Source organism: Sapajus apella, unplaced genomic scaffold, assembly GCF_009761245.1.
Source record: "Sapajus apella isolate SASKATOON/1434 unplaced genomic scaffold, GSC_monkey_1.0 scaffold31, whole genome shotgun sequence".
Taxonomy (NCBI): domain Eukaryota; kingdom Metazoa; phylum Chordata; class Mammalia; order Primates; family Cebidae; genus Sapajus; species Sapajus apella.
The window spans coordinates 1,941,692-2,012,936 of NW_022436971.1; the positions used below are offsets into that span (position 1 = coordinate 1,941,692).

Below are 71,245 nucleotides of genomic sequence, written 5' to 3' on the forward strand. Positions count from 1 at the left end.
GGCTGAGGCAGTAGGCCCACTGGGAAAGGGGAGATTGGCTTCCCGAGGCCCTGCATTTTCATTTTGCAGAGTACATAGGCAAGCTGAGTAGCTGACTGAGTCTCACTGCGTTGAGTAGGCTGGAGTGCGATGGCGTGATCCCAGCTCACTGCAACCTTGGCCTCCTGGGTTCAAGTGATTCTCCTGCTCAGCCTCCCCAGTAGCTGGGATTACAGGTGCCTACCACCACGCCCAGCTAATTTTTGTATTTTTAGTAGAGATGGGGTTTCACCATGTTGGCCAAGCTGGTCTCAAACTTCTGACCTCAAATGATCTGCCTGCCTTGACCTCCCAAAATGCAGGATTGCAGTCGTGAGCCACCGCACCTGGCTGTAATGTTTTCTTAAATGGGTGGTGGGCCACAGATATTACTGGTATTCTTCTCACTATTGATGCTGAGACATTGGTGAAGGCGGAATCCCCCAGAGGGCTTGTTAACATAGAGATGCTAGGCTGGTCCCTAGAAGTGGTGAAGCGGAGGACTGAGGTCAGGCCTGAGATCTGCTGTTCTAACAAGGTCCCAGGTGTTGCTGATGCTGCTGGTCCAGGGACCACACTAAGATCTGTGGCTTTCTGCCTTTGTGTAAATCTGAAATGTTAAAAACAAGCACAGGCTGGGCGCGCCACTGTACTCCAGCCTGGGCGACAGAGTCAGATTCTGTCTGAAAACACACACACACACACACACACACACACACACACACACACACACAAAGGCAACACAGCAGGGCACAGGGCGCACACAGAGCAGGTCTACATGAAGGCTGTGGAGGGCGGCCTGCGCCCCATCCTGAAGGTGAGGGCCACCCATGCTCAAACTCCTTCCAAAGGGCACCTGACCAGGCAGGGGAGGTGGCTGGAGGGAGGGATGCCGCACAGGAGATGGAGGCAGCAGTTGTGGGGTGGGGAGGGAGGTGGTGGCACGGGCTAGGGCATGGCAGTGGGGTGCAGGGAGGCTGGGTGTATCCCAGAAGACTTTGGTCTAAAAACTGGGCACGATTCGGTCATAGGTTGGAGGGTTGAGAGAGGATGGGAGGAAGAGGACAGTGCTAGGGATAATGATGTCATTTACTTAAGGAAAGAGGGAGAAATAGAAAAAGAGAAGGTCAAAGTGGTGGCTAAAATAGAGGTGCATCTGCTCAATGCTGAAGGGACCTGCTGTGAAAGGGAAGGAAGGGGGCTTCCCCTCTCATTTCACCATTTCACGCTGGGGGTTGGGGGCTCACCTGGTCAGGGCTGGGGAGGGGACACAGGTCATAGGAGGGGCTTTACCCAGGGCTGTGCGAGGACACCAGACCCCTCTGCTGCCCCTCCCCCAGCCTGGCCTGGGGCTTTCCCCACCCTCGCCCCTCCTCTGGGGCCGGGCTCCTCTGCTCCAGGTGGCCAGCCCAGTGTCTATTGTTCTATTTTATGTCTAGAAGGAACCCAGGAGGAGGCAGGTTTAGCAGAGGATGTTAGATGTGGGGGCCGTCTGCTCAGCTGGAGGAGCAGGGAAGGAATGAGGGAACACAGTGAGCCCCCTTAAAGACAGCAAAGAGGTGTGGACAGGAGAACCAACCCTAGAGGAAGGAGGTGACCTGCAGAGGGGACACCAGGTTGGGGGGCCTGGCCACCCAGTGCACTTACCGAATTGGGGGAGACAGTGACCGGCCCCGGGGTCGCAGCAGCCTCGCACCTGTGGGGTCTGTGGGCACCAGACACAATAAGCCCGTGGACGGTGGCCCCCATCAGTGTTCCCGCCATCTCCACGGTCATCCCTAGAGACAGAGCGCCGATTAAGGTGACTGAGAGGGTGTGGGGTCCCATATGCAGTGCCCTCCCCAGAACCCAGGGCTGCACTCACGGTAGGCAGTGGCTGAGTCCCGCTCCCTTGGGCAGGGGGTTAGCAGCATGGTGAGCGCTGTGTAGGGCACCTGGAAGAACTAGGGCACCAGCAGAGCTTGGAACCATACCCAGCTTTGCCTGGTTACGGTGGACAACCTCCCCTCTCCTGGGTGTCACATCCTGGTACCCATGGGCTAGCCTGACATATCCCAGCTGACCATCTGAAGTCGGAGCTAGGGGCTTAAGGGCAGGAGGCAGCAGCCAGCCCCACACAGGGCCAGCGAGAGCCAATAGCATGGTCCAGGCACAGGCGGGTGGGTAGGGCAGTGGCTGCACCCCACAGCACACTTCAGAGTGGCCACTGCCAACCATGGGCTTCGCCAGAGCACACGCCCAGGAAGGGGCCCTGCTTACCGTGGCCAGGGCCTGGAACAGGCAGTAGCAGGTCATGTACCAGAGGCCTCGCAGGCTGGTGAAGGGGGGCAGGAACCACAGGAAGAAGTAGGCCAGGGCGATGAAGGGGGTGCAGCCCAGCACCCTGTGGAAGCAAGCTGAGATGGAGCGGTCCCCAGACCAGGACAGGGGGACACAAAGGGCCCAGCCTGGAGCAACCTCATCTCTTCACTGCCCCTTGGGAATCCCTAGGCTGGGGCTCCCTGGGTGGGAACCACAGGCAGGGGAGAAGTGGCTGATGGCTCATGGAGGCATTGGGAGTGGGCAGCCATTCCTTGTGGGAACTCCGGCTACACAGTCGGTGCCAGTGGTGCCACTCCCTGTGTGGACACTGGGACACTGAGTTGCACTTCCTCTGTGAGGCCTCATGTGGCCTCCAGCCCAGCCTGCCCACACTCAGAGCCCAGGCCAGACCTGGGAGTCTCGGAGGCTTCATCCAGCCTGTGCCATCTGGAGAGGGGGAGTCCCCAAGAATGTCGCTGAACTCCTTATCACTCACAGCCAGTCCCCAGTGCACTGCAACATTATCCAGTCTTGTCTTCTAACCACCCAGAGGGTTTCCACTAGGAAACAGGGCTGTGACAGTGACCTCAGGGCCAGGATCTGGCGCCTGGATCCTAAGGACCGAGGGGTTGCTCACCAAGGCATGAGCCGTCCAGACCCCGTCCTCCTGCTTCTGTTGATGAAGAACCCAGCCACAGGGTCAGCAGCTGCCCCAGACACTTTCCCCCCAAACAGAACAAGTGACACCTGGGCGGCAGGGATCTGAAACAGATGAAGGAGGGGATAGAGAGCCAAGGCCCAGCAGCAGCAGAGAGGCCATCCAGGCCTGCTTGCCACCAGGAGGGAGGACTGGGAATCAGAATCAGCGGGGCAGAGCCACAGTGTCAAAGGCTCCTCAGCCTCCCCCAGGACACTAATCCCAGGGCTCTGAGTCCAGGGGAGGGAGCTGCGTTCTGCCGCCCAGCACACCCCCATTACCACTCATGTCAGCCTCTACGCAGAGGATTCCAGAGCCCTCATCTGGGGCTGGCTCAGAGCAAGGAGGGTACCTCTGGGCTGACAGAGGTGGACATTGTGTTTCACAATGAAAAGGATTCATTGGTTTTTCTGACTATGTAAATAATACACTCATTAGAAAAACATTCAAACAATGCAGGAAAATACTAAGCAAAGCTCATCTGAAATCCCAGCATCCCAAGACAACTGCCAGAATAGTTTTGTTGATCAGCCTTTCATAGGCTCCTTCATGTGTGCTTGAGATTGATCACTTTATATAAATGGGGTCGTAACAGAGTGTCTTCTTAAACATTCATGGATATCTCATTTTATTTTTTAAAAATTGAGACAGGGTTAGCCAGGTGCATTGGCTCACACCTGTAATCCCAGCACTTTGGGAGGCCGAGGTGGGTAGATCATGAAGTCAGGAGATCAAGACCATCCTGGCCAACATGGTGAAACCCCGTCTCTACTAAAAATACAAAAAATTAGCTCGGCATGGTGGCGTGCGCCTGTAGTCCCAGCTACTCAGGAGGCTGAGGCAGGAGAATTGCTTGAACCCAGGAGGCGGAGGTTGCAGTGAGCCAAGATCATGCCACTACACTTCAGCCTGGGTGACAGAGCAAGACTCTATCTCAAATAAAAAGGAGTAAAAATTGAGACAGGGTCTCACTCTGTTGCCCAGGCTGGAGTGCAGTGGCACCATCTTGGCTCATTGCAACTACTGCCTCTTGGGCTCAGGTGACTCTCCCACCTCAGCCTCCCAAGTAGCTGGGACCACAGGCATGTGCCACTACGCCCAGCTAATTTTTGTATTTTTAATTTTTTTTTTTTGTGGAGGTGGGGTTTCCGCCTTGGCCTCCCAAAGTGCTGGAATTACAGGTGTAAGCCCACCACCTCCAGCTGGATATCTCATTTATTTGTTGTTGGGTTTTTTGTTTTTTTTTTTTTTGAGATAGAGTCTTACTCTGTCACCCAGGCTGGAGCGCAGTGGCATGATCTTGGCTCACTGCAACCTTCACCTCCCAGATTCAAGTGATTCTCTTGCCTCAGCCTCCTGAGTAGCTGGAACTACAGGCACCTGCCACCACGCCCAGCTAATTTTTGTATATTTAGATAATAGAGATGGGGTTTTGCCATATTGGGCAGGCTGGTTTCGAACTCCTGACCTCAAGTGATCCTCCCGCCTTGGCCTCAAAAAGTGCTGAGATGACAGTTGTGAGTCAACACGCTCGGCTGGATACCTCATTTAAAAAATTTGGCTTTACTTACCCTCCATTCTCCATTGTTTCCTCCTGTAGCCGACATTAATGAGTTGGTGTATATCCTTCTAGAATTTTCTCCATGCTCATATTTTAAACATGGACCGATGAATATATATACATATCCATACACACACACATATGGAGCTTGTCTTTGTTTTGCTAAAATGGGATCGTTATATATACTATTCTCTAAAAGTAGCTTTTTTTTTTTTTTCACCAGAGCATCATGGAAATCACTCTAAGTCAACGGTACAGGTCATTCTTCTGAATTGCGGCATGACAGTCTATGTGATAGTGAGGTTAGTCTAATCTTTTGCCTGCTCTGGGCCACACTGGAAGAATTGTTTTGGCCAGGCATGGTGGCCCATGCCTGTAATCTCAGCACTTTGGGAGGCTGTGGTGGATGGATCATTTGAGATCAGTAGTTTGAGACCAGCTAGGCCAACATGGCAAAACCCTGTTTCTACTAAACACACAAAAATTAGCCAAGTGTGGTGGTGTACGCCTGTAATCCCAGCTACTCAGGAGGGCGAGGCATGAGAATCACTTGAACCCGGGAGGCAGATGTTGCAGTGAGACGAGATCACACCACCGCACTCCAGCCTGGGCAACAGGCTGGGCGACTTGTCTCAAAAAAAATAAAAGAATTGTCTGGGGTGCATATAAACACATAACATACACTAACACTAATGATAGCTAATGAGCTAAAAAAAAATCACAAAAAAATTTCATATTGTTTTAAGAAAGTTTACAAATTTGTGTTGGGCTACATTCAAAGCTGTACAACTGTGGGCTAGACAGGCTTGGTCTGTTATGTGGCTATGGTACAGCTAACTTAGCCAACTGCTTCTATATAGACAGGCATCCACATTGTTTCTCATTTTCCCACTACAAACAGGCTGCAGTAAACATCCTTGAGGAGCTTGCTCTCAGTAGCTTCTGGCTTTTTGTTAAGCTTGAGTCAGAAGTGCTGTCTACAAGGATGCTGGGAGCAGAAGCGCAGGTGTGGGTGGAAGGATCAGATCCCAAGGAAAATTCAAGCAGAGACCGGGCTGCTGCCCACACTTACCTGTGCTATATCAAGCAGGAAGAGCTGCAGGTAAAAGGCTGTGGCACTGGAAGCTATCTGGTTGGGTACCCCACCAATGCCATAGCACACCTTCGTACAGAATGAGAGACGACCAGCTCTGCTGTCCTGGAGGAGACACAGGAACTAAGCTCTTCACCCAACAGACACCAAACAGGTCTCCATATCCCATGACTTCAGTAAGCATCCTGCATCCTTGTGATGCTTTCAGGGCTTTTCCAGCAACCTCTCAGCCCCATTTTGCCCCCAGATCATTCTAAGAGGAAGTGAGACAGAAGAGAAAAAGATCCTAAACCATGACCTCTAAACATTTCCAGGGGGAAGTTCTGCCGGCCATCTTTGCCTGGGCTTTCTGCTGAATCAGCACCGCCGTGTAAGCTGCAGGTCAGGAGACCTGGGCTTGAGCCTGCCGTTGTCACCTATCCCTCTAAGTGATCTTGAATAAATCACTTTCTCCCCTCCAAACCTGTTTTCCTCATCTGTCAAATGCAACATCCCTGCCAATTTCATAAGGTTGTTTCCATGAGTAAATGAGGTGGTAGCGGTAGCTCATTTCCCCATCACCTGCCTACTCACAGTCCTCCAGGGATGCCTGGCAGGCATTTCAGCTTAGCATGGTCAACATACAACTCCGGACGGCCATTAGGAACTGTCTAATCCAGCTCTTTGCCGGTCCCCTCAGTGGCTCAGGCCACAAACTTAAGAGGCATCTTTGATTCTTCTTTCCAATTCTCATCTATCAGTGAGTGCCTCCTAAGTGGCTTCTCTGTGTCTGCCCTTGCTCCCTACAATCCATGCCACCTAGCAGCCAGTGCTCTTGTAATAACATAAACCAGATCTCAGCCACACGCAGTGGCTCACCCCTGTAAACCCAGCACTTTGGGAGGTTGGTGTTGGTGGATCGCTTGAGCCCAGGAGTTCAAGACCAGCTTGGCCAACATGGCGAAACCCCATCTCTACTAAAACACAAAAATTAGCCGGGCATGGTGGCGTGCCTGAAATCCCAGCTACTCGGGAGGCTGAGGCAAGAGAATCACTTGAACCCAGGAGGTGGAGATTGCAGTGAGCCAGTATTGCACCACTGCACTGCAGCCTGGGCAACAGAGACTCGGGCTCAAAAAAAATTAATTAAATAAATAAATCAGATCCCATCTCCTCTCTGATTAAAAACCTCCAACAAGTTGCCATTGCAGTTTTTTTCCCCCAGATACATGGTATATAGTCAATGCCATCACAGTTTGAACTCCAAGTCCTGATCATGACTAAGGAGTCCACCCAGTCGGCCCCCTACCCATCTCACCTCTCTCCTTCAGCCACAGTGGCCTCCTTCCTATTCCTCAAAATAATCAAGTCTGTTGCTGCCCCAGGGCCTTTGCAGTTCCCATGACTTCTGCCTGGAAGGTGATTCCTATTCTGGTTGGTCACCAGCTTAAATGTCACCTCCTCCCAGAGGCATTCCCTGTGCACTCACCTCTCTCAGTTGTACTTACCTGCTATAGTCTCATTTAGCTCCTGCCTCTCCCTACAGGAGTATAAGCTCTCTGAGAGCATGAGCTCTACCTTTTATTTACCATGGTGTTTCCAGTACCTAGAACAAAGCTTGGTATACAGTAGGTGCTCAATATATGTCAGTTGAAGCAAATAGTGGCCATGAAGACCCTGTGTAAAGGGCTGTTTCTTTGGAAGGAGCTGGGCACCTTTTCTCATCCTTTGCCGGGGGGCTGCGGGCAGTGGAGATGACATGGCTTCACCCATTTCCACATCTGGCAGGACACCCCAGCAGACTGTTGTGAAGGGAAGGGCTCCCCAGATATGGGTTTATCACACTTCGCACACTCTTCCTACCCACAGGACGAAACCACACTGGGGGCAGGATGATTCTTTTCTGACATGTGTGTGAACATCATTTCAGCTTCCAGAAAACTTTAAGAACAGGCAGAATTCAACGTGATAGTCCTCCTCTCCCTCAATGGAGACCCTTGTATCCCCAACACGGACCTAGCAAGTTTTTAGAACTTTAGAAAGAACTTCCAAGTGAAGCCAGGAATATTATCCAGTCTTGCCTTCTTGAGGATGACAGTTTTACGGAAAGTCATAAAAGTCCTGCACAGCTGTACAGTGAGAATCTTAGGTTCAAATTCTCTCTGCTATCTCTAGCTGCGTGACCCAGAGCAGGGCCCCTGCCTCCTGCGCTTTGGTCTCCTTGGAGTGACCAGTGATCCCATCCCTCCCAGGATTGTATGAGGATTCCATAGCGGCGCTTTCCCAGCAATGCGAATTTTTCCCTGTTGCTGTTAATCTCCCCTGAATTTCTAAATTTGCCAGGAAGTGAGATTCCCCGGAGAACCTCCTCATCTCACCTCACTTTCTTTCTTGTGGGACGTAATCCTGTGCTCCGAGGTGCCTAGCAGGACGCCCTGAACCAGACTCGGGGCTGAGGTGGTCAGGGGAGGCCACAGAACGCCCTGGGCACGAGCAGGGACCGGGCGCATTTAGTGAGACCCAGGAAGCCCCAGACCCCTCGCCCCGTTCTGCACAGACCGGCTGGCCAGCATGGCCTGGCCGCATCAGTGAGGGACAAGGAGCCCCGCCGCTCCCACCTGCCCTCCGCCCTCCCTGTAGGAGCCCACGGCAGGGACTTCCCGGGGGCAGCCTCCAACGGGAGCCTGGTGCCTGAGTGAGGCCAGGGTCTGGGAGGGAGGCCGAGGCCACAGCAGCTGCCTGAGGTCGGGAAGGACGCAGCCTCCCCATGCGCGGCCAAAAGCTGCCCTGGTCTCGGGGACCCAGAGAGGACCTCCATTGGCGCAGACAATACCCCTAAGCCTGGAATCAGGACAGCAGAGTCCACACATCCCCAAGTTACTTCCTTGGCTGGGGCTCGCCTGCCTGTCCTAGTCTCTTGCGGGCGCCAGCATGTCCCCAGCCTCCCCGCTCCCAGTCGTGGAACTCCGCGAGGGCAGCCCCTGAGCCGGCAGGTTTGGACCGAGCCCCGCCAGGCTGTCCCCAGTTGGAAAAGGGGCTGCGAGGTGATGCCCTCGAGCTCCCCGGGACGCAGCCCCTTCCCGGCCCGCGCAAAGCCCCGCGTCCCCACCCCTGCCACCCAGCTCACCTCTCGCCCTCCCTTGGTGCCCCCCGGGCCGGGCTCCGGGGCATGCGGCTGCGGCTGTGGGGGTTCTCCAGCGGTCGTTGCAGCGGGGGCCGCCATCGCCACCGCAGTGCCGCCCGTGGCCGTGGCCATTGCCCTCCGAGTTATCGCCCTCGGGAGGGGCGGCTCCGGGAGCAGAGTGAGTAGCCGACGGCAACAGGGGGAAACGCAGAGACCGGGAGGGGCACTGTTTCTTTCGCTTCCCCAAAGGGAAACAGCGAAGAGCCAAAATCCGCGGCGGGAAAGGCCCGCCAGGCCTGCGGGACAGTTCTCCTTGGGGTAGATCCAGGAGGGGCGTGAGTGCCCGCAGACCGCGGCCGTGGGCGCTAAAGGCCTCCGCCAGATCCCTAGGGTGACCTCGGACAAAAAGCAGCTCCCTGCAAAACGAAGCGAGAGTCCTGCTTGTTCAGGCTGGACAGGCATGCCACCGGCTACACACGACACCCAACACCTGAAATACACGTTGTCTAGTCTCCTATACAGATCACAGGGATGGCCAGTAACTAAGTTCTGGCGGCGAATGAAAGCAGGGTGGCACAGGCAATATTCCAGAAAAGTCCTTAAAAGGGAAGGGGTGACAGCAGGTAGCTAGTCAGACTCGAACAGGGCAGGAGAGGGCCACGCTTCCAACAAGGAACATCAGGCAACCATCCGGTGACCATCAGGTGGTTATGCTACCTCTAAAATAATAATTGAAATAATTGAAAGGCAGCCTCCCAGTAGACAGAGAAAACCTGAAACTGCTGATCAGCTTCTAGATAAGATCTCAGGAGTTGGGCAAGTGGGCTCCCGCATATACACTACAAGGCCAATTTTGGAGTTCAGCTGGCACATGACTGTGCAAGGACATTGGAATGGTAAGGGAAGAATGCCTCCGGTGAGCATGGGCACAACTCCAGTAAACACAGTGTGCAAACCAAATGCTGGCAGGCCACTGCCCATGTGGACAGGCCCCCCCACGGGAACGATCAGGGGAGAAGGGATGCAAGACCCCAGAAGTATGGCAGTGTACAAGACCCCAGGTCAAAAGGTCAAACTATGCACTTGTCCTTCAGGTCACTGGCTTGGCCCTCTTCCAAGTATACTTTGCTTCCTTTCATTTCTGCTGCAGAGCTTTTTAATAAACTTTTACTCCTGCTCTAAAACTTGCCTCAATCTCTTTTTATGCCTTATGCCCCTCAGTAGAATTCTTTCTTCTGAGGAGGTTAGAATTGAGGTTGCTGCAATCTGTATAGATTTGCCCTTGCTAACATATTTTGGTGCCATGTGACTCAGATGCCTTCCGCCAGTAACAGGGGCACACATTAGCTGAAAATGCATCATAGACCTAGAATATAAAACTCTTATGAAAAAACAGGAGGTGGCTCACACCTGTAATCCCAGCTACTCTGGAGGCTGAGGGAGGAGAATCACTTGAACCCGGGAGGCGGAGGTTGCAGTAAGTGCACCACTGCACTCCAGCCTGGGTGACAGAAAAAGACTCCGTCTCAAAAAACAAACAACAAAAACAAAAACCAACCAAACAAAAAAAACAGGAGCAACTCTTTAACATATTGGGCCAGGCAACTGTTTCTTAGGATGCCAAAAGCACAAGCTGGATAAACTACAAAAATTTTCAAAATGAAAACCTTTGTGCTGTAAATGATTCCAACAAGCAGGTATAAAGACAACCCAAAGAATGGGAGAAAAGGGATTTGCATTGGAATCAACTTTCACAACTCAACAATTAAGACAATCCAATTTTAAAATGGGCAAAGAATTTGGATATTTCACTAAAGATATACAAATGAACAGTAAGCACATGGAAATAAATATTGAAACTACAGTGAGATAGATACCAGTTCATAACCACAGGGGGCTGTCATGAAAACGAGACAAAAACAAGTACTGGGGAGGATGTGGAGAAATCTGAACCCCTGTACACAGCTTCTGGGAATGGAAACTAGTGAGAGTCCTTTGGAAAAGCTTGGCAGTTTCTCAAAGTAAAATGTGTAATTACCATATGACCTGCAATACCCTACAGAAAGGAAAACATGTTTACATAAAATCTTGAACATGAATGTTAATTAGCAGCATTCATATATATTCATTCATTTATATTCATATATATGTATATGAATACATAAGTGAATATACATAAATTCATTCATGTATATATTCATATATTCATTCATTTATAAAATTCATATATATGAATGTATATGAATACATATGAATATATGTATATATGAATGCCGCTAATGAACATTCATGTTCAAGATTTTATGTGAACATCTTTTCATTTCTGTAGTGTATATGCCAAAAAGAGGACACAATCTAATGTCCATCAGGTTATGAATGGGTAAATATGTAGTATATCCATATAGTGGACTACTATTGGACAGGAAAAAGGAATGAAGGACCATTCACGCTACAACACAGATGAACCTTGATGACAGTATGCTAAGTAAAGGAAGCCAGCCACAAAAGACTACATAGTATATGATTCCATTTATGTCAAATGCCTAGAATAGGCAAATACAGAGAGACAGAATGTACATTTGTAGTTGCCTGGGACTGCGCTAGGGAGTGACTGCTAATGTTTATGGGATTTCTTTCAGAATGGATGAAATTTTTCTAAAATTGAATTGTAATGGTTGCACAGCCCTACAAATACACTAAACACCATTGAATTGTATACTTTATTTTTATTTATTTTTTTGAGACAGAGTTCTTGCTCTGTTGCCCAGGCTGGAGTGCAATGGCACAATCTCAGCTCACTGCAAACTGCACCTCCTGGGTTCAAGTGATTCTCCTGCCTCAGCCTCCCGAATAGCTGGGATTACAGGCATGCGCCACCATGCCCAGGTAATTTTTGTATTTTTAGTAGAGATGGGCTTTCACCATGTTGGCCAGGCTGGTCTTGAACTCCTGATTCTCAGGTGATCCACCTCGGCATCCCAAAGTGCTGGGATTATAGTAGGCATGAGCCATCAGCCTAGCCTGAATTGTATACTTTAAATGGGTGAATTGCACAGCATGTGAATTATATCTCAATAAAGCTGTTTACATTTAAAAGGGAAGGAATCTGCTCCTTCCTACTGGCTGAAATACAAATGTGTTGGCTGGTGCTAGTGCAGCTACCTTGAGACCCCAAGTCTACAGACTGCTGAGACTGGCAGATCAACAGAAAAGGAATCAGATGATTTTATGAGGTTGATCCTACTAGCCCTGAACTGTTTCCCTTTGGCCTTTTGCATGGGAAATAAAATTTGACCTTGTAAGCGACTACTATTCTGGATTTTCTGTCATAGCTAAATCTAATCCTAAAGGATACACTACCCAGTTTAGAGCAAGTCATTCCATTTTATATGTCTTAATTCCTTAATCTACAAAATGGGTACATTTTTGTTTCTTTGATTGCAATAGAAGGATAGATTAGATAATGCAAGTGCTAAATATTTAATTCCTTAGAAATTAAAAACTAAAGCCAGATTTTCTTTAGATAATCTACTTTTACAATTTTTTTTTTCCCTTTTTGTGGAGAATGGGATCTTGCTATCTTGCCCAGACTGGTCTCAAACTCTTGGGCTCAAGCTACACTCCTGCCTCTGCCTCCCTAAGTGTTGGGATTACAGGTGTGAGCCACCATGCTCAGCTAAATAATCTACTGTCAAGTACATCCTATTTATATGCATTTTCAATAGGTTTGGAAACATTTCATTCTCAACACTTGTACTTTGTTGTTTATACTACTGCAATTTTAAGTTTGAAAGGCAGCAGGTAAAAACAATTTTTAAAATTGTTTAAAAATTGAAAAATAACTTTTTTTTGGATAGCAAAACAGGTAATTATAATAAAAGGCATTTCTCTAACAATTACTATTCTATTTAAAGTGACGGTAAGGCCAGCGTGGTGGCTCACACCTGTAATCCCAGCACTTTAGGAGGCCACAGCAGGTGGATCACCTGAGGTCAGGATTTCAAGACCAGCCTGGCCAACTTGGTGAAACCTTGTCTCTATTAAAAATGCAAAAATTAGGCGTGCATGGTGGCATGCGCCTGTAATCCCAGCTGTTTGGAAGGCTGAGGCAGGAGAATGCCTTGAACCTGGGAGGTGGAGGTTGCAGTGAGCTGAGATCGCACCACTGCACTCCAGCCTAGGGGACAAGCGCAAGACTTCGTCTCAAAAAAATAAAATAAAGTGACGGTAAGTTCCTAATGCAATGTTTAATGCAAAAGACACATAAATTAGATTTCAATAGATAAAGTAAGATTAAAATAACGAAGGCAGCTGCCTTTTAATTAAAACAAGACTAAATACACTAAAAAATATCTGAAAGGATGCACACTAAAATGTTACTAGTTATGGTTTTAATTTCTAATTTTTTTTTAACTTTTTTTTTCTGAGATGGAGTCTTGCTCTGTCGCCCAGGCTGGAGTGAAGTGGCACAATCTTGGCTCAATGCAATCTCCGCCTCCTAAGTTCAAGTGATTCTCCTGCCTCAGCCTCCCGAGTAGCTGGAATTATAGGCACATGCCACCACGACTGGCTAATTTTTGTATTTTTAGTAGACATGGGGTTTCACCATTGGCTGGGCGTGGTGGCTCACACCTATAATCCAAGCACTTTGGAGGCCAAGGCTGGCGGATCACCTGAGGTCGGGAGTTCAAGACCAGCCTGACCAATAGCGTGAAGCCCCGTCTTTAAAAAAAAAAAAAAGTAATAAATAAAAAATGGGGTTTCACCATGTTGGCCAGGCTGGTCTCGAATTCCTGACCTTGTGCTCAGCCTGTCTCGGCTTCCCAAAGTGCCGGGATTATAGGCATGAGCCACTGTGCTCAGCCTTTTTTTTTTTTTTTTAAACTTTTTAAAAGAGACAAGTTCTCCCTATATTGTTCATGCTGGAATGCAGTGACTAATCACAGGTGTAATACCACTACTGATCAGCATTCATTCTGACTTGCTCCTTTTCCAATGGGCAAGCTGGTGGTCCCCCATTCCAGGGAGATTACCAAATTGATGCCAAACTTAGTGCAGACATCCGACTGACTGGCAGAGCACACTACACCGCAGGACTCCTGGGCTTAAGCAATCCTCCTGCCTCAATCTCCTGAGTAGCTGGGACAACAGGCATGCATTTCTAGGACCAGCAGTGGTTATCTTTGAAAGGCAGAATAATAGGTGATTTAAAGATCATTTTAGCATACCTGCATATTATAATTTTCTGTAATGAATATGAATTATCTGTGCAAAATATACATTAAAACAAATGACAAAGAGCCAAATATTAGTCTACTGAATAAACCATTTCCATTTGAGGATTTAGTGTAATAAGCAATTTTTTCATTAAATGGTTTATACTTAGGAAAAGACAGAACAAAGGAGTAAACCCTACTAAAGAGTCTTTATGCCAGTTCAATTCATAACACAAGGAATGGTTGAAAAATTAAACACACCATTGAATTAATATTTCAAAAAAATCACATCTTTACATTTCTGAGTATTGAATGAAAGTAATGTTGGTTAAAGCAAAAGCACCTAATAAACATTTGTTGATTATCAAACTAAATGACTACACCAAACAAAATGACAAATGTATTTGCAAATAACTATTTTATAACAAGTGTAAATGATTTCAAGAATCCTTTTAATGAATAGTATTTCATTCTTAACGGTTCTTTAACTGTTAGCAAAAGATTGCTCTCAAAATACTTTAAGGCACTGAAATAGATGCATACAACATCATCAACACACTGAAATGTCATGAAAAATTACACTGAGAGAAGTATACAAAATAAGATTTTTTTTAACAGAAAAAATGCATAGTAATTAACCAATAAACCAGAATCTGTAACATTAGATATGTATTTCTTTTTTCTTTTTTTTTGAGATGGAGTTTCGCTCTGTCACCAGGCTGGAGTGCAGTGGTGCGATCTTGGCTCACTGCAACCTCCACCTCCTGGGTTCAAGTTCCTGCCTCAGCCTCCTCAGTAGCTGGGACTACAGAAATGCGCCACCACGCCCAACTAATTTTTGCATTTTTAGTAGAGATGGGGTTTCATCATGTTGGCCAGGATGGTCTTGATCTCTTGACCTCGTGATCCGCCCGCCTTGGCCTCCCAAAGTGCTGGGATTATAGGCGTGAGCCACTGCGCCTGGCCTAGATATGTATTTCTATATAACAGCCCTAACAATTATTTTCAAGACACTGAAGACAGTTTTTAAACAATTGCTTAGGTCAAATTGCATTCCATATCTAAGATGCTTATTTTCAAGTTTTCCTTCCCTTAGCAAATTCAGTTTGTTTTCCAAAGTCAACCTCTTTTGATAATTCCACACATTTAACTAACAACTTTACAGCTTTTAAATTTTCAGGTAAAAAGCTTCACTGGATGATTCTCATTGTAGAAAACCTTTGAGAATATTATTCACATTAATGAATATTTCACAGTTAGAATAATGAAGGTTATTGCTTATGACAGGTCTTTCTCCATAGGACCCTTACTGGGGTGTATTTGACAGGTACATACAATAGAACCTCCTGTGTATCTTCTGGTTAAATAATTATAAACCAGAAAATCTACCAAAGAGGCTTTCTATATGTACACAAGAAACATTCTCAATAAGAGACCCCTACGTGGAGGATCATATGTTGACTATAATTATGCAAATAAAAATGCTACACGATAGGCCTAAATGAAACATTTTCTTAGATTCCTGAACATGTATTGACAATCATCCTGTTATTTTCTATATCAGAAAGATAAGTTCATTGATTTTACCACTGCCTCATTTTTTTTTTTTTGGTAAGCATTAACAATATTTTTGTTTCACTACAGAGAGGCTCTAACACAGCTGTGTAAACACTACCAACAATAAATATTTATTGTCTATTATGTACCTGTTCATTTCTAAGAGTAAAGGACAAAAGGAAAAGGCTCTCCTTTGTCCTCCCTCTCTTCCTAACAAAAAGACAAGACCTCTGCCCCACAGAAGACTGGGAGCTAGGAAAAGCAGCATTCTTACAATAGATTACAATCAGAAGATAGATTTTATGTCAGGTCATCTAGTTGCATAGATATTTCCCTGTTGTTATTCCTGAGTCCTTAGTAAAAACCTTAATTAAATGTTCCAGCCTTGTCTTGGCTATGCTACAGGTGACAAAGCACAGGTTTATGTAATGATTGGTTCAGCGATAAAAGGGAGCAGACTCTTTCCAAGAGCAAACTGGGTGACGAGGATACTTAGTGGTCTAGCAAACTGGTTTCAGTGGAGCCTTCCACTGTCCATGGTAAAACCATGCAGGTTTTATTTTCTTAGGGTAGATGCTTAGCACAGGATTTCCTGAAGAATGGTACCTCTACCACATACTTAAGAATCACTTGAGATTAAAAACGCAGGGATCTGAGACCCATCCCAGATACCATGTATCAGAATCTTTTTGGTAGGTGGCAGAAATAGGCATTTTTGAAAAACTGACCAAATGATTCTTAAACTAAGGCTCGAGAATCATTGTGAACCATCACTCTATATAGATTGGCTCTCAAAGTGTGCCTGAGGGATCCCTAGGGGTTCCCGAGACCCATTCAGGGAGCTGTGAAGTCAAAACGTTTTTCATAATCATACTAAGGTGTTATTTGCTTCTTTTTAATTCTCTCACAAGTGTACAGTGGTGTTTTCCAGAGTCTACATGATATGTGACTGCATAACAGATTGAATCTAGAAGATACGAGAACCCATCTATCTTCTTTAAGACAGAAAGTAACTCACAAAAAAAGCCCATTGCTTTCCTCACTAATACATACTATGTTTTATAAGTTATTATTGGCTGGGCACAATGGCTCACGCCTGTAATCCCAGCACTTTGGGAGGCTGAGGCTGGCAGATAACCTGAGGTCAGAAGTTCACGACCAGCCTGGCCAACATGGCGAAACCCCGCCTCTACCAAAAATAAAAAAATTAGGCATGGTGGCAGGTGCCTATAATCCCAGCTACTTGTGAAGCTATGGCAGGAGAATCGCTTGAAACTGGGAGGCAGACATTGCAGTGAGCCAAGATGGTGCCACTGCACTCCAGCCTAGCCGAAAGAGCAAAACTCTGTCTCAAAAAAAAGTTTGTATGTATGTATGTATTTATTGTTTTTGAGCTAGAGTTTCACTCTTGTTGCCCAAGCTGGAGTGCAGTGGTGCAATCTCGGCTCACTGTGACCTCCGCCTTCCAGGTTCAAGCGATTCTCCTGCCTCAGCCTCCTGAGTAGCTGGGATTACAGGCATGTGCCAAAACACCTGACTAATTTTCTGTATTTTTAGCAGAAATGGGGTTTCACCATGTTAGCCAGCCTGGTCTTGAACTCCTGATCTCAGGTGATCTGCCCACCTTGGCCTCCCAAAGTGCTGGGATTACAGGCATGAGCCACTGCACCAGACCTATTATTATTTATATTATTATTATTATTATTGAGGCAGGGTCTCACTCTGCTGCCCAAGCTAGAGTGCAGTGACACAATCTTGGCTCACTGCAACCTCTGCCTTCCAGGCTACATCAATCTTCCCACCTCAGCCTCCCCAGTAGATCTACAGGCATGTACCACCATGCCCAGCTAATTTTTTTTTTTTTTTTGAGATGGAGTCTCGCTCTGTTGCCCAGGCTGGAATGCAGTGGCACCATCTTGGCTTACTTCAACCTCTGCCTCACAAGTTCAAGCAATTCTTCCCCCTTAGCCTCCCAAGTAGCTGGGATTACAGGTGTGCACCACCCAGGCTAATTTTTGTATTTTTAGTAGAGACGGGGTTTCACCACATTGACCAGGCTGGTCTCAAAATCCTGATCTCAGGTGATCTGCCCGCCTTGGCCGCCCAAAGTGCTGGGATTACACGTGTGAGCCACCGTACCCAGCTAATTTCTGTAATTTTTATAGATGGGGTTTCGCCTTGTTGCCCAGGCTGGTCTTGAACTCCTGGGCTCAAGTGATCCACCTGTATTGGCCTCCCAAATGCTGAGATTATAGGTGTGAGCTACCACGTCCAGCCAGAAGCTATTATTTTTAAATAAATAAATATTTTAAATTTTTACTGTTTAATATAATAATAATATATATAGCTCACATAAATAAATGGTCTTGAGATCAAAATGTTTGAGAGCTGCAGCTTTATAAGATGCATCTCGCACCCTATGAATATTACTACTGTTATGGGCCGCTTAGTTCCTTGGCACACTCAATGCATACTTCATTTTAAATCTGATTCAATAGATCATTTGCAAAAAAGCATCTTAAACTTATTTTCAGGTATGGAGATTTAATCTGACAGTGAAAAATCAAGGTCTAACTGTAAAAGTCTAAGACATAAAGCATGTTTTTCTTCATGACATCAAAATGAAATAATCTTTAAATGTATACACAAGTTGACTCTGATGTATGAAACAGAAAACCATACTTTATGTGATGTATTTAAAAAACATTAGTCATGTGACACTACACAGGCATTAGATTCTAAGTGAGTGGTGGCAAATAAATGGCTAATCCCAAACGTTAGCCAAAAACAAATCCATAGTTTTTTCAAAGAAAATAGAAAGGAAATAGGGTTTATAGAGAGATAACTTTCTTTTAATTACATTTTAGAGTGTAGAAATGTGAGTAGACAGATTAATATTGACACTATACTAAGCTATGCAATTTTATTCTTTTATTTTTTTAATTAAAAAAGATAGAAGGGCTGGGTGCTGTGGATCACACCTGTAAGCCCAACATATTGGGAGGCTGAGGCGGGTGGATCATGAGGTCAGGAGATTGAGACCATCCTGGCCAACATGGTGAAACCCCATCTCTACTAAAATACAAAAAAATTAGCTGGGCATAGTGGCACGCAACTATAATCCCAGCTACTCAGAAGGCTGAGGCAGGGGAATCGCTTGAACTCGGAAGGCAGAGGTTGCAGTGATCCAAGATCATGCCACTACACTCCAGCCTGGTGACAGAGCAAGACTCCGTTTCCAAAGGAAAAAAAAAAAAAATAGGGGGTCTCATTATGTTGACCATTCTGCTTTTAAACTGTTGGCCTCAAATGATCCTCCCATCTTGGCTTCTCAAAGTGTTGGGATTACAGGCATGATCCATTGTGCCCAGACACAATTTTATTTTTTTTCTTTTTTCGAGATGGAATTTCACTCTTGTCACCCAGGCTGGAGTGATGGTGCAATCTCGGCTCACTGCAACCTCCGTCTCCCAGGTTCAAGCGATTTTCCTGCCTCAGCTCCTGAGTAGCTGGGATTATAGACGCCCGCCACCATGCCTGGCTAATTTTTAAAGTATTTTTAGTAGAGATGGGGTTTTACCATGTTGGTCAGGCTGGTCTTGAACTCCTGACCTCAGGTGAGCCGCCCACTTTGGCCTCCCAAAGTGTTTGGATTACAAGTGTGAGCCACTGTGCCCAGCCCACAATTTAATTCTTAAATGAAAATATATCTTTGATATTGTTGCCAAATTAATATTTGAGTCTATGTTGCCATTACAGAATAAAAACCAAAGACACTTAGATGTTTAGCCATAGCTGTAGTAAAAACAGGTCTCTCCAGCTTTGCATCTAAGTGGCAAAATAATTACACTGATACTTTTAACCTGCCATGTATAATTTTTCAATGATTTAGTTATTTATTTTTTATTTTAATTTTAAATTTCTAAATTTTTATTGTTTTGAGATGGAGTCTTGCTCTGTCACCAGGATGGAGTGCAGTGGCAGATCTTGGCTCACTTGGTAATCTCCGCCTCTTGGCTTCAAGCAATTCTCTTGCCTCAGCCTCCCGAGTAGCTGGGATTATAGGTGCGTGCCACCATGCCCAACTACTTTTTGTATTTTTGGTAAAGACGGGGTTTCACCATAATGGCCAGGATGGTTTCAATCCCTTTACCTCATGATCTGCCTGCCTAGGCCTCCCAAAGTCCTAGAATTATGGGCGTGAGCCACTGTGCCTGGCCATATTAGCTATTTAAAAACTCTGAGACAGCTAACATTTAAATAAATCCCTGCTGTTTGGGAATGATGGTTGAATAATATTGTGAACACACTTGCTAATTTATACCACATTAAGATTCTAAATAATATGCCTATTTCATATATCTTGATAATTGGTATTTGAAAATAAGTATATTTTTCTGAGTAGCCTTTTGGAAAAAGTGCACTGAATATAGTTTCCAGTCATATGCTACTTTCCTAACTTGTACTTCTCTAACATCTCATCAGGAGAGAGTTTAATAGTACTCGAACCAAAAGTGTAGTGAGTCTGCCTTCTCCAGTCCCCAATTTTGGTTTGCATGTCTACTTACAACCATCATTTCTCCACAAATTCTCCACTTAGTCTATCAAAAATCAATGCTCTGAAAGTTCTCTAAAAGGTGCAGCAGTTTTTTGGAGTCTCTGAATGATGACAGCATTCTGTAAATCTGCTTCTTCCAGGGTGAGTGTCTCATCTAGCAACCTGAGGACAGGAAGAGCTGTTGCCAGGAAAAATGGAGGACTTCTTTGAGATCCTTGGTATTTTTCAATGAAGTCTTTGATATGGCTTACCCTGCAAAACAGCAAAAACTATTAACTATTATAGGTAAAACTATAAATAAAAGCAGCAAATTATCAACACAAATTTAGGACAATGGTTATTTATCTTTTCCACAGAAGAAAAGAGACACAACCATAGAAAGACACAAAGTATACTGGTAAGAATCTATGTTTTGAGGTAGGTGGTACATATGTATTTTATTCTTATTCTTATTATTTTTTTTGAGACGGACTCTTGCTCCGTTACCCAGGCTGGAGTGTGGTGGTGTGATCTCGGCTCACTGCAACCTCCACCCTCCCGGGTTCAAGTGATTCCTCTGCCTCAGCCCCCTGAGTAGCTGGGACTACCAGCACACACCACCAACCCCGGCTAATTTTTTTTTTTGTATTTTAGTAGTGATGGGGTTTCATCATGTTGGCCAGGACGGTCTCGATCTCCTGACCTTGTGATCCGCCCACCTTGGCCTCCCAAAGTGCTGGGATTGCAGGCGTGTGCCACCGAGTGCGATCTATTCTTATTCTTTTAACTCTCTCTCTCTTTCTATTTTTTTTTTTTTTTTTTGAGATGGAGTCTTGCTCTGTTGCCCAGGCTGGAGTGCAATGGCGTGATCTCTGCTCACTGCAACCTCCGCCTCCCAGGTTCAAGCGATTCTCCTGCCTCAGCCTTCCGAGCAGCTGGGATTACAGGCGCCCGCCACTGCGCCCAGCTAATTTTTGTATTTTTTAGAAGAGATGGGGATTTACCATCTTGGCCAGGCTGGTTTCGAACTCCTGACTTCATGATCCACCCACCTCAGCCTCCCAAACTGCTGGGATTACAGGCATGAGCCACCATGCCCGGTCATATATTTTGTTATTTATCTGTGCCACTTTTACTGAAAATAAACAAATAAATAAATAAATGATTTAAAAAAATAAAAATAAAAACTACATATGCTATATATGGTGTTTCTACCTTTTTTAAGAGACTGAGTCTCTCTATGTTGCCCAGGCTGGAGTGCAGTGGCACAGGAGTTTTGACCTGCTCCATTTCCAACCTGGGCTGGTTCACCCCTCCTTAGGCAACCTGGTGGTCCCCCACTCCCAGGAAGTCACCATAATAATGCCAAACTTGGTGTGGACACCCAATCGTCATATCACACTACAGCCCAGAACTCCCGGGCTCAAGTGATCCTCCCACCTCAGCCTCCTGAGTAGCTGGGACTACAGGCACATGTCACCGAGCCCGGCTGATTCTACTTTTTATTAAAACAAATGAAATAAACTTTTTTCTCCCTTTTGAGATAGGTTCTTGCTCTGTCACTCAGGCTGGAGTACAGTGGTGAGATCACGGCTCATTGCAGCCTCAACCTCCTGGGCTCAAGTGATTCTTTCACCTCAGCCTCCTGAGTAGCTGGAGCTACAGGTGTGTGCCATCACGCCCAGTTAATTTTTGTATTTTTTGTAAAGATGGGGTTTCACCATACTGCCCAAGGTGGTCATGAATTCCTGGGCTTAAGCAATCTGCCCACCCCAGCTTCCCAATTGACCACAAGCATAAGCCATGACACCAGCTAAAAAAAGCTTTTAAGAAGGTCGGGAGCGGTGGCTCATGCCTGTAATCCCAGCACTTTGGGAGGCTGAGGTGGGCGGATCAGCCTGTTCGAGACCAGGCTGGCTAACATGGCAAAACCCCATCTCTACTAAAAATATAAAAATTACAGGCATGGTGGCACATGCCTGTAATCGCAGCTACTCGGGAGGCTGAGGCAGAAGAATCCTGCTTGAACCTGAGGGGCGGAGGTTGTGGTGAGACGAGATCGTGCCACTGTACTCCAGCCTGGGTGAGAGAGCAAGACTCCATCTCAGAATAAATAAATAAATAAACAAACTGTTGACTGAACTGAAAAGAAGAAATGAAATTTAAACTTGGTGAAAAAAAATCAAATACTGAAATTGAAGACTCACCTATGAGAGATGTTAAATTTCTGGACAATCCTTTTCCCATTGGCTAACCAGATCTGTATATTAGTAACAGGTTCTAAGTTGTTTAGCAGAACAGTAGACAAATTATTTTTATTTTCAACTTCAATACTCTTTGCTTTAGAAACAATTTTTGGTGTGGCACTAAGGAAATCCAGACAACAAAGTTAGACATGTTTTTCCATTCAATAAAACTTTATCATTAAATAATTACTATAAAAATTTTACAGTAAGTATAGCTTTTGGGAAGATTTTTGTAAGTTATATCTGTTTCTTCAATAATAACAGAAAGATAAATTATGTCCGCATTATATGATGGTTCTAAGAATCTGATAAAATTATATATATACAAGTAATTTGTAAGCTACATATATTGTTACTGGCATTATTTGAGTAGCGCTTTACAGAATGGATAATTTTAAAGAAGGTTCATAGATCTATGGACTTTATCTATTGCCCAGGTTGAATTTCTCAAAGAAATTATAAGTTTTTTATTGAGCTTAGTCCTTGGGTTATAATAAAAAAAGAAACTAAAGTATTCCTCATCATTCTGAAAGATGCATCCAGATATATTTGTACGTGTGGATAAATATGTATGTACCTTACCAATCTTGATAATTAAAAATACGAGAATTTATAAAAATGAAAGAGCTCCCATATCTAATCTCTCTGCATTTTCTGTTAGATGGGATGGGAACTGTAAACTTGAAAATAATTAAAGGCTTTGATACTGACACTAATTTTCATTTTTATTACCTCAAAATTCATACATAGATCATATAACACAATGCTGCAGGCAGTGGTAACCATAAAAAAAGAACAATAATATTCAAAAGCTAGCACATGTACTCTGTAGTAGTGGGTGCAAGGGAGAGAAAAGGACTTACCTATTAAATTCTGTCCTTAATAAACCAAGCCCTTTTGATTTGGATAAAACAAAAATAGCCCCTATGATTTTTTTAGTGTAGTGCTGGCATTGTTAATATACACTTAGGTAACTATAATTTAAGAGTCCTCATAAAAATTAACATTAAAAAAATCTGATTTCCAATGAGAGAAATGATAAACTCTATTCATGTGGTCTACATGGGTAAAATAATGATAGATAATTAGTTAAACCTTGATCTAGGGAAAACAAGACAATAGGTATACTTACCTTCCTAGTCTGTGACCCTGTCCTGAAAAGGGCTGGAACACAGGCTTCGTAGACATACATACTTCATTTTTCTTGTCTTCAACTTTAACGTCCACCTCTTCTTTATCAAAAATTCTCTGTAATTCTGAAGGTAATTCCCTTGGAAAGCAAAGAAATAAATGATAAAGTTCCCAATGTATTTTCTTTCTCTGAAGAACATTCTGTACACGCAAAAAATGAATAATATGTAGAAACATATAGAAATAAGATATATAACATTCCCTACAATGAAATAACTAAATGTATTCAAAACAATGTAATTAAATAATATGAATAATATCAAAACCCCACAAGAACAATATAATTTATAAGACTATAAGCTCATGAACAGTATGAGTTTTAATTATTACTTTTTATCGTGAAAATATATACCTAAAAAAATATTTTTTTCTTTCCTTTTTTCAGAGACGGGGTCTCATTATGTTGCCTGGGCTGGAGTGCAGTGGCTATTCACAGTCACGATCCCACTACTGATCAGCACGGGAGACCTGCTCCATTTCCGACCTGGGCCAGTTCACCCCTCCTTAGGCTACCTGGTGGTCCCCCCTTCCCAGGAGGTCACCATATTGATGCTGAACTTAGTGTGGACACCTGATAGGCATATTGCACTATAGCCCAGAACTCCTGGGCTCAAGTGATCCTCCCACCTCAACCTCCCAAGTAGCTGGAACTAAAGGCACGTGCCACAGTGCTTGGCTATATTTTAAAAATTTTTTGTAGAGACAGGGTCTTGTCCAGGCTGGTCTTGAACTCCTGGGCTCAAGCAACCTTCCTCCCTCAGCCTCCCAAAGTGCTGGGATTATAGGTGTGAACCACCACCCCCTGACCAGCATGAGTTTTATACCAGTACCTAGAATAGTACTAAAGTCATGAAATTTTTGATGGCTATATACTACACCAAGCTTGTCCAACCTGTGGCCTAGGATGGCTTTGAACATGGCCCAACAAAGCATTGTAAACTTTCTTGAAACATTATGAGATTTATGAGATTTTTGCAACTTTTTTTAAGCTCATCGGCTATTATTAGTATTAGTGCCTTTTAGTATTTTATGTGTGCCTCAAGACCATTCTTCTTTTTCAGTGTGGCCCAGGGAAGCCAAAAGATTGGACACCTCTGTTAACAAAACAATTTGATTTTTTTTTTTTTTTTGAGATAGGGTCTAACTCTGTCACCCAGGCTAGAGTGCAGTGGTGCGATCATGGCTTACTACAAGCCTTGACCTCCTGGGCTGAAGTGATCCTCCTGCCTCAGACTCCCGAGTAGCATAGAGGCCACCATGCCCAGCTAATTTCTGTATACTTTATAGAGGTGGGGTTTCACCATGTTGCCCAGGCTGGTCTTGAACTCCTAGGCTCAAGTGATTCATCCCAGTGTTGGGATTACAGGTATGAGCCACTGTGTACAGCCAAAGGACAAATTTTAACAAATTATTTTAAAGTAGTTGATTTATTCGAACAGAAATAATCCAAATTCATTTAGTATATAGTTGTGATTTCAGTACTTTTCTTTTCATTTTTTGTTTTTTTTTTCTGAGATAGGATTTCACTCTGTTGCCCAGGCTGGAGTCCAGTGGCACCAACATGGTTCACTGCAGCTGCAACCTCTTGGGCTCTAGTGATTCTCCCATCTTAGCTTCCTGAATAGCCAGGACTATAGGTGTGTGCCACCACATCTGATTTTTTTAGGTTTTCTTTCATAGAGATGGGATCTCACTATGTTGCCAGGGCTGGTTTAATTCCTGGGCTCAAATGATGCTCCTGTCTTGGCCTTCCAAAGTGGTTCTAAGATTATATGCATTAGCCACTGCACCTGGCCTACCTGGCCTGTACTTTTGTGTATATAAGTCATACTTCAATAAGAAAGTCTAAAAAATATTTTAGTGAATAAATAGCACTCTATACATATAGCAATTCTATGTAATTGTTTCATTTTTTCTGTTTGGGTTGAAATTGCTCAAATAATGAGAGAAAATATTTGCAAATCATATATCTGATAAGGAATTTGCATTAAGAAAATATGACAAATTCTTACAACTCAATAAAAACACAAATAACCCACCTGAAAATACAAACAGGCTGAGCACAGTAGCTCACGCCTATAACCCCAGCACCTTGAAAGGCCGAGGCAGGTGGATCCCTTGAGGTCAGGAGTTCAAGACCAGTCTGGCCAACATGGTAAAACCCTGTCTCTACTAAAATACAAAAATTAGCCAGGTGGGGTGGTACATGCCTGTTATCCCAGCTACTTGGGAGGCAGAGGCACAAGAATCGCTTGAATCTGGGAGACAGAGGTTGCAGTGAGCTGAGATCATCCCACTGCACTCCAGCCTGGCCAACAAAGTAAGACTCTGTCTCAAAAAAAAAAAAAAAAAAAAAAAAAGGCAAAGAAAATACTGGACAGAGGATTTGAACAGACATTTCTTTAAAGAGGATGCACAAATGGCCAATAAGTACATGAAAAGACACTCGACATCACTGGTCATTCGAGAAATGTAAGTCAAAACCAGAATGACATACCCCTTCACAACAACTAAAATGGCTATAATTTTAAAAAAGAAACCAACATGCGTCAGGATGTGGAAAAACTGGAACCCTCATACAGAGCTAGTAGGAATGTTAAATGGTATAGCCACTTTGGAATACATTTGGGCAGTTCTTCATAAAGTTAACATAAGAGTTAGCAATTCCACTTCTAGATTTATACCTGAGAGAAATGAAAACATATGACCACACAAAAACTTGTAGATAAATGTTCACAGTAGCTTATTCATAATAGCTCAAAATGTGGAAATGATCCAAATGACTAAACACTGATAAATGAATAAACAAAATGTGCTATATCCATACAATGGAAATAAGAATGAAGAACAAGGGCTGAGTGTAGTGGTTCATGCCTGTAATTCCAGCACTTTGGGAGGCCAAGGTGGGCAGATCACGAGGTCAGGAGTTTGAGACCAACCTGACCAACATGGTGAAATCCCGTCTCTACTAAAAATACAAAAATTAGCTGGGCATAATGGTGCACGCCTGTAATCCCAGCTACTCAGGAGGCTAAGGCAGGAGAATCGCTTGAACCTGGGAGGTGGAGGTTGCAGTGAGCCAAGATTGCACCGCTGCACTCTAGCCTGGGTGACAGAGCTTAACACTCTGTCTCTGAAAAAAAAAAAAAAAAAAAAAAAAAAGAAGAAGAACAGATACAAGCTACAACATGGATAAACCTTGAAAACATTACGCTAAAGGAAAGAAATCAGATATAATAGGACACATATTGTAGGATTCCATTTATATGCAATGTGTAGAACAGGCAAATACATAGATACAGAAATCCATAGAGACAGACAGAAAGTGGATTCATGGTTATGTCAGGGCTGTAGTGAAGGGGAAAATGAAGAGTGATTTCTAGTATCTGATTTTTTTTTTCTTTCAGCAATATATTTGGTTTTTGGGGGTGATAATGATATTCTGAAATTAGATTGTGCTGATGATTGTAAAACTCTGTAAACATTAAAAAATACTTAACTGTATACTTCAAAGGGATGCATTTTATTATTCATCTCTTTGGTTTTTATATATAATTATATATAAACAAAGCTTTTTTTTTACATAAATATAAAAAATAGTCAAAATATTTTTCATAGTGGTAGAATTTTAAATACTTAGCTGGGCATGGTGGCTCATGCTGGTAATCCCAGCACTTTGGCAGGCCAAGGCAGAAGGACTGCTTGAGCTCAGGAGTTTTGAGACCAACCTGGGTAACACAGCAAGACCTCATTGCTACTAAACATTTTTAAAAAATAGCTGGGCATGGTGGTGCACTCCCATAGTTTCAGCTTTTTGGGAGGCCAAGGTGAGAGGACCACTTGAGATGGGGAGTTTGAAGTTGCAGTGAGCTATGACTGTGCCGCTGCACTCCAGCCTGGGTGACAGAGCAACATCCAGAATTAAAAATACATAAAAACAAAAAACACTATGTTGCCAAGAACAATTAAGTATATATAAAAATTATGGAGCACGGTTGTGATAAAATATCACTCAGATATATTCAAATATTTTGTATGATGAATTTAAAATTGTTTAAAAAATAACTGTATACATCATATATATGAATCTATGGACAGAAAATGATAGAATGAAATTCATCAAAAATGTTCATAGTAGTTACTTCTGAGTGGTTACATTATAAGTGATTTTCCAGTTCTTTTTTTTTTTTTTAGATGGACTCTCTCTCTGTCGCCCAGGCTGGAGTACAGTGGCACCATCTTGACTCACTGCAACCTCTACCTCCTGGGTTCAAGCAATTCTCCCTTCCTCAGCCTCCCAAGTAGCTGGAATTACAGGCGCCTGCTACCACACCCACCTAATTTTTTTATGTTTTAACAGAGACAGCGTTTCACTATGTTGGCCAGGCTGGTCTTAAACTCCTAACCTCAGGTGATCCTACCAACTTCGGCCTCCCAAAGTGCTGGGAATACAGGCATGAGCCACTGCGCCTAGGTGATTTTCAAGTTCTTAATACTTAAAAAAAATTTCTAGATCAAGCATGTATAATACTTAAATTCATAAATATACAGTAAACATTACACTTTTTTTCTTTTAAAATTTTAATTCATGAATCACACAGCCTCCCAAGCTGAAGTAGGGTAAGAGAGGCTTTTAACGTGACCATTTAAAAGACTCTACAGATATTTAAACATAAATGTTAAATAATAAAGAAGAAGTGGCATCAAAAAATACTTAGTAAAGTAAATTAGTTTAAGTAAGATGTGGGTTGATAAGAATTCAAGTTCCTAAACTTTCTTCAAAATTATAGTTGTTGGCGGGGCGCGGTGGCTCATGCTTATAATCCCAGCACTTTGGAAGGCTGAGGTGGGCAGATCACTTGAGGTTAGGAGTTCAAGACCAGCCAGGCCAACATAGTGAAACCCTGTTCTTTAATAAAAATACAAAAATTAGATGGGCATGGTGGCGCACACCCATCATCACAGCTACTCGGGAGGCTGAGGCATGAGAATCATTTGACTGCAGAAGGTGGAGGTTGCAGTGAGCCGAGATCATGCCATTGTATTCCAGACTGGGCGACAGAGAGAGACTATCTCAAAAAGGAAAAACACTGTAGTTGTAGTTCTCTTAAGAAAATTAATCTTATAAAAATGTGAACTTACAAAAGAAAAAGTATTATCTGTGAATGTGTAGGGGTGTGTGAACATTAAAATGAATTCTTTGACAAAAAACATGCCTAAAATATCTTCCTATTACAAAGATTATTCACCCCATCTCCTTATTTATTGATGGAGACAGGGGCTCGTGCTGTTGCCCAGGCTGGAGTGGTGCAATCATGGCTCACTGTAGCCTTGATCTCCCAGGTGTAAGCAATCTTGAGTAGCTGGGCTGCCTGGGTAATATTTTTTTTTAAGTAGATATAAGGTCTTACTATGTTACTCATGCTGGTGTTGAACTCCTGAGCTCAAGCAATCCTCTTGCCACAGCCTGCCAAAGTTTTAGGATTACAGGCTTGAGCTACCACACCTAGCTACTCACCCCTTTTTGATGGAATTTAAAAACTGTTGACTTGCACCATCGGAGTAACTTCTGAAATCATCATTGACGGTGAATCCGTTTTTCCATAATTTTATATTTACATCTACCTGCAAAACAGTAGGAAACAAAATGCATCATGTTAATAAAATGTAGTAGGATTGAAAGTCCTTTGAAAATTTCTTCTATCACTATTCAGGCCGGGTGGAGTGGTTCACTCTCGCAATCCCAGCATTTCAGGAGGCCAAGGCAAGAGGATTGCTTGAGCGTAGGAGTTTGAGACCAGCCCTGGCAACATAGTTAGACCCAGTTTCTACCAAAAATTAAAATTATTGATATGGTTTGGTGGTGTCCCCACCAAAATCTCAAGCTGAATTGTATCTCCCAAAATTCCGACCTGTTGTGGGAAGGACCCAGGGGGAGGTTCTCGAATCATGGGGGCTGGTCTTTCCCATGCTATTCTGTTGATAGTGAATAAATCTCATGATGGGTTTGTCAGGAGTTTCCACTTTTGCTTCTTGCTCATTTTCTCTTGCTGGTGCCATGATTATGAGACCTCCCCAGCCATGTGGAACTATAAGTCAAATTAAACCTCCTTTTCTTCCCAGTCTCAGGTATGGTCTTTATCAGCAGTGTATAAATGGACTAATATAACTGGCTTCATAAAAATTAAAATGTAAGAGGGGAGGGATGTTAGGAGAGGCAGAGAATTGAGTAACCAGGACAGAGGAGAATACTCAGGATCACAGACTCCAGAGCAACAGCAGTAGAGCTCCCCTACCAGACAACCGGTCCACTGAAGAAGGAAGAAGGGTTTCACCACAGTCATGCCTTAGAAAAAATTTAACTGGCGGGCTGAATGCAGTGGCTTACGCCTGTAATCCCAGCACTTTGGGAGGTCGAGGTGGGCAGATCACAAGGTCAGGAGATCAAGACCATCCTGGCTAACACGGTAAAACCCTGTCTCTACTAAAAATACAAAAAATTAGCTGGACATGGTGGCACGCGCCTGTAGTCCCAGCTACTGGGGAGACTGAGGCAGGAGAATCGCTTGAACCCGGGAGGCAGAGGTTGCAGCGAGCTGAGATCACGTCACTGCACTCCAGCCTAGTGACAGAGTGAGACTCCAACTCCTCCCCACTAAAAAAAAAGTAGATGCTAGGGCCAAGTAGTCATTTTTCAACATAAGCCTTTCACAACAAATAGACTTTAAGTTTTTATGACTTAAACTTTGATAAAATTTTAAATTAACTTAAAAAGTAAATTAGAGTGAAGGGATTTTTCACAAATACTTTTAATGTCTCATGTCAAAAAATCAGCTGGGGTCTCATAATTGGTACTGCTCTCAGCCTGCTGTGACATGTTATTTTGATTGAAATGTTTTTTTAAAAAAACCAAACGTCATACACACATGTAGTTAGAAAAAGAAGTATTTTAATAGCCTTCCCAGGATATTCTTCTTTGATACTTAATCAAAATTTATTAAGTAGTAATAGTATCTCAAAAGTTAGTTGAGTATCTGAATGCGGAATCTAAAACTTACCAATCATCTTTTCATATACTTGTTACATTAAATATGTGATACTTTGGCTCTTTTACTCATGCATCACTTTATTACATCATATATTGGTCATTTGGAAAATACTGATTTTCTTAATTATGCAGATCTTCCAATGGCTGACACATTTATTTCATTATATAACAAAATTTATATTTATTAAAATGATACTAATCTCACTAGGAAATTCCTTACGTTTTGAGAAGTTGTCAGGTACGGTGGCTTTCTTTTTCTTTTCTTTTTTTAAGACAGTCTTACTCTGTTGCCCAAGCTAGCGTGCAATGGCACGATCTTGGCTCACTGCAACCTCCACCCACCAGGGTCAAGCGATTCTCATCCCTTAGCCTCCTGAGTAACTGAGATCACACATGTACACCACCAAGCCCTTTTGTATTTTTCAGTAGAGAAAGGATTTTGCCACGTTGGCCAGGCTGGCCTTGAACTCCTGGCTTCAAGTGATCCACTCACTTTGACCTCCCAAAGTGGTAGGATTATAGGTGTGAGACACCAAGCCTGGCCTATGGTGGCAATTTTCTAAGTCTTATTTTCACTTAAAAAGTTGTTAAATAAAATTTTATCATTTTCAACAGTTACTATAAGTTGTTTTCCTTGAAGTGCCAGGCTCACTTCATTCATTATTAGAAAATATCTACCAAATATGGAAGTTGGAATAACCATAGTCCGTATGTAAACCATTCTTTCTTGCAGAAGCAATATGCCATGAAAAAGTAGACAGTTGGCTGGGTGTGGTGGCTCACACCTGTAATCCCAGCACTTTGGGAGCCCGAGGCAGGCGGATCACAAGGTCAGGAGATAAAGACCAACCTGAGCAACATGGTGAAACCCTGTCTCTACTAAAAATACAAAAATTAGCTGGGCATGGTGGTGTGTGCCTGAGTCCCAACTACTCAGGAGGCTGAGGCAGGAGAATCGCTTGAACCCGGGAGGCGGAGGCTGCAGTGAGTTGAGATCACCCCATTGCACTCCAGACTGGTGACAGAGCAAGACTCTGTCTCAAAAAAATATATATAGTTTGTTGATCTCAAATAACTGCACTTTTCCTTGAGATATTACTGTATATTGTAGAAATACTTTATGCATACTTCACATTTTGTCACACAGAATATTAAGATATGTATTCAAGGTTTGAGATATAAAATTTACAAATTCTACTGCTTCATTAATGACATTCTTAATTAAAATTAGTTTTCTTTTTTTTTTTTTTTTTTTTTTTTTGAGACGGAGTTTCACTCATGTTACCCAAGCCGGAGTGCAATGGCGCAATCTCGGCTCACCACAACCTCCGCCTCCTGGGTTCAGGCAATTCTCCTGCCTCAGCCTCCTGAGTAGCTGGGATTACAGGCACGCACCACCATGCCCAGCTAATTTTTTGTATTTTTAGTAGAGACGGGGTTTCACCATGTAGACCAGGATGGTCTCGATCTCTTGACCTCGTGATCCACCCGCCTCGGCCTCCCAAAGTGCCAGGATTACAGGCTTGAGCCACCGCGCCCGGCCACGTCTATCTTTAATTAACTAGATAATGAGCCCTGCCTAAGCAGGACATCAAAAAATTCAGCCATAAACTCATAATTGTTTCTCTCCACGGAAATCTTTAGTAAAAGGCGAAAGATTTATTCGTTATGAAGAGAAACCAGAGCATTAAAATTAGTTTTCTTTCCCCTTGTAAGTATAAGCAAAGAATAAAGTACATGTCGAATATTCCTTATATGAAATGCCTGGGACCAGAAGTTTCAGATTCTGAAATATTTGCTGGTTGAGCTTTCCAAATTAAAAAATTCGAAATCTGAAATGCCCCAGTGAGCATCTCCTTTGAGCATCGTGTCAGTTCTCAAAAAATTCTGGATTTTGAAGCATTCTGGATTTTTGGATTTGGTGGATTTAGGATGCTCAATGTGTAACTGCTAGCAGTTTGTTGCCACTGCCTTGATTCCTGCTAAGGTGTTGTAGTTTTACCCACAACTGCTTTTGCAATATCAGTGCAAACTAAATACAACTTTTTGTTTTATTTTTAGTTTTTTGAGACAGAGTCTTGCTCTCCCACCAGGCTGGAGTGCAATGGCATGATCTTGGTTTACTGCAACCTCCACCTTCTGGGTTCAATAGGTTCTCCTGCCTCAGCTTCCCAAGTAGGTAGCGAGGACTACAGGCACGTGCCACCATACCAGACTAATTTTTGTATTTTTAGTAGAGATGGGGTTTCACCATTTGGCCAGGATGGTCTCGATTTCTTGACCTCGTGATCTGCCTGCCTCGGCCTCCCAAAGTGCTGGGATTATAGCTACTGTGCCCAGCTGTTTTGTTTTTTTATATTATTTTATCTTATCTTATTTTTTGAGTCAGGGTTTTACTCTGTCACCCAGGCTGGAGTGCAGTGATGTGGTCATGGCTCAATGTAGCCTCAACCTCCTGAGCTCAGGAAGTCCTCCTGCCTCAACCTCCCAAGAAGCTGGGAAACAGGTACATGCCATCACACCCAGTTAATTTTTTTATTTGTTTGTAGAGATGGAGTCTTGCTTTGTTGCCCAGGCTGGTTTTCAACTCCTGGGCTCAAGTGATCCTCCTGCCTCAGCCTCCTAAAGTGCTGGGATTATAGGTGTGCCTATCTTGTGAACATAGTAAAAAAGGGAAATAATATATATCATGAAAACAGTTTTGGCTTTACACCTATAATCCCAGCACTTTGGGAGACCAAGGCTGGAGAACTATTTGAGCCCAGAAGTTCAAGAGCAGCCTGGGCAACAAAGCAGGACCCCATCTCTACAAAAGAATAAAAAAAATTAGCTGGGCATGGTGATATATGCCTGAGGTCCAAGCTACCCAGGAAGGCTGAAGCAGGAGGACTACTTGAACCCAGGAGGTTGAGGTTGCAGTGGGCCAAGACTAAGCCACTGCACTTCAGTTGGGGTGACAGAGCAAGACCTCATCTCAAACAAACAAAACAATTTGACCTTAGGGACTCTCTAAAAGTTCCATATATTGAGAAACACTGGAAGGAAAAAAAAAGTAATGGACATTTATTTACCTGTTTCTTCTGTTCAGTGGAAGACAAGCGTTTGGAACCAACCTTCTGAGCTTCCTCAAAAAGGCTATCAACAAAATATTCACAATTTGATTGTTGATTATTACCAAGAGGTTGATTATCAGATCCTGTTTCACAAACCCTAAACAAGATAAAGAAAAATAGGCACTATTAACTATCAGGTCTCTAAAAATTTACTTATTTTGTTCTAGTTAGGGGACATTGAACTTAGATGCTACCTGCATGTCTGTAGTTCAGGCCCTTTTCTAAGTTAATATAATCTTGGGGAAGTCATTAGCCCCTTTTTAGTCCAGAGCAGGGTTTTCTCAACCTCAGCTCTATTAACATTTAGAAATAAATAATGCTTTGCTGAATGAGGTGTCCTGTGCATTGGAGATTGGGATTCCTAACCCATAGGCCCATGGCCTGTTAGGAACGGGTCGCACAGCAGGAGATGAGTGATGGGCAAGCAAGCAAAGCTTCATCTGTATTTACTGTCGCTCCCCATTGCTTGAATTACCACCTGAGCTCTGCCTATTGTCAGATCAGTGGTGGCATTAGATTCTCATAGGAGCATTAACCTGTGAACTGAGCATGCAAAGGATCTAGGTTGCATGCTCCTTATGAAACTCTAATGCTTCATGATCTGTCACTGTCTACCATCACCCCCAGATGAGACCATCTAGTTGCAGGAAAACAAGCTCAGGACTCCCACTAATTCTACATTATAGTGAGTTGTATAATTAGTTCATTATACATTATAATGTAATAATAATAGAAATAAAGTTCAAATAAATGTAATGTGCTTGAATCATCCCGAAACCATCTCCCTTTCTCCCCACACAGGTCCATGGAAAAACTGTTTTCCACAAAACCAGTCCCTGGTGCCAAAAAAGTTGGGGAACACTGCTGCAGAATGTTTAACAGTATCCTGGTCTCTAACCATGAGATACAACAAGTAGGATGCACATCTCTGCCCCATCCCTAACCCCCAGTTGTTATAACAACCAAAAACATCTCTACACATTGCCAAATGTGGTAGGGGCAAAATCTCTCCAGGTTAAAAACCACTGGTCTGGATTAAAAAAATGTGTTGTGGCTTTGTTTTGTTTTTTTAGAAACAAAGTCTTTGTCGCCCAGGCTGGAGTGCAGTGGCTCAATTTCAGCTCATTGCAGTCTCAACCTCTAGTACTCAATCTTCTCACTTCAGTCCCCCAAGTAGCTGGGACTGCAGGCTTGTACCACCATGCCCAGCTAATTTTTTGTAGAGATGGACTTTAACCATGTTGCTCAGGCTTGTCTCAAGCTCCTGGGCTCCAGTGATCTGCCTGTCCTGGCCTCCCAAAGTGCTGGGATGACAGGTGTGAGCCATTGCTCCTGGCCAAAAATGTGTTATTTTTAAAGGCCTCAAAATGGCTTTAAAAGAGGCTACTATGCATTTTTTGGTAACAGAAAACACTCTTGAAACTAAAGGGGATAATGTACCAGGAACAATTGCATTTTTGCTCCTTTGCACACTTCAGAATATTTCCCACTGAAGACTTCATTTATAGTGGTTTATTTATTTATTTATTTATTTTTGAGACAGAGTCTCATTCTGTCACCCAGGCTAGAGTGCAGTGGCATGATCACAGCTCACTGCAGCCTCAACCTCCTGGTTCAAGTGGTTCTCCCCAAAGTAGCTGGTTCTACAGGTGCACATTGCCACAGCTGGCTGATTTTTAAAAATGTTTTGGAGAAAGAGGGTCTCACCATGCTGTCCAGGCTTATCTCAAACTCCTGGGTTCAAACAATCCTCCTGTGTCTGTTTCCCAAAATGCTGGGATTACAGGTGTGAGCCACTGCATCCAGCCTATAGTAGTTTAATACTTTACTGGTTTTAATTTTATATTTTTATTTTTTTGTATAAGAAATATTATCTAAGATTCTGTTTGTTAGAAAAGATGGTTTCTGACTGATCTCTTTTGAAGTCATGCAGAAAAATTTATAAAAGTACAGAAATAAGATTTTTCAAATTCTTTTTTTCATTTTTTTTTTTGAGATGGAGTTTCACTCTGTTGTCTAGGCTAGAGTGCTGTGGCATGATCTCAGCTGACTGCAACCTCTGCCTCTTGAGTTCAAGCAATTCTCCTGCCTCAGCCTCCGGAGTAGCTGGGACTACCGGCACATGCCACAACACCCAGCTAATTTTTATATTTTTAGTAGAGATGGGGTTTTACCATGTTGGCCAGGATGGCCTCGATCTCCTGACCTTGCGATCCGCCTGCCATGGCCTCCCAAAGTGCTGGGATTACAAGGGTGAGCCACCGCGCCCAACCTCTTTTTTTTTTGAGACAGAGTTTCATTTTTGTCGCCCAGGCTGGAGTGCAATGGCGCGATCTTGGCTCACTGCAACCTCCACCTCTTGGGTTCAAGCAATTCTCCTGCCTCAGCCACCCAAGTAGCTGAGATTACAGGCACATGCCACCATGCCTGGCTAATTTTTTTAGAGGTAGGGTTTCACCATATTGGCCAGGCTGGTCTTGAACTCCTGACCTCAAGTGATCCACCCGCCTCAGCCTCCCAAAGTGCTGGGATTACAGGCAAGAGCCACAGTGTCCAGCCTAGGATTTCTCAAATTCTATAAATAATATCATATTTTTATACCTCTTATACTGTGCCAGGAAATATAAGCTAGAGACTGTTAAACTATGCTGCTAATCTGTCTCCCAAGTCTGTGATCCTAACCATGACATCTTATAAAGAACAAAGTACCTTACATGTGCCAACTCATTCAGTCCCCACAATGACCCTAAAAAGCTTAATTTGCCAGAGATCACAAAGCTATTAGGAGGCACTGCTAGGAACTAAACTCAAGCTACCAATGCCTCTGCTCTTAATCACTATGCTAGACTGTCATAGAAAATAGCTATCACTGAGCCTTGGTATGGTGGTACATGTCTGTAGTCACTTGAGGAGGATCACTTGAGGCCAGGACTTTGAGGCTGTAGTGTGCTCTGACTGAGCCTGTGACTAACCACTGCATTCTTGCCTGGGAAATATAATGAGATCTTGTCTCTGTTTTTTTTAAGACAGTTTCACTCTTGTTGCCTGGCTGGAGTGCAATGGCATGATCTCAGCTCACTGCAACCTCCGCCTCCTGGGTTCAAGTGATTCCCCTGCTTCAGCCTCCCGAGTAGCTGGGATTACAGGCATGCACCACCATGCCCAGCTAATTTTCTGCATTTTTAGTAGAGAAGGGGTTTCTACTTTTTGGTCAGGCTGGTCTTGAACCCCTGACCTCAGTTGATCCGCCCACCTGGGCCTAACAAAGTGTTGGGATTACAGGCGTGAGCCACCGCACCCGGCCTGGAGAACTTCTCTTTAAAAAAAAAAAAAAAAAAAAAAAAGAATGAGCTGGGTGTGGTGGTGCACGCCTGTAGCCCCAGCTACTTGGGAGGCTGAAGTGGGAGGATCACCTGAATCCAGGAAGCCAAGGTCACAGTGAACTGAGATCACACCAATGTACTCCAGGCCTGGGCAACAGGGTGAGACCACGTCTCAAAAAAAAAAAAAAAAAACAAAAACAAAAAACTACAATAAGAGATACAAGATACAGTTCAGAACTGGGGTGCTTTGGCTCCATTGAATAGGTGGTAATGGGTTTGTTTCACTTTTGATGAGTGTATAGGCACAGGAAAAAAGAGTAACAAAGGCACTAAGAACTGCTTTATGCCCCTAAAATTGATAACTTAGATGAAATGAACCAATTTCTTATAAGGCACAGTCTATCAAAACACACACAAAAAGGAACAGACAACATGAATAGGCCTACATACACTAAGGAAATTAAATCAATAATAAATAACCTTCCAAAACAGAAGCACCAGGCCTGGATGATGTCACTGATGAATTCTATGAAACATTTAAGAAACAAATGATACTAATTTGCTACAATCTCTTCCAGAAAATAGAAGCAGAGGGAACACTTTTAACTCATTCTATGAGGAAAACACTATGCTATACTAAAACGAAAGACATTACAAGAAGGGAAAACTACAGAAAACTTAATTGTGAACACATATGTAGAAATACTCAACAAAATATTAGCAAATAGAATACAACAATATGTTTAAAAAAATTAAACACCAAAATCATGTAGGATTTATCCTTGGTATGCAAGGCTGTAGTGGTTTAACACTGAAAATCAATTCATGTAATCCATCGCATCAACAGCCTAAAGAATAAAAATAATATAATCATATCAGCATATGCAGAAAAAGCATTTGACAATATCCAATAACCATTCATAATAAAACCCCCACAAACTAGGAATAGAAAGGGAACTTCCTCAACTTGGCATAGAATGTCTGCAAAAGCCTACAGCTAACATCACATTTAATCATGAGAAACTAGATGCTTTCTCACTAAGATAAGGAACAAGACAAGGATGTCACATCTCACCATTCCTCATCAGTACTGTACTGGAAGTCCTAGCTAATCCAGTAACATAAGGAAAGGAAATAAAATATATACAGAATAGAAAGGAGGCCAGGTGCAGTGGCTCACACCTATAATCCCAGCACTTTAGGAGGCTGAGGTGGGAGGATCTCTTGAGCCCAGAAGTTTGAATACTAGCCTGGACAACATAGGGAGACCCCATCTCTATTTAAAAAATAAGAAAAATTAGCCAGGGATGGTGGTGCATGCCTATAGTTCCAGCCTCTCCAATAGCTAATTTTTGTATTTTTTGTAGAGCTAGGGTTCACCATGTGCTCCAGGCTGGCCTTGAACTCCCGGGCTCAAGAAATCTGCCTGCCTTGGTCTCCCAAAGTGCCAGGATTACAGGCATAAGCCACCGTGCCCAGCCAGTAAACATTCCTAAAATATCAGGAGTTCCTAAAATAATAAAAGTACAGAAGCTTCAGGTGAGAGATTTCTAAAATTTTTTTACAATTTTATTGCGATAAGAACACTTAAAATGAGACCTAACTTCTTAGTAAATTTTTCAGTGAACAATAAAGTGTGGTTAACTGCAGGTACTACGTTGTTCAGCATATCTCTAGGACCTATTCATCTTGCTTAAATGAAACTTTATGCCCACTGATAAGCAGCTCCCCATTTTCACTTTCCCCGAGCCCCGGCAATCAACATTATATCTTCAAGATTCATCCATGTTGTTGCATACTGCAGAATTTCCTTCTTTTTCAAGACTGAATAATATTCCATTGTGGGTATGTATTATACATTCTTTACCCATTCATCTCTTTTCGAGATTTTTTTTTTTTTTTGAGAACTCTGTGACCCAGAATGGAGAAGTACAATATATTACACGATCATGGCTCACTGAAGCCTCTAACTTCTAGGGTCAAACAATCCTCCTGTCTCAGCCTCCTCAGTAGCTGGGCTTACAGTGTTACCATGCTGGCTAGTTTAAAAAAATTTTTTTTTTGAGACAGAGTCTTGCTCTGTTACCCAGACTGGAGTGCAGTGGTGCAATCTTGGCTCACTGCAACCTCTGCCTCCAGGGTTCAAACAATTCTCCTTCTCAGCCTCCCGAATAGCTAGGATTACTGGGGCTTGCCACCACGCCCAGCTAATTTTTATATTTTTAATAGAGACAGTATTTCACCATGTTAGCCAGGCTGGTCTCGAACTCCTGACCTCAGGTGATCCACCTGCCTTGCCTCCCCAAGTGCTAGGATTAAAGGCAGGAGCCACTTCACCCGGCCAACAATGTCTCAATTATATAATTAGCATCAAATATTTATATAAGCCTATAAATACCTGAGTGAAAAAAATAACAAATAGGCCAAGTATGGTGGCTCATGCTTATAATCACAGCATTTTGAGAGGCTGTGGCAGGAGGCTCACTTGAAACCAGGAGTTCTGGGCAATATCGTGAAATCTCACTGCTACAAAAAATTTAAAAATTAACTGGGTACAGTGGTGTAAAACTGTAGTCCCAGCTACTCAGGAGGCCAAGGTGGGATGATCACTTGAGCCCAGGAATTCAAAGTTCCAATGAGCTATGATTGCACCTGGGCAACGGATACCCTTTCTGTTTAAAAAAAAAAAGAAAGAAAAAAGAAAAAAAGATATGCACATAAAACCTTTCAGATAGGTAGTTATTTATAGCCTCATTTTATAGATGAGATATTGAGGCTCAAAGAATTTACCTAAGCTGCCCAAAGGCCAGAGAGTAATACAAGGCAGAGATGGGATTCAAGCCTAGGTTTGTCTGACTCCAAAACCATATTTCCACTATGACACCAAAATAGTATTCTAACACAAGAAGGTAATGAGGTAAATGGTTATTTAATTTCTTAAATAACAGAAGCTATGTATGAACATTCATAATTTAACTTTTTTTATTAATAACAAAAAACATTCAAGTAACTTCACTAAAATCTGTTCAATGCAGCCATGGTAAAAAAAAAAAAAAAGAAAATTACTTCAACATAGTAGATATTTACTGAAGTAGTCATACACAATTAAAGCATACTTTACTATCTCTTCCAGTCAACTGTAACAAAAATAGAGAATGATATTAACAAAGGCATTAACAAAGCAATTCACAGTTTGAATTAACTTACCATTCTTCTTTTATACTTTTGAGGTTATCTACGTCTTTCATTCTCTTTTGCCTTACTGTAAAAGTAAAAAGAAATAAAAGCTAGAGTTCTCAATTTAGTGTTTTAAACAAATTTATTCCTATGTACATGTCAATATTTTTTAACATTTAAGTTACCATGTAGTCCTTAAAAGGGTCTAAAGAAAAAGTGAGCAAACTCAAAGCTGTCATTTTCATCTACAAAATAAAGAAATATTAGAAAATACATTTTCAAGTCTGATAATCTGACAAAAGAAAGACTTCTTAAAACTTATGATGAGGCTGGGCACGGCAGCTCACGCCTTTAATCCCAGCACTTTGGGAGGCTGAGAGGCAGGGGGATCACCTGAGGTCAGGAGTTCAAGACCAGCCTGGCTAACATAGTAAAATCCTGTCTTTACTAAAAATACAGAAAATTATCTGTGTATGGCTGTGGGTGCCTGTAATCCCAGCTACTCGGGAGGCTGAGGCAGGAGAATCGCTTGAACCCAGGAGGTGGAGGTTGCAGTGAGCCAAGATCATGCCATTGCACTCCAGCCTGAGAGACAGGTTCAAAAAAAAAAAAACAAAAAACATAAGTATATATCAAAGGACCCCAAAGGCCAGGGGTGTGGTGGCAAAACACCATCTGTACTAAAAATTAAAAAATTAGCTTGATGTGGTAGTGTGCACCTGCAATCCCAGCTACTTGGGAGGCTGAGGCAGGAGAATCACTTGAACCCAGGAGGCGGAGCTTGCAGTGAGCCAAGATTGCACTACTGCACTACAGCTTGGGCAACAGAGTGAGTGAGACTCTGTCTCACAAAATAAATAAATAAATAAATAATAAATTAAAAAGAAAAGAAAAAGTGACCCCAAAGCCACTCTGAAGGGGCTCCCGTTGGCTAAATTTGGGAAATTGAACGTCTAAAAAAATAATAACACTAGTGGATAATGTGCCATTGAATAAAACAAAAGTATGTGAGTCTATACTATTAATTTTTTTTTTTAAATAAAAACGATGAGGCCAGGTATGGTGGTAATGCCTGTACTCCCAGCACTTTGGGAGGCCGAGGCAGTCAGATCACTTCAGGTAAGGAGTTTGACACCAGCCCGGCCAACGTGACGAAACCCCATCTCTACTAAAAATACAAAAATTAGCTTGGTGTGGTAATGCACACCTGTAATTCCAGATACTGGGGAGGCTGAGGCTTGAGAATTACTTGAAGCTGGGAGGCAGAAGTTGCTGTGAGCCAAGACTGCACCATGGCACTCCAGCCTGAAACGAACCCTTTAATAAACTCAATAGTAAGGTGATATTACCATAACAAAAATACACTCCAAATACAGTAATATGCTGTGTACCAACATGGTGGTCAACAATGGACTGGATATACAATGATGGTCCCATAAGATTATAATAGTATATTTTTACTGTACAATTTTTCTATGTTGAGATATGTTTAGATATGCAAATAGTTACAATTATATCATAATTGCCTACAGTATTCAGTATGGTAACATGCTGTACAGCTTTGTAGTCTAAGAGTAATGGGCTACACCATACAGCCTGAGTGTATAGTTGGCTATACTATCAGGATTGTGTAAATACATTTCATGATATTCACACAATGACAAAATTGCCTAATGAAGCTCTTTTCAGAATGTACCCCCTTCATTAAATAAGAGGAGATTACATATACAAGATTTAAAATGTTTAAACTTCTATTGAAAGAGAGTGGGAGAAAAAGGAAAAGATAATTAAACTCGAGGGTGACATCAGCAAAATGGAAAAACATTTTGGTCCACAAACCTGTCCCCCTCCTCCACAAAAAATCAAAAAACAAGTAGAAACTGTTAGAACCAACTTTATCAGAACTCTAGAAAATAGTCAAAGAAGGGTTACAGCAACCAAGGGAATGCTGAATCAAGAAAAGGGCAATGTTAAAATGATAGGAAAGCTGGGCACAGTGGCATACTCCTGTATTCCCAGCTACTTTCAAGGCTGAGAGGCAGGAGATCACTTGAGTCAGGGAATTTGAGGCTGCAGTGAGCCATGATCATGTCACCATGCTCCAATCTGAACAACAGAGCAAGAATCTGTCTCTTAAAAAAAAATGCACAACAAAATTTAAAAAAAGAAACAAAAAAAAAAAAGAAAAAAAATGCACAAATGGGCAAAGGACTTGTGAGAATAGACATTTTTCCAAAGAAGAAATAAAAATGACTAATAAGCACATGAAAAGATGCTCGAAATCAATAATAGTTCCTGGAAAATACAAATCAAAACCATAATGAGATACTACTTCACACCCATTAGGATGACTACTAAAAAGAAAACAAAAAGCAGAAAACAAGCGTTGGCAAACTTGTAAAGAAATTAGAACCCTGGTACGCTGCTGGTGGGAACGTGAAAAACCGCTGCTGAGGAAAAGAGTTTGGTGGCTACAGTGATATTCACAATAGCCAAAAGGTGGAAACAACTCAAGTATCCATCAACAGATGAATGAATAAACAAAATGTGGTGTATATAAGCAATGGAGTATTATTCAGCCACAAAAGGAGTGAAATTCTGATACATACTATAACATGGATGAACGTTGAAAACGTGATGCTACATGAATAAAAAAGTCAAACACAAAAGGACAAATACTTTATGATTCCATACACATAAAATATCTAGAATAGGTGACTGATAAAGACAGAAAGTAGAATAGAGGTTACTAGGGATTGAGATGAGTGAGGAATGAGCAGTTAATGGGTATAGAGTTTCTGTTTGGGGTGATGAAAATGTCTTGGAAATGAAGAGTAGTGATGGTTGTACAACACTGTGAATGTAATAATGTCACAGAATTGTACATTTAAAAATGATTAAAATGGCAAATCTTATGTTATCTATGTTTTCTCACAATAAAAAATGTTTTTTATTTTATTTTATTTTGAGACAGAGACTAGCTATGTTGCCCAAGCTGAGATGCAGTGGCTATTCACAGGCACGATCACAGTGCACTACAGCTCAAACTCCTGGGCTCAAGTGATCCCCCTGCCTCAGCCTTCTGAGTAGCTGGAACAATGGGTGCACCCTGCTAATTTTTTGTTTTAAGCGTTGTTGGAAACCCAGTCTCACTATGTTACCTAGGCTGGTTTCAAACTCTTGGTTTCAAGTGGCCCTCTCACCTCAGCCTCCAGAGTAGCTGGACTATAGGAGCACACCACTGTGTCCAGCTACAATAAAAAAATAAAGAGCTAACTCTTAACTATTTAAGAAAACATAGTAAATTTTTTTTTAGTAACCTGGAAGAGGCCGGGTGTGGTGGCTCATGCCTGTAATCCCAGCACTTTGGGAGGCTGAGGTGGGCAGATAACGAGGTCAGGAGTTCGAGACCAGCCTGACCAAAATGGTGAAACCCCGTCTCTACTAAAAATACAAAAATTAGCCAGGTGTGGTGGGACAAGCCTGCAATCCCAGCTACTCAGGAGGTTGACACAGGAGAATCGCTTGAACCTGGGATGGTGAAGGATGCAGTGAGCCAAGATCACGCCATTGTATTCCAGCCGGGGCAACAGAGCGAGACTCCGTCTCAAAAAAAAACAAAAAAAACCTGGAAATAACCTGGAAGAGAAGACAACTTTCCTATAACTCAAATCCAGAAGCAATAAGAAAAAAACAGATACATCTTATACAATAAAAAATGTATAAGAGGCTAGGCGCAGTGGCTCATGCCTGTAATCTCAGCACTTTGGGAGGCCGAAAAGGCGGGCAGATCACAAGGTCAAGAGATAGAGACCATCCTGGCCAACACGGTGAAACCTCGTCTCTACTAAAAATACAAAAATTAGCTGGGCATGGTGTCTGTCTCCTGCCTACGCCTGTAGTCCCAGCTACTCGGGAGGCGTAGGCAGGAGAATCGTTTGAACCTGGGGGGGCGGAGGCTGCGGTGAGTGGAGATCACGCCACTGCATTCCAGCCTGGCGACAGAGCAAGACTCTGTCTCAAAAAAAAAAAAAAAAAAAAAAAAAAAGTATAAGATCTGAGAGCTATAGTGTAAAATGAAAAAAAAAAATAAAAAAAATTAAAACAAAGAAGACAAACTAAGAAAAAATATTTGGAACTTATACTATAATAAAAGATTAATATAGCTGGGTGCAGTGGCTCACACCTATAATCCCAGCTACTCAAGAGGCTGAGGCAGAAGGACTGCTTGAGGTCAGAAGTTTGAGACAAGCCTGGGAAACATAGTGAGATCTCATCTCTTTAAAATAAAATAAAATAAAATAAAATAAAATAAAATAATTGGGCTGGGGGTGGTGGCTCACACCTGTAATCCCAGTGCTTTGGGAGGCCAAGGCAGGCAGATTGCTTATGCTCAGGAGTTTGAGACCAGCCTAGGCAACATGGCAAAAACCCATCTCTACAAAAAATTGGCTAGGCATAGTGGTACACGCTGGTAGTCCCAGCCTCTTGGGAGGGTGAGGCGGGAGGGTCACCTGAGCCCAGGAAGTCAAGGCTGCAGTGAGCCATGATCATGCCACTCTGCACTCTAGCCTGGGCAACAAAGCAGCACCTTGTCTCAAAAAACAAAGCAAAAAACAAAACAAAAAACACCCTCTAAAAATGGAAAGTAAAAATAAAACAAATGGAATGGTACTGATCAAGTGGGTGGCAAAACCACACATAGGAACTATTTCAAATAACTTTAAAACAGAGTAATTGGCTAGGCCCATTAGTTCACACCTGTAATCGAAGCACTTTGGGAGGCCGAGGTGGGCAGATCACCTGAGGCTAGGATCTTGAGACCAGCCTGGGCAATGTGGCAAAACCCCGTCTCTGCTAAAAATAGAAAAATTAGATGGGAATGGTGGTGCATGCTTGTAATCCCAGCTACTTGAGAGGCAGAAGCATGAATATTGCTTGAACCTAGGAAGCGGAGGTTGCAGTTGGCAAAGATTGTGCCACTAGACTCCAGCCTGGGTGACAGAGTAAGATTCTGTCTCAAAAATAAATAAACAAACAGAAAAACAACAACAAAAACCAGAGTAATTTAGTAATTTGACTGGATATCCTAGTTGGATAAATCTGAAGGGGGTAAATACAGCTTCTAGTAATCATATTATTCGTAATACATTAGTATTGTTTTTATGATACTATGGTATAATGATCATGGTTTTTATGATACTTACCAAGATTTTTTTTTTTTGAGATAGAGTCTCGCTCTGTTGCCCAGGGGTGCAGTAGGGCGATCTCAGCTCTCTGCAACTCCATCTCCTGGGTTCACACAATTCTCCTGCCTCAGCCTCCTGAGTAGCTGAGATCACAGGCATTCACCACCACACCTGGCTAATTTCTGTATTCTTAGTAGAGAAAGAATTTTGCCATGTTGGCCAGGCTGGTCTCAAACTCCTGACCTCAGTTGATCTGCCTGCCTCAGCCTCCCAAAGTGTTGAAATTACAGGTGTGAGCCACTATGCCCAGCCAAAAAGCAAAACTTTTTTTTAAGAATAAGAATAAATAACAAAATAAAAATCAAAGAAGCCAAGTGAAATTCCTGTCATTTAAAAATTTTAATTGGAAATATCAGTAAAATCTCATGCCGTATTTCCTCTTTTAAAAAAAAATACATACTAGCTCTGCTCATTAAAAAGGCTCCAAAGCAATAAGCATCCAATAACAATGTACACTTCTAGCACCCAGATTTGTTGGTATACTAATACCATTTCCCACTAAAAGGAATCAAGGTTTACTGGAAAAATAGGTGATTCCAGTTCTGGGTCAAAAAAATGTCTACTTTGCACCTGGCATGTCTTGACATTATGGATTAGTGTCAAAAAGATTCAAAAGTAAATTTGAGGAGGGTACTATTGGCCCAAAGATGGGATCAGCTGGTGTGGTGGTTCACACCTGTAATCCTAGCACTCTGGGAGGCCAAGGCAGGGCTGCTTAAGGCCAGGAGTTTGAGACAAGCCTGGGCAACAGAGTGAGACCATGTCTCTACAAAAAATACAAAAATTAGCCAAGCATAGTGGCACATAGCTGTAGTCCTAGCTATATGTGAGGCTGAGGTGGAGAGATCTCTTGAGCCTGGGAGGTTGAGGCTGCAGTGATTATACCAGGCCATGACTACACCAGTGCACCCCAGCCTGGGCGACAGAGTGAGACTCTACCTAAAGAGAAAAAAAATCATTATGAATTGCCAATTGTACAATTAAAGTTATCAGTTGTCCAAACTGTCAAAATTCAATTAAAGAAAAATCAAGGTCTGTTTTATTTAACTGGGGTATCTAGGGTGAGTAACTAAGGAAAACACAACCAAGCTGACTATGAGAAGAAAGAAAAAAATAAATAAATGACTTTTTTTTACAATTTTAAAATTAAATAAACAGGCCAGCATGGTGGCTCAAGCCTGTAATCTCAGCACTTTGGGATGTCAAGGTAGGAGGACTGCTTGAGGCTAGGAGTGCCAGACTAGGCTGAGCAACATAGCGAGACTCCCATCTCTATGAAAAATACAAAAATTAGCTGGGCATGGTGGCATATGCCTGTCCCAGCTACTCCAGAGGCTGAGGTGAGATGGTCACTTGAGCCTGGGGAGTTGACGCTACCGCGAGCTGTTATCATTCCACTGCATTCCAGCTTGGGCAACAGAGGGAGACCCTGTATTAAAAAAACAAAACCCAGCAACTAGGTGTGGTGGCTCATTTCTGTAATCCCAGCACTCTGGGAGGCCGAGACAAGGGGTCACGTGTTAGGAGTTCAAGACCAGCCTGGCCAACATAGCGAAACCCCATCTCTACTGAAAATACAAAAATTAACTGGGTGTGATGGCAGGTGCCTGTAATCCCAGCTACTTGTGAGGCTGAGGCAGGAGAATCACTTGAACTGGGGAGGTGATGGTTGTGGTAAGCAGAGATCGCACCACTGCACTCCAGCATGGGTGACAGAGTGAGACTCTGTCTCAAAAAAATACAACAAAACAAAAAATCAGGAAATCATAACAATATTTTCTCATAAGACTTCTTCCTTCAAACCTAGTATTCCTGGTTGAGCGCAGTGGCTCACATCTGTAATCCCGGCACTTTGGGAGAGTAAAGTGGGCGAATCATGAGGTCAGGAGATGGAGACCATCCTTGCCAACATGGCGAAACCCTGTCTCTACTAAGAATACAAAAATTAGCCAGCCGTGGTGGTGCATGCCTGTAATCCCAGCTACTCGGGAGGCTGAGGCAGGAGAATTGCTTGAACCTGGGAGGCGGAGGTTGTACTGAGCCAAGATCATGCCAGTGCACTCCAGCCCGGTGACAGAGATAGACTCCATCTAAAAAAAAAAAAAAAAAAAAACGACTTCTTTTTTCAAACCTGGTATTCCTAAACTAATTAATTGCTTCACTTAAAAAAATGTCGCCAGGCGTGGTGGCTCATGCCTGTAGTCCCAGCACTTTTGGAGGCTGCGGCAGGCAGATCATGAGATTAAGAGATCAAGACCATCCTGGCCAACATGGTGAAACCCCGTCTCTACTAAAACTATAAAAAAAATCATTTGTTTGTGGTGGTGCATGCCTGTAGTCCCAGCTACTTGGGAGGCTGAGGCAGGAGAATCGCTTGAATCTGGGTGGTGAAGGTCGCAGTGAGCCGAGATTGTGCCACTGCACTCCAGCCTGGTGACACAGTGAGACTTCGTCTCAAAAAAAAAAAAAAAAAAAAAAGCCTAAATATTTCAAACATACACAAAGGAAAGAGAAAGATATAAATACCTACCCTGACCATTCAGATTTAAGAAATGTTTACATTTTGACTTACTTATTTTTTAAGAAATAATGTGATACAGTGGCTCATGCCTATAGTCCCAGCACTGTGGGAGGCCCAGGAGGGAGAATCACTTCAGGCCAGGAGTTTGAGACCAGCTTGGTCAACATAGTGAGACCTTGTCTCAACAAAAAAAAATTAAAAATTAGCCAGGCATGATGACATGCAACTGTAGCCCCAGATACTTGGGAGGCTGAGGCAGGAAGATCATTTGAGCCCAGGGGGTTGAAGATACAGTGAGCCATGATCATGCCACTGCACTCCAGCCTGGGCAACAGGATTGAGACCCTGTCTGAGAACAACAACAAAATAGCAAACATTATTAAAATAGTTGAATATTATTTTATTTAAAAATATTAAATGGGCTGGGTGCAGTGGCTCATGCTTGTAATCCCAGCACTTTGGGAGGCTAAGGCAGGTGGATCACTTGACCTCAGGGGTTGGAGACCAGCCTGTGAAACATACCGAAAAGCTGTCTCTATAGAGAAACATAAAAATTAGCTGGGTATGGGGCCACATGCCTGTAATCCCAGCTACCTGGGGGGCTGAGGCAGGAGAACTGCTTTAACCAGGGAGGTTGAGGCTACAGTGAGCCAAGATCATGCCACTGTACTCCAGCCTGGGTGACAAATTGAGACTGTCATACACACAAAAAAATTAAATGGAGTGCTTTAAATATGTGCATCTTGGGCCGGGCCTCGTGGCTCACACCTGTAATCCCAACACTTTGGAAGGCCAAGGCAGGTGGATCACCTGAGGTCAGGAGTTTGAGACCATCCTGGCTAATATGGTGAAACCCGTCTCTACTAAAAACACAAAAATTAGCTGGGCATGGTGGCAGGTGCCTGTAATCCCAGCTACTTGGGAGGCTGAAGCAGGAGAATTGCTTGAACCTGGGAGGCAGAGGTTGCAATGAGCCAAGATCGCACCATTGCACTTCAGCCTGGGTGACAAGAGCAAAACTCTATTTCAAAATAAATAAATGAATAAAAATTAAAAAATAAAAAATATATATGTGCATCTTATTGTATATTAATTATAACTATGTAAAGTTGTTAAAAATAACTAAAGTGTATACTTATTCAGCACCTACTACATACCAGGCATGAATGATTCTAGGTGCTTATAATACATATTAAATAAAATAGATAAAGATCTCAGCTCTTTTGGACATTTCAATCGGGTGGGGCTGTTTTTCACTTGGCAGTTCTCCAACATCTTTTCAACTAATTCAAAATAATCTCCTACAGTTAATAATAATGTATGCTTCAAAACAGCAAAAGAAATGGGTTTTGAAATGTTCTCACAACACATAAATGGTATTTGAGCTGAGGGATATGTTAATTAGCCTGATTTGACCATTCCATAATAATGTATTGAAACATCACAATGTGTCCCATAAATACATAAAATTATTGTCAATTAAAAAATAATGAGCAGCGGGCGGTGGCACGTGCCTGTAGTCCCGGCTACTCAGGAGGCTGTGATGGGACGATTGCTTGAGCCCAGGAGTTCTGCCGATCAGGTGTCCGCACCAAGTTTGGCATCAGTATGGTGACCTCCTGGGTGTGGGGGACCACCAGGTTGCCTAAGGAGGGGTGAACTGGCCCAGCTTGGAAACAGAGCAGGTCAAAACTCCTGTGCTGATCAGTAGTAGGATAGCGCCTGTGAATAGCCAATGCACTCCAGCCTGGACAACAGAGAGAGACCTCGTCTCAGGGAAAAAAAAAATAATGAATAGGCTAGGTGTGGTGGCTGACGTCTGTAATCCCAGCACTTTGGGAGGCTGAGGCAGGTGGATCACCCAGGAGGTTCAATTATATACTTATTGAACCTCCTACCAGTGAGTGCAAGGCACTGGTTTAGAGCTAATGACAAAACTGTCAGTATGACATACACAGTTTCTATTAGCACAATTTTATGGACTAATAAGGAAAAAATATACTGAATTACTAATTGCAAACATGGTATAAAATTATGAAGTAAAAATTAATTTCACCATGGAAACACAAATTCACCATTACTGCAGGCATTTTCTACCATAAATTTAGTAATATGCAAATGAACCAGTAAAATGTATTTATATCAATTGAGTGAGCTGCTACAAATATATCACAGTCATATGACATGAATGAACCTAAGTCACGTACTGCATAGAATAATAATACAGCATAGAATAAAAAAAGCCATCTGACAAATACCTAAGTTATCAGCATAAAGTTGGCACAAGAATGGACAGATGAAAAGAACTGCCTTCATTTTCTTCAGTCTACTTCCAATTATCACCATCATCTTACATTGATATAGAATATTGCAGTTTACCAAACATCTTCCCAAATATTATCCCAAAAAGTGCAGTGATAAAATCAGTCAGGAGAGAGAGAAGATTGAGTTTTATGGAACATGTCCACCAACAAAAAAGTCTAGTCAAAACAGATTTGGACTACTAAGAATGTGGTATTTTAAAATGCTTACATTACGCCAGGCACAGTGGTGCAAGCCTATAATCTCAGTACTTCGGGAGGCAGAGGTAGTGGGATCACTTCATGCTAGGACTTCAAGATCAGCCTAGGTAACACAGTGAGACCCTGTCTCTTCAAAAAATGAAAACATTAGCCAGGCATGATGGCACATGTCTGTAGTCCTAGCTACTCAGGAGACTGAGGCAGGAGAGTCGCTTGAGTCCTGGAGTTTAAGGCTGCAGTGAACTATAATTGTGCCACTGAATTACAGCCTGGGTAAGAGACCTTGTCTCAAAAAAAAAAAAAAAAATCAATAAATTGGAAGTCTGAGCCATCTAAGCCCATTCTGGCTTGGGAAACTCTCCGATTTCTTTTTTAAGTCAATAAATAAAAATTTAAAATAAGTGTATAAGAATCTGAATATAAAAACTGCGTTTTAGAATTAAATAGGGCCAGGCACAGTGGCTTATGCCTGTAATTCCAACTCTTTGGAAGGCTGAGGCAGGTGGATCACTTGAGGTCAGGAGTTCAAGACCAGTCTGGCCAATATGGTGAAACCCCATCTCTACTAAAAATACAAAAATTAGCCGGATGGTGTTGGTGTTTGCCTGTAGTCCCAGCTAATGGGGGGCTGAGGCAGGAGAATCACTTGAATCCGGGAAGCGAAGGTTGCAGTGAGCTGAGATTGTATCATTGTACTCCAGCCTGGGCGTCTAAGTGAAACTCTGCCTCAGAAAGAAAAAAAAAAAAAAAAAAGAATTAAATGTGGCTGGGCACAGTGACTTGTGCCTGTAATTCCAGCACTTTGGGAGGCTCAGTTGGGTGGATCACTTGAGTCCAGGAGTTTGAGACCAGGCTGGCCAATATGGCAAAACCCTGTCTCTACTAAAAATGCAAAAACTAGCCAGGCATGGGAACACACACCAGTAATCCCAGCTACTCAGGCGGTTCAGGTACGAGATTTGCTTGAATGCAGGGAGGCAGAGGTTGCAGTGAGCTGAGATCATGCCACTGTACTCCAGCCTGGGTGACTGAGACTCTATTAAAAAAAAAAAATTTAAATGTACAATTAAAAATTAAATTAAAAATTGCATATTACCACGGGGCCCAGTAGCTCACATCTGTAATCCCAACACTTTGGGAAGCTGAGGCGGGCAGATCACAAGGTCAAGAGATCATCCTGGCCAATATGGTGAAAACCTATCTCTACTAAAAATACAAAAATTAGCTGGGCTTTGTGATGCGTGACTGTAGTCTCAGCTACTCAGAAGGCTGATGCAGCAGAATTGCTTGAACCCGGGAGGAGGAGGTTCCAGTGAGCCGAGATTATACCATTGCATTCCAGCCTGGCAACAGAGCAAGACTCCGTCTTTAAAAAAAAAAAAATCCGTATTACCAATTTTACTTAGTTTTATAAACATATATTCTATGGTCAAAAGGAATTTGAGGAGGAAAAAAAGCAAAAACCAGCCATTTTTTTTTTTTTTTTTTTAGATTATGGATTTGTATCAAGGTATTATACAACCAGACATGCTATCTTTATATAGAACCTTAAGTTTCTTTTTAAGTATAAGGCCATTCCAGGTATTAAACACAAGGGAAAAGAAACCAATGGATCACATTTCCATGTTGGGTTCCTTTTACTTAGATCTTCTACAGAATGTGGTTAGGCCCTCAAGCCTCCAAGAGTAACCTAACTATGATAGCATTGGAACCAAATACTTAAAAGACAGTTCATTTGTATATTTTATGAATTCTGGTTTACTACATACTAAGTGATAGAAAATGAAATATTTTTGAAAGTTTCAGTTTACCTTTCCTAGAAAAATTGTTAATGGGATAGTTATATACTCCAATGACCAAAGTGGTAGTGACAACAGTAATTTAAATGAGAAAATCCTATGGGAAAGGTGATACTTCGGCAGACTGGCAAGGTTACTTACTGAGTCATTCCAGGGCTGACCAAGACATTCTCATTCCAGGGCTCCATACTGAAATGTTATCCTATCTTGCAAAGCACCCCCCTCCCTTTTTTTAAATGAGCATTTTAATCCAGTTTCAGAAAAAAAAATGGTACATGACTTGGATGAGAAAGCATAAAATTAAGGTTTTTCTGGAAATGCAAAAAAAAAAAAAAAAAGAAAAGAAAAGAAATAAATAACCTTTAATATGTTCAATGCTAATTTTCTGGATCTTTGTCTTGTGTCAAAAGCTATATATTTTCTCCTCAAAGAAGCTGCTGCTCCAAGAACTAACTAGCCCTCTTCATCTCCCTCCAGCTAGGATAAGCTAATTCCCCTCCACTCCCAACCCTCTTCTTTCAATAGCACTGCGTAGGTGTTAATGGCCTGGGCTCTCCAATGAACAGAACTGTCCTTTAAGCCAGCAACCCACAAGCAGTGGCACCCAAAGTCTCACCCCCAGTTCCCAGGGCAGAAGCCACAGAGCTGGCCTGGCATTGTTTCCACTGTCTCAGGAAGAAGGAGCCAAAACCTGACCCTCAGCACAAATCAAAGCCCAATATGAATAGAGAATAACTGCTTCTAGACCCGGAGTAGGCAAGCTGTGGGCAAAAAAGGGGAGTTTTTGCAGCCACTCCGTCTTTAGAAACAAGGGGAAAACTAGACCCTTTTCCACCATTATGATCTACAAGGTATTCCATTGCTCCAAGGGGATCTAAAAACACAAAACAATCTAAACAAATAAGAACTTTTCCCAGGCTGGGGATAAGAGGGACAAACAGAAAGATGGGTGAATGTAGTAATGTGTAGGAAGATGATGCTGGGAACCTCCGTTCTTCACATGGCTGCCAGCCCTACAGAGGACAACACAGTAAGAACCAGGACAACCACTCCAAACCGGTATAGCTGGGGAATCTTCAGTCCTTTTTCTAGGTTCCACATCAAGTGTTGGATCCCAAGCCAGGTATGATACATGAGAGGGTGCAAACTTAGCTGTGTGAATCAGTGCTGATTCCCAACACAGGGACTTCATGAGTTCCAAATAAGACTCAAAGTTCCCAGGGAAAAACAGGGCTGACATGCCAAAAAGAGACCCCTGCACTCAAAGCAATACCAGTGCCATGGTGGCAGGTGGACCACTCCATCTCTTCTTTAGCTGTGGTTCCCAAAGGAACAGCATTTCTGATACAGAGCTCAGGGCTAAAGGGGGCTTGGAGGCAATGAGGACCAACATATCTCAGCAAGAGTGCAGCCACCTTGGGTTCTGGTCTGGACAGATGTGCAAAGCCATTTTAAATACAATCTCCTTTGGTGTGGTGGCTTACCCCAAGGTGGGCAGATCACCTGACATCAGGAGTTTGAGACCAGCCTGGCCAACATGGATAAACCTCACCTCTACTAAGAATACAAAAATTAGCCGGGCATGGTGGCAAGCGCCTGTAGTCCCCTACTTCAGAGGCTGAGACAGAAGAATGGCTTGAACCTGGGAGGTGGAGATTGCAATGAGTGGCGCCACTGCACTCCAGCTTGGGGGACAGAGACGCCACCAAAAAAAAAAAAAAAAAAAAAAAAGTCCTGCATCATCTCTCTGGCCCTAACCTACTTTACCACAGCACCCTTTTGCTTCCCACACACCAACTGCTGAAGTTCCTGAAATGACCATCTTCCCTAGCCTCTGAGTCATCAACTTCCTTTGCCCGAGCCTTTCTTCTCTCCTTTGGGAGGCATCTTCCCCTAATTCCTATTTATCCCTAATATCTGAGTTCAAAGATTACTTTCCTAGGAAAACCTTCCCTGATTTCCCCAGCTGGGATAAGTCCCCATGTTACCTCCTCTCAAAAACACCTTACGTCCTTCGTTTTTAGCCTCTGTCTTGGCTTACTGGCATTTATTTGTGTGATTATTTATTTTATTTTTTTGAGACAGATTCTTGCCCTGTCACCCAGGCTGGAGTGCAGTGACATCATCTCGGCTCACTGCAACCTCCATTTCCCGGGTTCAAGCGATACACCTGCTTCAGCCTCCCGTGTAGCTGGGATTACAGGCATGTACCACCATGCCCAGCTAATTTTGTATTGTCAGTAAAGAGAGACTGGGTTTCACCATGTTGGCCAGACTGGTCTTGAACTCCTGACCTTGGGTGATCCGACTGCCTCAGCCTCCCAAAGTGCTGGAATTACAGGCGTGAACTATAGCGCCCGGCCCTGATTATTTGCTTAATATCTGTTTTGCCCAATGATACTGTATAGTCTAAAGGCCAAGTCTGTAATTGTCACTATCGTATCCTTGGCACTCATAACATAGTAGGTACTAAAATTTTTTTGAATTATAAAATATTAAAGGAAGTATATGCTAAGTAATTAATATTAAACATTATTAAATAGAAATGCACATAAAATACCCTCCACAGTGCCCAGCTGAGAACTGCTCCATAAGTGTGAGCTTCCATTAATACTGGACTATTCAGCCTCGTGTATTATTATCAGTGTGCTTAACCACTTCCACCTCCTAAACACATTTTTTACTCATGTTTGGACGCCACCAGTGCCTAGCACTAACATTAGTATTATACAAAGATGCTCTGTATTCACTGAATTTAACTGCATTTTAAATAAATCCGACTTTCAGCATGTTTAGACAGAAGACACAACATGAACTTTTAAAGAGTTTCCTCCCTATAAACAAACTACAACCGGTCAGACTTTATACCACATTCTTCTCTGCGTTCGCATTAAAACAAATCAGCAGTTTCCTATATTTACTTATCTCTAAGTACGTACATAGGAACCAACGCTGGACGCCACACGAACGTTCATCATTGCTGACAAGTAATAAACTATTACTGGCAGCGAAAAGGGAAAAAAGGCACAAAGAAGAAAGGAAGGAAATGTGAAATCAGCGAACACCAGACCTTCAAAACATCAGAGAAAGTGAGTGGTGGGAGAGGGTGAAGTCACTAATAGGCATACTTTGTAGCACCAGAGTGCGATCGTGCAGCGTTCGCCTTTGAAAATGGAAACATTGTGTTGCGCATAACTCGAAGTTTCCGAACGCCCTGCGAGAAAACCCGGAGCTACGCCTTCAGCGAGCTCGCGAGTCAAGCCGCAGGCAGAGTCACGGGCCCGGGGTCGCCGCTCACCCCGTCGGGGCGGGAGCCTGGCCCCGGCCCTGCCGCCGGCGCCCCTCCCCGAGTCGCGGACGCGCGGCCCTCCGGGGCGAGACTCCCCGACACCGGCGAGCCGCGGCGGCCCGGCCACAGTAGACGACCCCTCGAACCCAACCGGCAGGCGGCCACCCTGCCCCGCCCTCACCCCGCCGGACGCGGCGCAGCCCCGGGACCCTCACCTCCGGGCACAGCCTCCCGGCCTCGGCCTCACTCAGCTCAGGCGCTGCGGGCACCGTTTGGTCGCAGGCTCCGTTTGGCCAGAGCCTTTCAGACCTGGAGCGCCGCCGCCCCAAACCTCCTCAGATTCCGCGGCCGCGCCGCTGAGATCCCGCCCGCCTCTCACAGTCTCAGTCGGGCGCCAAGCGCGCGCCGACAGCGGCTCCGCGCAGACCCGAGGAGCACGCGCGGGCGCGGGGACGCGCCGAGGGGCGGGGCTTACCGCGTTCCGGCGCTTCAGGCCGGGCGGAGAACTGCGCTAATGGCCGCCGCGCCTTCCCGCAGCAGGTCGAGCGGCTGGCTGCCTCTTCCCTGGGCGCGGCAGACACAGGCACCTTGGTGTGTGCTCACCGGAGAGCCCAGCGTGTGCTTACCCGGGTACCTCCTCAGCCTCTGAAGCCGGGGAGAGACGTCCCAGCATTCTGACAATGTGGAACTTGACCTGAGCCCTGCGGTCCTGGACAGCGACATTGAAGAAACCCCCACACCGCTTTGTGTTCCTGATAGGACTTATTGCACGCAAACGCCCTTCCCCATAAGACCTAGTCACAACTCAAGGATGCCCCCGTGGTTAGCTGTGGAAAAGTCAGGCCCAAACCCTCTAAATTCCAGTTCGCCTCACAAATGATTAGCTGACCTGCCTGTGCTCACGAAGTGGACAAACGCCAGCTGCCTTGACTTGACCGGACTTTAGTGAAGCAGCTCTCCCCGGGCCTCTACAAGGTGGCCGAGCCTCTACAAGCGGCAGCCAGCGACCACCCCTCCTCGACCACTGCCCGAAAATAGGCGGACCCCAAGGGAAACATTCTCAGTGTAGTCTCATCGCTGTTACCCTCCACTCTTCTCCCCACCTCCCCACACCCGGGTCTTTCTAGCCCTGTTCACTCCTCTCTGTAAAAGGAAAGCCCTTTTCTGCCTGACCCAGGAGATCGCTGCAGATCTCATGGTTGGAGGGTTCTCCCGGTTGCCGCAGCCTCCGCCAAACCCCACTCTCAATTGCAATCGTTTCTTTCCCTTTCCTTGGATCTCTTACACTGAAATCTCTCCTTAAGTATATCCAGATTTGTTTTTTATTTTATAGTCCAGCATTCTTCTTATTGCAACAGTCCTTCTTCCCATTGCAATAGTTCTCCGCCCTTATTGCAGTAGTCCATTTCCCCCCAACCCCCATTGCGATAATCCTTTCCGAATAAAGTCTCAGCTTGCCTAATCGGGATTTATTTGTTAGTCTTTAGTGCTGGGACTCAGATTGAGATTGATCCTCACTTACAGACCCATGCCACTTCCCATCCTCCACCCCCCTCATCTCCTGTTCAGCGATTTCGGGAGCCTGTGGTGAGTTCAAATCTCTTGAATCACAGTAAGGAGTTAATTTGATCCCTTTGGGCAAAGAGACTTTTCTTTGACCCTTCTGTGAGAGCGCTTCCAATTTTTTGGTCCCAGCACCATTTAATGAACAGAGATTCTTCCCATGTCAAAAATTAATTGACTATAGATGTATAAGGTTATTTCTGCACTCTCAATTCGACTCCATTGATTATATAACTTATCTTTATGCTAGTACCATACTGTTTTGCTTACTGTAGCTTTGTAGTAGATTTTGAAATCAAACCACCATACCGTTTTGCTTACTGTAGCTTTGTAGTAGGTTTTGAAATCACACCTCCCACTTTGCTCTTGTTTTTTCAAGATTGTTTTGTCCCTTGCAATTTCGTATGACTTTTAGCTCAGCTTTTACCTATCTGTTAAAAACATTAAAAGGGGGAGGGAGGTGTTGGGATTTTGACAGAGATTTCTTTGAATTGGTAGATCAACTTGAGAAAGATTGATATCTTAACAATATTAAGTCCAGGCGCGGTGGCTCAAGCCTGTAATCCTAGCACTTTGGGAGGCCGAGGCGGGTGGATCATGAGGTCAAGAGATTGAGACCATCCTGGTCAACCCGGTGAAACCCCGTCTCTACTAAAAATACAAAAAAAATTAGCTGGGCATGGTGACGCGTGCCTGTAATCCCAGCTACCCAGGAGGCTGAGGCAGGAGAATTGTCTGAACCCAGGAGGCGGAGGTTGCAGTGAGCCGAGATCACGCCATTGCACTCCAGCCTGGGTAACAAGAGCGAAACTCTGTCCAAAAAAAAAAAAAAAAAAAATAAACAAAAAAAAAAAAAAGCCACAATATTAAGTCTTTAAATCCTTAAGCATGAATATTTTTCCATTTATAGTCATGTGCCACATAACAACCTTTTGGTCCATGCCTTACCGCATATATGATGGTGGTCATATAAGATTTTAAGGCTGTATTTTTACTGTATCTTATGTTTAGAGACACAAATATTACCATTGTGTTAGAGTTGTCTACAGTATTCAATACAGTAACGTGCTTGTAGCCCAGAAACAAGGCTATGAATGTTGCCTAGATGCATAGTACACTAGACAATCCAGGTTTGTGCTAGTACACTCTGTGATGTTCACATGACAGTGAAATCACTTAGGAACACATTTCTCAGAAGGTACATTCATCATTAAGCAATACATGACCACACTTAGACCTTCTTTAATTTCTTTCAGTAGTGTTTTATGGTTTTCAGTGTACAAGTCATATACCTCCTTGGTTAAATATATTTCTTTTCTTTTCTTCTTCTTCTTTTTTTTTTTTTGAGCCTGTTGCCCAGGCTGGAGTGCAATGGTGAGATCTCAGCTCACTGCAACCTCTGCCAACTGGGTTCAAGCAATTCTCCTGCCTCAGCCTCCCCAGTAGCTGGGATTACAGGTGCAGGCCACCATGCTGGCCAGGCTGGTCTCAACTAGACTTCCTGACCTTGTGATTCACCCACCTCAGCCTCTCAAAGTGCTGGGATTACAGGCTTGAGCCACTGCGCCCAGCCAGTTAAATATATTCCAAAGTATTTTATTCTTTTTGATGCTATTGTAAAAGGAATTGATTTATTTCCTTTTTGGATTTTTTATTGCCAGTATTTGGAAATACCACTGATTTTATGTGTTGATCTTGTATCTAACAACTTTACTGCATTCATTTATTAGCTCTAATCATTTGCTAGAGATGGGGTATCCTTATGTTACCCAGGTTGATCTCAAACTCCTGGGCTCAAGTGATCCTCCCACCACGATGTCCTGAGTAGCTAAGACCACAAATGTGTGCCACCATGCCCAACTAATTAAATTTTTTTTGGGGGGGAGAAGGGGAAATTTTTTTTTTTTTTTTTTTTTTTTTTTTTTAGGTAGAGACGTGGTTTCACTGTGTTGCCCAGGCTGGTCTCCAACCCCTGGCTGGCCTCAAGCTATCCTCCTTCTTGGGCCTCCCAAAGCACTGGGATTACAGGTATGAGATACCATATTTGGCCTCAGTTTTATATCTTTCTAATTTAGATGCCTTTTATTTATTCATTTTTTGCCTAATTGCTCTAGCTAGAACTTTTCCAGTACAATGTTGAATAGAAATGATGAGGCTGGGTGCAGTGGCTCACACCTGTAATGTCAGCACTTTGGGAGCTAAGGCAGGAGAATTGCTTGAGCCCAGGAATTTGAGACCAACCTGGGGCAACATAGTGATACCCCATTATTAGAGTTAAAATTTTTTTAAAAAAAGAAATTATGAGGCTGAGTATGGTGGCTCACACCTGTAATCCCAGCCCTCTGGGAGGCTAAGGTGGGTGAATCACTTGAGGCCAAGAGTTCGAGAGCAGCCTGTCCAACATGGTGAAACTCCATCTGTACTAAAAATACAAAAATTAGCTGGGCATGGTGGTGGGTGCCTGTAATCCCTGCTACTTGGGAGGCTGAAGCAGGAGAATCGCTTGAACCCAAGGGTCAGAGGTTTCTGTGAGCCAAGATCACACCACTGTACTCCAGCCTGTAAGACAGAGCAAGACTCTGTCTCAAATAAATAAATAAATAAATAAATAAATAAATAAAAGAAATGATGGGAATGGGTGTCTTTGCCTTGTTCCTAATTTTAGAAAAAAAGCTTTCAGTCTTTCTTAATTGAATATGATGTTAGCTATGTGTTTTTCTTTTTCTTTCTTTTTTTTTTTTGAGATAGTCTCCCTCCATCGCCCTGCATGGTAGCCTCTATTCTACTTTCTTCTCTTTTCTGTTTTTTTTTTTTTTTTTTTAAGATGGGATTTCACCATGTTGCCCAGGCTGGTCTCAAACTCCTGGACACAAAGCAATTTTCCCATCTTGGCCTTCCAAAGTGCTAGGATTACAAGTGGGAGCCACCATGCATAACCTATTCTATTTTCTGTCTCTAGGAACTTGCCCATTCTAGATACCTCATGTACATGGAATCCTGCAACATTTTTTCTTTTGTGTCTGGCTTATTTCACTTAGCATAATTATTTTCTTTTCTTTCTTTCTTTCTTTTTTTTTTTTTTTTTTTTTTGAGACCGAGTCTCGCTCTGTCACCAGGCTGGAGTCCAGTGGCACAATCTTGGCTCACTGCAGCCTCTGCCTCCTGGGTTCAAGCGATTCTCCTGCCTCAGCTTCCCATGTAGCTGGGACTACAGGCGCAAACCACCACACCCAGCTAATTTTTGTATTTTTAGTAGAAACGGGGTTTCACCCTGTTGGCCAGGATGGTCTTGCTCTCTTGACCTCATGATCCACCCACCTCAGCCTCCCAAAGTGCTGGGATTATAGGCATGAGCCACTGTACCCGGCGTCATATTGTTTTTCAAATGGCAGCACCATCTTACATTCCTACCAGCAATGTACCTGTGTTCCAATTTCTCTATATCCTCCCAACACTTGTTATTTTCTGTGTGTGTGTATATGTACGTGTGTTTATAATAGCCATCCTAACTGAGTACGAAGTGGTATCTCATTGTGATTTTGATTTGCATTTCCCTGATGACTAGTGATGCTGAATATCTTTTCATGTGCCTATTGGATGTTTGTATGTTTTCTTTGGTAAAATACCTACTTAAATCTTTGTGAATTTTCAAATAGGGTTTTTTTGTTTTGTTTTGTTTTTGTTGAGTTACAGGAGTTTTGGATTTTAAAAAATATATATTATGGATAGTAATACCTTATCAGATATGTGATTTGCAAATCTTTCCTCTCATCCTGTGAATTGTCTTTTCATTCTGGTGTTAGTATCCTTTGATACACAAAAGTTTAAAATTTCAGTCAAATTAATGTATTGTTGTTTTCATTATACTTTTGGTGTCATATCCAAGAAACTATTGCCAAATCCAATGTCATGAAGATTTCTATGTTTTTTTCTAAACATTTTATAACTTTAGCTATGACATTTAGGTGTTTGCTCCATTTTTATTTTTGTGCATGGTGTATGATAAGAATTCAGCTTTATTCTTTTGCATATGGACATCCAGCTTTTTCAGCCCCATTTGCTGAAGAGATTGTCCTTTTCCCATAGAATGGTCTTGGAATAAATCCCACTGGGGATCAATTCATCACTTGGTCATGGTGTATAATCTTTTACTATGCTAGTGGATTTGGTTTCTCAGTATTTTGCTGGGGATTTTTTTTTCCTTTCTTTGAGATGGAGTCTTGCTCTGTCACCCAGGCTGGAGTGCGTGGGTGTGATCTCGGCTCACTGCAATCTCCGTCTTTCAGGTTCAAGCGATTCTCCTGCTTTAGCCTCCCAAGTACTTGGGATTACAGGTGTGTACCACCATGCTTGGGTAATTTTCATATTTTCAGTAGAAACGGGGTTTTGCCATGTTGGTCAGGCTGGTCTTGAACTCCTGACTTCAGAGGATCCATCTACCTTGAGATCCCAAAGTGCTGAGATTACAGGCATAAGCCGCCACATCCAGGCTTGCTTCTATTCTCTATTTATCTCCACTCTATTCTTTATTTCCTTCTATTACTTGGGTTTAATTTGCTCTTTTTCTAATTTATTTCTGTGTTGATGTTTTAGTTATAAGTGCAAACACTCAAACAGGACCGTAAGCTCCTTAAGGGTACAGATTGAGTAATTTGTTTATTAGATATTCTCCAGAGTACTTTTCACAGTAGCTATTTCACAGGTGCCTAATAGAGGTCAGTGAATGCTTTTTGAATTGATGTAGAAGGATGATAGATGGCACTCAACAATCTGCTCCTCATCCTGCATCCACTTTCCCAATTGGTAGCCCTACCAACCATCCAGTTCAGAACAGAAACCAAGTGATCATCTTTGAGATTCCTTTCTCTTGAGATGAATATCTAGGTCAGCACTGTTCAGCAGAATTTTCTGTGATGATGGAATTGTTTCTACATCGTCCAACACATTGGCTACTTAGCAACATTTGCTTATTGAATATTTGAAACATGGTAGTGTGACTGAGGGGATAAATTTTTAATTTTTTAAATATAAATAACTACATGTAGCTAGTAATCATGTTGAATGGTGCACAATTCTAAGGTCAACAATTCTTCTTCTCTTTTTTTTTTTAAAGACATAGTCTTGCTCTGTTGCCCAGGCTGGGGCGTGGAGTGTATTAGTGCGATCTTGGCTCACTGCAACCTCTGTCTCCCAGGTTCAAGCAATTCTTCTGCCTCAGCCTTCTGATTAGCTGGGATTACAGGAGTGTACCACCACAGCCAGTTAATTTTTGTATTTGTAGTAGAGACAGAGTTTTACCATGTTGGCCAGGCTAGTCTCAAACTCCCAACCTCAGGTGATCTGTCCCCCTCGGCCTCCTAAAATGTTGGGATTACAGGCGTGAGCCACCACGCCCAGCCTAATGTCAACAATTCTGATTTTGCCTCTTGATTTAGTGTTTCTCAAAATGTTTCAAGGATCTTAAAGATGCAGTTCCATGGATTGCATCCTACACCTACCAAATCAGGACCGTCTCTTTACTGATGGCCTCCCTATAGACTTGCAGTATCTCACTTTAGTTCCATTGGAAGTATAGTTTTGTTTTGTTTTGTTTTTCTTTTTTTTTTGAGACAGGGTCTTGCCCTGCTGCCCAGGCTGGAGCACAGTGGAGTGATGAAGGCTCACTACAACCTCAAACTCCTAGGCCCAAGTGATCCTCGTGCCTCAGTCCCCTGAGTAGGTGGGACTACAGGTACTTACATCATGCCTAACTAATTTATGGCTCTTCTTTTGGTGGCATGTTTAAGAATACTTTATTCTTTTTATTTTATTTTTTTGAGATAGAGTTTCACTCTTACTACCCAGGCTGGAGTGCAATGGTGCGATCTTGACTCACCACAACCTCTGCGTCTGGGTTCAAGCAATTCTCCTGCCTCAGTCTTCTGAATGGCTGGGATTACAGGCATGAGCCACCATGTCTGGCTAATTTTGTATTTTTAGTAAAGATGGGGTTTCTCTGTGTTGGTCAGGCTGGTCTCAAACTCCGACCTCAGGTGATCCACCTGCCTTGGCCTCCCAAAGTGTTGGGATTACAAGCATGAACCACTGTGCCTGGCCTATTCTTTTTCTTTTTTTGAGATGGAGATGGAGTCTCACTCTGTCACCAGGCTGGAGTGCAGTGGTGCGATCTTGGCTCACTGCAACCTCCATCTCCTGGGGTTCAAGTGGGTCTCCTGCCTCAGTCTCCCGAATAGCTGGGACTACAGGCATCCGCCAACATGCCCAGCTAATTTTTGTATTTTTAGTAGAGATGGGGGTTTCACCATGTTGACCAGGATGGTCTTGATCTTTCGACCTCATGATCCACCCGCCTCGGCCTCCCAAAGTGCTGGGATTACAGGTGTGAGCCACCACACCCAGCCCTCTTTTTTATAAGATCTATTTCACTCTTTTAAAATTTGTTTTGTCATTTTTTGCTCATTAGTTCTAATATCTTCTTTATTTATTTAATTTTAAATTATTATGGCTATATAACAGTTGTAAATTTTTTTGAGAAAGGTTTTCACTCTGTTACCCAGGCTAGACTGTAGTGGCACTAACATGGCTCACTGCAGCCTCTGCCTCTTGGGGTCATGATCCTCCTACCTCAGCCTCCTGAGTAGCTAGGAATATAGAAGCATGCCACCATGCCTGGCTAATTTTAAAAAAAGTTTTTGTAGAGTCGGGGTTTCACTATGTTGCCCAGACCGGTCTTGAACTCCTGGGCTCAAGGAATATTACAAACTCACTATTTTAGTTATTTTGAAATATACAGGACAGGAGCGGTGGCTCATGCCTGTAATCCCAGCACTTTGGGAGGCTGAGGTGGGTGGATCACCTGAGATCAGGAGTTTGAGACCAGCCTGACCAACATGGAGAAACTCTGTCTCTATTAAAATACAAAAAATTAGCCAGGGGTGGTTACACGCCTGTAATCTTAACTACTCAGGAGGCTGAGGCAGGAGAATCACTTGAACCTTGCAGGCGGAGGCTGCAGTGAGCCAAGATCGTGCTATTGCACTCCAGCCTGGCCAAGAGCAAAACTACATCTCAAAAAAAAACAAAAAAAAGAAAAAGAAAAAAAGAAATATATATTAAGTTATTGTATATGAATACCTAAGTTATTGTATATTATTTATAACTTATAACAATAACTTATTTTATATTAATAATTATGTCTAGTGTTCAGTAGCCCTAGGTATAATTCCTTCTATCTTCTTTATTTATGTTACTTATCTGAATATAAATCTGTGGGTCTCATTCTGTTGCCAATTTTTTTGCTGGCTGTCATGATGATTCTTTTGTGTTTTGTGATTTTCTATTTTTACTATGAATCATATTGATTGGACTTTATTTTTGTGCCTTCTATTGGAGGTATATTCTGTCAGAGATGATTGATGTTTGCTTCTGCTTGCTTAAGATCACTTTTGACTCAAGTCTATTTAACCTAAATTATTGTCCTGAGGGTCTTCATACCTATCAGCCTTGGTAAATTCAGGCTGTAAACCTCTTGATCAGTGTGTTGTTATGAATTCTCAAGGAATAAGTTTTAGAGGTAACATTTGTTGATAGTAAATGACATAGGTTATGGTAACCTGGTCTTCCCAATTTAGGACTACAAAAACAAACACAGAGAAAAAAAAAAAAGAAAGGAGGAAAGCACACAAATCCTTTGTATATAGTTTGCATACCACACACCTCTGCAGGACACTAGCCTTTTTTAAAAAATCTTTTTTGAGACAGGGTGTTACTCTGTCATCCAGGCTAGGGTACAGTGGCATGAATTTGGCTCATTGCAATCTGGACATTCTGGGCTCAAGAGATTGATGGTGCCTCAGTCTCAGGAGTGGCTGGGGCCACAGGCACCACACCCAGCTAATTAACACAATTTTTTTGGCTGGCCTGGTGACTCACACCTCTTTTTTTTTTTTTTTTTTTTTTGAGACGGAGTTTCACTCGTTACCCAGGCTGGAGTGCAATGGCGCGATCTCGGCTCACCGCAACCTCCGCCTCCTGGGTTCAGGCAATTCTCCTGCCCCAGCCTCCTGAGTCGCTGGGATTACAGGCACGCGCCACCATGCCCAGCTAATTTTTTGTATTTTTAGTAGAGACGGGGTTTCACCATGTTGACCAGGATGGTCTCGATCTCTTGACCTCGTGATCCACCCGCCTCGGCCTCCCAAAGTGCTGGGATTACAGGCTTGAGCCACCGCGTCCGGCCCGGTGACTCACACCTCTAATCCCAGCACTTTGGGAGGCTGAGGTGGGTGGATCACTTGAGTCCAGGAGTTAGAGAGCAGCCTGGGCAACATAGGGGGACCTTGTCTCTACAAAAAACAAAATAATTAGCCTGGGCGGTGGTGGTGGCAGGTGCCTGTAGTCCCAGCTAGTTCGGAGGCTGAGGCAGGGGGATTGCTTGAGCCTGGGAGGTAGAGGCTACAGTGAGCTATGGTTGTGCTGCTGCACTCCAGCCTGGGTGACAGAGCGAGGTCCTGTTTCTCTCTCTCTGTTTTTGGTAGAGAGAGCATCTCACTGTGTTGCCCAGGGTGGTCTCCAACTCCTGGTCTCAAGCCATTGTTCTGCCTTGGCCTCTAAGTGCTGAGAATACAGGTGTGAACTACAGCACCTGGCCTAAACCAGCCTCTTTTCTCAGGAATTGATACTGGTTTATTCTGCACAATGACCTGATAGCTACCTGATCCAGGAAAATCCAGGTATGGTTCCAGTATGAGAAATCCACATCCGTTAAGAAGTCAGCTCTAAAAAAAAAAAAAAAAAAAGAAAAAATATAAAAAAAAAAGTAAAACAAACAAACAAAAAAACAAAACAAGAAGTCAGCTCTAGGTGGTAGGTGAAGTGTCCAGGAGAGGGTGTCGTATGCAAATTGTGTCAGAGGATTTATCTATTCTGGAATCCATACTGCTTCCCAACCAGAAAAACTATTCTCATTCCCAGTGTCGTACAGTTTTTTGGAACGATTGGGAGCTTAGATGGCCAGAATACTCTAATTTTTATGCCATTTTGTCATTTTCAAGACTTCTCTTGAGTCTTCAATTTTTTAGTTTAATAAAGTTTAATAAACTTCTGCACAATAAATAGTAGGCTATATCTAATGTACCATGAATTTTTTAAATGAACCTAATTCCTCCTTGACAGCCGAGCTTTTCTCTTCTTTTTTTTTTTTTTGAGACAGGGTCTGACTCTGTCGCCCAGGCTGGAGTGCAGTGGCGGGATTTCGGCTCACTGCAACCTCCGTCTTCTGGGTTCAAGTGATTCTCATGCCTCAGCTTCCCGAGCAGCTGAGATTACAGGTGCCCACCACGATACCCAGCTATCTTTTGTATTATTAGTAGAGACGGGGTTTCTCCATGTTGGTCAGACTGGTCTTGAACTCCTGACTTCAGGTGATCCACCTACCTAGGTCTCCGAAAGTGCTGGCATTACAGGCGTGAGCCACCGCACCCGGCCTGCAGCAGAGCTTTTCATATGAATTGTGTGGCTTAATTTTTTTTTCTTTGAAAGTTAAATTACAAATGTCGTATCTTTGGGTTCAGCTTTTTGTATTCTTAATTCTTCAGCGGCCCGGGGGCAGGGGACAGAGATAGAGGCGTCTCCTACAGGGAACTCATTCTTTGACTCCGCCTTAGATCTGGCTAAGGGGGTAGGAAACGACCCTGCCTCGCTTTGTTTAAAGACGCAGGGTTCTAGCGTGGTGTTCCTCCCGCCCACCCCTCAACCCCGCGTTTTCTTCCTAAGCTCACCACGTTCCAGACAGCGCACAGATCAGTTTTTATCACAGCTGTCATTCTCATTTTTACAGCCATGAAAAGTGTGATTCTAGTTAAGTGTCAGCCTCGGGTAGCTCGGGGATTCCCAGTCAACTCCTTGTACTTTCGTCGCTGCTTCCCTTCCACCCCGCGCCTTCGCTGACCGTGCCCTGCTCCATCCAGGCCACGGGGGTGACGAGGGTGTCTGGGGCATTCGGGCCTGGCTGGTCGCAGGGCTTCAGGTCCAAGTCCACGCCGGAACTCGTCCTGATCAGTCTGGCTTTTCTGGTCCCCCCGGCTTTGCGGTCGCGGAGACAGGGAAACCATCGAGCTGACAGCCCAGAGCGTCGCTCGCTGGCTGCCAAGCGCTGACGCCGCGCCGGAGGCGGGGCCGCAGGAGGCCGCGGGGAGAGGCGCTAGCAGCCGGGAAGGGGAGGGCTGGCTGGCCTCGCAGCGCCCCGCCGCGGCTGCGGCCGGAAGCGGTCTCGTTGGCCCTGCGGCGCTGGAGCCCTGACGCACGGAGCTCGAGAGCGAGAACGGGAGAGAAAGGGGTAGAAATGGCGGCTCCGCTCGGCTCCCGCTGAGGAGGGCGAAGCCGGCGGAGTGTCTGTGCTGCCGGCCTGTAGCACCGCCCCCGCTTCCCGCTCGCCGCCTGCTAGCGCCGACTTCCCTTCCTCTGCCCGGCTCTCTGTTGTGTTCGTCTGCGCTCCGCACGCTCCGGGCCGGCTGTCTCTCCCTGCCCGGCTTGGCTCCGCTGGCCCTGACTGACCGGCCAGCGGGCCGGCCTTGCTCGGCTCTCCCGGGCGCGGCGTGGACTCCGTCCTCCTGGCTGGACCATGGTGAACACCCGGAAGAGCTCTCTCCGCCTTCTCGGGTCCAAGTCTCCTGGTCCCGGGCCTGGGCCTGGGGCCGGAGCAGAGCCTGGGGCGACCGGAGGCAGCAGCCATTTCATCTCCTCTCGGACCCGCTCCTCCAAGACCCGCGCTGCCAGCTGCCCCGCCGCCAAGGCCGGGGGAAGCGGTGGCGCCGGCCTCGCTCTGGATGAGGCCAGGGTAAGCGCGGCGTCCCGAGTCCGGAGGCTCGGAAGTGTCAGCCCGGCCGCCGGGGCTTTGTCTGGACGGGTTGGGGGCAGGAAGCCTCCAGTGGAGACCGCTCGGGCGGCTGGAGAGAGGGTCTGCGGGCGCGGTGGAGGGTGGTACCCAGGAGAAGGGCCGCGACGCTGGCCCGTTTGCTTTTCAAGCTGGCCCGGCTCTTTTGTGTAAAGAACAGCTCTTGAGTCCAGGGGAGAGGGCTTTGGGGGTCCCTTTCGGGGCATTCGAACGATCTGCTGTCCTTGTCCTTGTCCTGCCCCAGAGGGGAATTCTAGCGGGGAAGCAAGAGCGAAGGACCAGAGCCCCTGGGTGGGAGAAGTGAAAGTTTTCTGCGGTGTCAAACCCTTCTTGAAAGTGTGTCAGTTCCTGCCGCTGTCTAACTCCAGCTTACTCTCAGTTTGGGGGTGGTTCAAGTTGGTGAGGAAGTGAGCAGAGAGCTCCAGTTGGCAGCCAGGCAGGGACGCTGAAAAAAGTTTGTAGCTGCTCTGACATCAACTTTAAAAACAAAATCAACACTATCGCCTCTCCAGGCAGGAGAGATCAAACATAATGTTGTAGCTGGGGAACGAGCCAGCTAGCTCACCAAGGTGCTGGTAGGAACCAGAGCTTTCAGGTCACGGAAGGAGCGCGTCGAAAGAAACAAGTGGAATGTGTCGGATAGTCAGTACTATCATGCTAAAATTGTGTGGTTTCTTAGATATCTACATTTTTGTCATGGGACTATATTACAAAACGTGAATGAACGCCATCGTTATCATGCAGTTGCAAAAATGACGTTTGAAGAACCTGGTGATTGAATTAAAAAGGGTCATAGATCTTGAAATTTTACTAAGCACAGATATTTATTCCTGTAAAGGAATTGACACTTTTGTTTTACCATGAGATTGTTTCTGAATTCAGAGAAGACTATACTGCTTCTGTCTAAAGGAGGTAGACTTGCTAGGTAATTCGGCTGGAAAATGCTGTTCATTTAAAATGTACCTTTAATTCCACACCATTTTGTGGTTCTTACCGGGGTGGGGGGGGAGGGAAGCAATATTTTATGTTCAGTAGGGGTCTGCAAGATCGCTGTTTGTGTGTGCTTTTTCTCTTTGTGTTTTACACTGTTTTGACACTATCAGAATGAATCTAGGCAGAGACAACAGGAATATTTTACCATACCACTCTGAAATATTTTTATTATATCTTTGAAAATAGTTTTGGCTTTTATTTGATAAAAATTTGGACATTATTTTTAGAACTGTCCTATTTAATGGACTATTTTGGGGGTTTACAGATCTCTTAGGTTGAAATAAGAAGCCTAAATCTGAAAGTTGTGCAAACTATTGAGAATAAGTACTTTGAAGACGAGGCTTTCTGTGGAAACTTTCCAAACATGTTCAAGCTTCTTGACCTACTGATGCTATCCCGTATTTTAAAATAAAACTAAATTTAAGAAAAGATCTGTTCTCTACATTTAAGGACAAAGAAAATATTTAGAGTTAAGCATTTAATTGTATCATGCTATGAATGCCTGGTCTATTAGAGCAGTGTCTAACTCATCTGAAGCAATTAGCTCATTTATCACTGATCAGTTTGTGGTCCCATTTTTGAATTCATGGATATCATGCTGTCCTTACCCCCTGAGGAATAAGGTGAGGTAATTTGTCAAGCAGCTGTTATAGAGATGTTAAAAGGCTAGGAATCAATAATCTAATGAGGAAATGAACATTTGGTAGCTTTTAAATTACTAGAAGAATGAAAGATATGAGAGCTCTTTGTAGAAGGGTACTAATGAAACTTTGTTTCAAAGATCCTTTTAAAATGTTTTAAAGCACCATAAATAAGGGTCTACCGAAGATTTGCTTTGAAATGTTTGTTTTTCAGTCTTAAGAAGATTTATGTTATGGCTCTAGTAGATTATGGAGTGATCTAATTGCTTTCTCTGAAAGATTTTTTAGAGGCTTACTGCTCTTAACATAGAGATTGGACCTTTAAAAGATGCTAAATTATAATTATGAATTTATTAAGCTTATGGACTACATATTTATTAAGCAGGCTGTATATTTCTTTGTTGTATATTTCTGGTTAGCTCATCTCCAGTTTTGTAGGAATTTAGCACTCCTGGTTTATCCATTCTGGAGTACTTCAAGGCACTCTCTTAGTCTATGGGGTCTGTAACAGACATTTACCAGTGTCTGTAAAGTCTTGATGCAAAGTGGGGTTACCCATGTTGTTGCTTTAGCAGACCCTTATTTTTGTAGGAAGAAATGTATTCCTGTTTGTAACATCTATAATTGAGGAGTTTCTCCTTTTTCTGCTTTTGTGCCATGTTCTTAACTATACCTGATGCCTGTTTTTCCCTCTTTTCCCTGTTTTTAGATTATTTCATTCACTATGTCCAGAGACATTTTATTTGCTTTAAAAAGTCATAGTAGTTTGCGTTTTTCTTATAGTTTTGTCTTTTTCCCAAGTAGTGTATGCATAGGATGAGTGATAAATATACATTCTGCAGATTATTAGAATTTTTTTTCTCTTTTTTTAGTGTTAAAAGCCTTTTTTTTTTTTTTGACATGTAAAAGATTGCACTTAGTGTATATAACTCTATGAGTTTGGAGGTTAAATATGTATTTGTGAAACCATCAATACTGTAGAGCTATCCATCATTCCTAAAGTTTTCCGGTCCCTTTTATTATGAATGTCTTATTAGTATTATTTTTGTGGCAAGAACACTTGATATAAAATCTACCCTCTTAGGAAATTTTAAGCATGCAATACAGTATTCTTAGATCGTAGACACTACGTTATGTAGATCTCCAGAACTTATTTATCTGGCATAAGTCATACTTTATTGCCTCCCCCAAGACCCTGGCAATCACCCTTCTACTCTCTGCTTCTGTGAATTTGCTAGTTTAGATTCCACATATAAGTGAGATGATATGGTATTTATCTTTCTGGGACTGGCTTATATTATTTAGTGTAATATCCTCTAGGTGCATCTGTGTTGTTATAAGTGATGAGATTCCCTTCTTCGGCTTAATAGTATTCCATTGGGCATGCACACATGTACACCATGTTTCCTACATTCATCTCTTGTTGGACATTTAGATTGTTTCCATATCTTAGCTATTATGAATAATGCTACTGTGAACATGAGAGTGTAGATGTCCCCTTGAAAGCCTAATTTCAATTCCTTTGGATAAATACCCAGAAGTGGGATTGCTGGATCATATGGTAGAGTTCTATTTTTATTTGTTTGAGGTACC

General features: G+C 43.3%; 3 protein-coding genes, 1 long non-coding RNA gene, 1 other non-coding gene and 1 pseudogene across 10 annotated transcripts in view; 2 read left to right on the forward strand and 4 right to left on the reverse strand.

Moving 5' to 3' along the window:
* Positions 1 to 10,222, reverse strand: part of MFSD2B (major facilitator superfamily domain containing 2B) — a 15,941-nt gene extending 5,719 nt beyond the window's left edge. The window contains exons 1-7 of one of the 4 annotated variants that reach the window (XR_004273680.1): positions 8,777 to 10,222; positions 8,028 to 8,084; positions 5,650 to 5,775; positions 2,957 to 3,081; positions 2,278 to 2,401; positions 1,883 to 1,961; positions 1,666 to 1,796 (exon numbers count right to left, since the gene is read on the reverse strand). Coding sequence is in view for 3 of the 4 variants with exons in the window: in XM_032293989.1 (XP_032149880.1) it covers positions 1,666 to 1,796; positions 1,883 to 1,961; positions 2,278 to 2,401; positions 2,957 to 3,081; positions 5,650 to 5,775; positions 8,028 to 8,084; positions 8,777 to 9,235 (1,101 nt within the window). In the remaining variant the exon portion in view is untranslated. The remainder of the gene's footprint in view (positions 1 to 1,665; positions 1,797 to 1,882; positions 1,962 to 2,277; positions 2,402 to 2,956; positions 3,082 to 5,649; positions 5,776 to 8,027; positions 8,085 to 8,776) is intronic. The other 3 variants (XM_032293989.1, XM_032293987.1, XM_032293988.1) reach the window with 3 other exon arrangements.
* A 9,253-nt stretch (positions 10,223 to 19,475) lies between these two features.
* Positions 19,476 to 56,011, reverse strand: UBXN2A (UBX domain protein 2A). The gene is made up of 7 exons (XM_032293990.1): positions 55,777 to 56,011; positions 40,212 to 40,266; positions 33,640 to 33,778; positions 29,039 to 29,145; positions 23,462 to 23,599; positions 22,291 to 22,449; positions 19,476 to 20,356 (listed from the first exon to the last, which is right to left on the reverse strand). The coding sequence occupies exons 2-7, from the start codon at positions 40,250 to 40,252 to the stop codon at positions 20,158 to 20,160; spliced, it is 783 nt and encodes a 260-aa protein (XP_032149881.1). The 5' UTR covers positions 40,253 to 40,266; positions 55,777 to 56,011; the 3' UTR covers positions 19,476 to 20,157.
* On the reverse strand, positions 32,140 to 32,256 carry LOC116562140. The gene has a single exon (XR_004273791.1). It is a non-coding gene; the product is annotated as a U5 spliceosomal RNA (small nuclear RNA).
* Positions 52,415 to 53,723, reverse strand: LOC116561912 (annotated as a pseudogene).
* An 11,387-nt stretch (positions 56,012 to 67,398) lies between the features above and the next one.
* ATAD2B (ATPase family AAA domain containing 2B) overlaps positions 67,399 to 71,245 on the forward strand; it is a 186,526-nt gene continuing 182,679 nt past the window's right edge. For 2 of the 3 annotated variants that reach the window (XM_032293991.1, XM_032293992.1), the window contains exon 1: positions 67,399 to 67,961. In XM_032293991.1, the coding sequence (XP_032149882.1) occupies positions 67,746 to 67,961 (216 nt within the window). In that variant the 5' untranslated portion in view covers positions 67,399 to 67,745. The remainder of the gene's footprint in view (positions 67,962 to 71,245) is intronic. The other variant, XM_032293993.1, reaches the window with a different exon arrangement.
* Positions 67,973 to 71,245, forward strand: part of LOC116561958 — a 21,340-nt gene continuing 18,067 nt past the window's right edge. Inside the window, exon 1 of the long non-coding RNA XR_004273681.1 lies at positions 67,973 to 71,245. This exon is cut by the window's right edge and continues 2,510 nt beyond it. This is a non-coding gene — a long non-coding RNA (uncharacterized LOC116561958).

Bases quoted from the DNA above. Each gene is read 5' to 3' on its own strand.
- UBXN2A (XM_032293990.1), bottom strand. From the start codon at position 40,252: ATGAAAGACGTAGATAACCTCAAAAGTATAAAAGAAGAATG. The intron at 22,450-23,461 runs GTAAGTATACCT...GGATTTCCTTAG, and splicing joins CAGGGTCACAGACTAGGAAG to TGCCACACCAAAAATTGTTT. The intron at 20,357-22,290 runs GTGAGTCTTCAA...GCTGTTTTGCAG, and splicing joins AAATTTAACATCTCTCATAG to GGTAAGCCATATCAAAGACT.